The sequence below is a fragment of the Lolium perenne genome, chromosome 6 (genome assembly GCF_019359855.2).
Source record: "Lolium perenne isolate Kyuss_39 chromosome 6, Kyuss_2.0, whole genome shotgun sequence".
In the NCBI taxonomy this organism is placed as follows: Eukaryota; Viridiplantae; Streptophyta; class Magnoliopsida; order Poales; family Poaceae; genus Lolium; species Lolium perenne.
Window position 1 is genome coordinate 23,777,356 of NC_067249.2, and position 72,089 is coordinate 23,849,444.

The following is a 72,089-nucleotide window of genomic DNA, read 5'->3' on the forward strand; positions in this document are numbered from 1 at the left end:
ATGGCGCGGGAATGCAGCTAGGAGAGGATGAGCTCTGGAAGTTGTGGGGCGCAGGAGGAAGTTTTGCAGATGAAAGCAGAGGAACGGCGCGAGCGGAAGTGCTCGACGAAGAAGAAGGGGATCTTATATAGAGGTGCGGTGAAGCGGCGGACCGTTGGATGGAAAAAGTGTGCGGCAGATGATAACCACGTGGAAACAGGGGTAAAAAAGTATTTTAACATTGGAGAGGTTACGGTACGTGCGCCAGGAAAAGCGGAGGACGTGTGTCCCCCACCTGCACGACGTGTCAAGATAATGGTTACTTTGGGCCCGCAAGGCAGCGAGAGAAAACTTCTCGCGATTTTCGGACTCGAAATCGTGGTTATCGTCAGCAATAACGTCACCTTTGCAGGAAAAAATTCGCCTCAACAGTTTCATAAAAAAGGCGACATGGAAAAATATTGGTGAGCCTTTGATCAAATACAAGTTTTTGATCAAATGCTCGGGGGCTACTTTGAAAAAATGAAAAGATCAAGAAAGACAAAATAGAAATGGCGTGAGCCTATGATCAAATACAAATATTTGTTCATAGCCTCGGGGGCTACTCCCATCGGGAGCGCTGTTCGCACACCCGAGAAAATTGTAAAACTTCGGGAGAGAAAGAAAATATAGCGGCATAAGACGTGGAGCCTACACCCAAGCACAAGTTCTTGGCTGTAGCCTCGGGGGCTACTCCCATCGGGAACGCTGTTCGCGTGCCCGATGAAATTATAAAAAAGAAAGAAAGAATGAAAAGAAGAAACATAGAAGAGCAAAAGAGTATATTTCGAGTTATAAATAACTCTGCATATACTCCCATCGGGAGAGCAATATAAGTCATCTTTGACTCAATAAAATGTGCCATTCCAACAGCCGAATAAGCACTCGACAATATATTCTCAGAACGCCAAAGTTGCGATCAATTTCTGAATGCCGCAAAACTTTGCGAAGGTAAGACCCCAGATCCGTTCTGTGAGGCGTGGCGCCGTCTCTGACGACGGTTAGCTACTTTTATCCGTATCAACAGATACGAAGAAAAATCCTAACGGACGCGTTAGGTACCCGATAAATTTGACTGGGACTCGACAGAATGGTAAGACCTTAAGCGGCACCTGTCGAAGTTTACACCAGTATCCCGAGATCATGTCCAGGGACGTGATCTTGAAGTAGGTTTTTGCGGATTGCCACTAGAGCAGTTAACTAGTACCTGATCCGTCAGATGAACTAGCCCCAACTACCATTATCCCTGTACAATATAGAAATTTATGTGAAGAAATATCGAAAGGTTTTAAAGTTGTCGAGTAAAAATAAACAGTCGAGATTTTCCCTGATTCTACGATTCAAGCAAAATCTCGGGGGCTACTGACATAGGCATCCCCAATGGGCCTGCCGAAGATAGTACCCGGGGTTTACTGAAGACCCATTACCCGAAGAATAAGAAGATTCGGAAGCCCAAGATACTATTAAGGAAAGCTAGAGTTGTAATAGGAAGCATTATTTGTAATCTTGCGGGATGAGTTAGAAACCCTTCCGGACTCTGTAACTTGTACAACACGAATCCCTCGGCTCCGCCTCCTATATAAGGGGGAGTCGAGGGACAAAGAAAGCATCGAATCATTGTCTCTCAAACCCTAGTTTTCATAATCGTCGAGTACTTTTCGGCTGAAACCTTCGAGATCTACTTGCCCTCTACTTCCAACTAAACCCTAGTCTACAACCCGTAGGCATTGACAAGTTAATACCTTGTCAACAAGAGATTACAATCATAACCTACGCCAAGTACTACACGATGCACACACTGTCACCATTACACCGTGGAGGAGAAATAGACTACTTTAATAACATCACTAGAATAGCACATAGATGATATTCAACTAGATCACATAAAGAGAGAGATGAACCACATAGCTACAGCGGAGCTCTCAGCCCCGGGGGTGAATTACTCCCTCCTCATCATGGAGACAGCGATGGCGGTGAAGATGGCGGTGGAAACGGCGGTGGAGATGACTCCCGGGGAAATTCCCCGTCCCGGCGGCGTGCCGGAACAGAGACTTCTGTCCCCCGAATTGGAGTTTCGCGATGGCGGCGGCTCTGGAAGGTTTTCTCGGGTTTCGTCAATCGGTGTCGAGGATTTATGTCAGGGAGGACTAAATAGGCGAAGAGGCGGAGTCGGAGGGGCCACGGGGGACCCACACACTAGGGGGGCGCGCCCCCCTGGCCACGCCGCCCTGTGGGGTGGGCCCCCCTGGCTCCCCTCTGGCCCCTCTTCGGTGCTCTGGAAGCTTCCGGGAAAAATAAGATATTGGGCGTTGATTTCGTCTGATTCCGAGAATATTTCCTTTGTAAGATTTCTGAAACCAAAAACAGCAGAAAACAGCAACTGACCCTTCGGCATCTCGTCAATAGGTTAGTTCCGGAAAACGCATAAAAACGATATAAAGTGTGAACAAAACATGTAGGTATTGTCATAAAACAAGCATGAACATCAGAAATTATAGATATGTTGGAGACGTATCAGTAGGCCACACGTGTAAGCGCAGCGAGATTGGCTAGTCTCTCCGTGGCGAATGTCAAGTCCAATCCACTCCACCATAACTTATTAATAAATGTCGATCCATTATGGCACCAACCACGATGTAATTATCTGCCGGTCTAGGATCTGCCATGGGGAAATATGTGTGTCATCATTGCTTGCAGCCGGTAATGCCTATTCGCTGGCCAAAAGACTTTTGCAGGGGACTACAACTTGTGCCATCCAAAAATCCGCCGGAAAAGGGGGCATTTTTTTGGAGTGGTCGTATGATATGGATATCCAGACCTGGTACTCTAGGACGGTCATTGATATGATAATTGGGTCTAAGATTGTACCAGTATTTTATTATAGTCTTGTTATTAGGAGATAATAATGTAGCCAGGTCATGTGGTGGACCAATCAGATTAAATTAGTGTTGCGTTTGATTGGGTCTGTCCAAGCCAAACCAAGTTAGGCCCAAGTGGGGCGCCCCAGCCTAGCAAGGCTGGCCGGCCACCTCTTCCCCTCATATAAGTGGAGGTGGGGCTAGGGTTAGGGGTAGAACAAGTTTAGTCTAAAGATTGGGGTTTTCCCCATTGCGTGTGTTCACGTGTATCATTCCTCCGGGGGTACGGCGCTGCCGTTTATCTATATTATCCGCTGCGAAGGTTTTTGTGTTCATCAAGGATTATCTAGCTCTTGGTTTGAGGCGTATCGTTCATCGATCCGTTGCTTGCTGGATTCGTTCCCTCTTCTCCAGGCTGCGTTCATCGTGTTGTTGGGAGAATTCTCTACCCTAGATTCTCGCTGTGAAAGATCGGGCATCAACCAAGGAGGATCCAGTGGGTCGCTCGCTTATCATCGTATTTATGCAAGCTTAACGTGTAAAGTTAGAATATGAGACAACACATTATATGACTTACAATATTTGTACCGTCAACTCTACGTCTCAAGAAGAGGGATACAATGAATTGGTACCGAGTCTATCTTTGTGGATGCACCTAGAAGTAGGGATGAAAATGGAGCCGGAAGTTTTTAACTTTTTCGTCGAAAACCATGAACGAAATGAAAATACGGAAAGGAAATAGAATTTTGCAAACAGAAATGAAATTTAATTGGCAGAATTGGAAAGAAAAACGAAACGTCATTTTCCAGAACATATGCAGAAATGGAGTTGGATAGTATGGAATTTCCATTTTATGGTTGATGTGCATGGTCCAATCAACAAGCACATTCGATGACCTTGCCAAGCCGAACTTACAAAGCCGATCATCACAAAACTAGTAATGAAGTAATCCCTTGATGCATTTTAGGAGGCTTCCATGGTTTGAAATTTCCCCTATTCCCTAATAAATTGAGGCCACACTAGAATTAAGGAACAAGTTTGTTGGTTCGCTTGAATTCTGCAGTTTTTTTTTTTTTGGCATGATTCAAGGGTACTCTTGGTTTTGCATCGCTCCGTGTGTACCATATTTGTTGTGTATCTATTTTCGACAATATTTGCTTCAATTTTCGTTTCTGAGGTTTCTGTATTCGTTTTGGCTTGTATGAAAATAAATATGGCACCACTAAGTTTTGTCCGTTTCAGCTCCGTTTTCATCCAGATCCATATCATAAAAAATGCATGCAGAACCACCCAAAAGTTATAATTTTGATCGCACCTAATACTATACGATAATTTCTATTTATTTTTTACTTTTCTAATCTTTTGTTAGCAAATGCTACATTGTTGATCATGTGAACAAAATACATCAAATAAAAAACACGCAAGAAAAGCACATCCCTTGATAATCAAAAATTAAATAAGGTCTTTCCAACTCCACTTAGGCATCTCCGTTTCTTCCTCTAGCTTGGGTGAAGAAAAAGGCCGAAGAGGAAACCAACACAATCTAGGCTAATGTTAAGGGTTTTGGAAGATCAACATTCAACATGAAAGAAGTCACAAAGCTCAAAAAAGAGAAACATGAAAACTACGGACCAAACGGTCTTGACACCACCACCGCTGCCACCATGTTTGGCCAAATCAGCGGACTGAAATATTCTAAAGTGAAAACTGCGGATTCACAAACAATCAAGCTCCTTCGAATTTGCCATCTCAATAAACCTAATCTAAGATATAATAGTGCTACTCCCTTCGATTTATATTAATTAACTCAATTTTATCTACATACATTACCTACTAGTGGTCTCCATAGTCAAAATGCCAAAGCAAGAAGGCAGAAACCCCGTGTAAGAACATAAATAATATCTGCAGTGTGATGGTCTGTGATTCTCCATTTGCTGGTGCCACAAAAGTTCATCGACAACGTGGACTACCGGTGGAAACACTTGTGGGGAAAAAATGGCACAATCTGCATGGGTGTAAGAGCATCTCCACTCGTCTCCCCGAACAGGCCCCCGGCGTGCCATTTTTTCATCCGGACGGCGAAAAATGGCCCAGCCGCGCCCCCGGTTCCTCGTTTTTCGCCGGATTTGGGCTTTCATCCATCCGGCGAGCCCACGCCAACCCCGGCCTAACGGGAAGCGCTCGGGGACTCCGGACGAAGCGAAAGCGCGCGAAACGCCGAGAAATCTCTCCCGCATTTTCGTTTCGTCTTCGCCGCGGAGGTGGCCCCGACCGGTCAGCGACACGCGCATCGTCTTCCGCGCACTCATCGTCTTCCGCGCACGCATCTTCTTCCGCGCGCAGTAAAGGCTGCCGCTGGTCAGTTCGCCGCGGACGCGTCGCATTCCACGCGGCATTAATCGCCGGCGCCAGCCGCGCCTATATACGCCGCTCCGCTCGCCGTGACGCGTATCCCTGCTCCACTCTCCCGATGGCGTTCTACGACGACGACGGCGCAGCCAACAACAGCTTCCCCCGCCGGTCGCTCCACGCGTGGGAGGGGCACCTCCTCCACCAGGCGGGGTACCCCTGCCCGCCGGACACGAGGCCTCCCGGCGGCGGGTGGCGGCTAAGTGCTGGTGGCGTGCCAATCCCGCCGCCGCCTCAGGGCCACGCCCTCGATGCCGCCATCGAGGAGGCTCGGATGGCGATGACGGAGGAAGAATGCGCCGACCCGCGCCACCACCCCAAGAACTACACGCGGTGGAACTCCTTCTTCCTCCGGCGGTGGGAGCGGGAACTGGCGTCCTACGACGGCCCGCCGCCTCCGCCTCCGCGCAACAATGCCGCGGGTCGCCGGCGTTGGTGGAGCGCGCCGAATAGGACGCTCCATAACGTCCTCGAGCACATCGAGGGCGGCAACCTCCCGGTGCTCACGATGCCCCCTCCATCGAGGGCATCGACCAGCCGGCGCCGGGGAAACAGCTGGCAGCCACGGCGCATGGCTGCCAGCTCGTCGTCTTCCGACACGGCGTCGAGGTCGCTCTCCAGGTCGGCGCCATCCTTGGCGCCGGTGAAAAAGGAGCCGGCTTCCCCGCCGAGCCACCGCACGCGCGGCGGCGGCATCGTCATCCGCGAGCCCTCGACGGCACAAGGACGGCTCCGCCCGAAGCGCGAACAGGAGACCTCCGGCGAGCGAAAGCGCAAGCCGGCGAAGGTGAAGGTGGAAGAGGCCGAAAGCGCCGAGGACGCCGCCATCCTCGAGGCCGTCATCGCGAGGTCCCTCCAGGACCTCGTCCCCGCTGAGAACGCCATGCCGCTCGACCAGGCCTACGCCTGGTCGAGGGAGCAGTGGGAGAAGGAGGAGGCGGAGCGGCAGGCGAGGCTCCTCCAGGACGTCGCTCGCTACCGCCGGCCTGCGACTCCTCCATCCGGCGCCGCCGTCCCCGTCGTCGACCTCGAAGCCTCCGACGATGACCTGTACAAGCCATCGCCGTCCCCGCCTCGCACCAGTGGCCGGTGGGGAGACGCCGGCCAAGGCAACAGCCAGGCGGCTTCGGCGCCGCCGCGGTTCGACGACGATGGCTCCGACGACGATGGCGGCGACTACACGGTGTTCTACCGCCATTTCGGCATGTAGAGCGCCGTGTTTTTATATTTACAGTTGTATTCCCCTAGCCGAATTCGAAATATAGTCGAATTCGGTCTCTATGTATGAACTTCGCCCCCTATATAGTAAATATCATTAATTTAGTCTAAATTCGACCGTTTTATGCCGTAGTTTGTCAAGTTTCCGTTTTTCAAATTTAGATCGCCGTCTTCGCCTGAGATCACGGCTGGGAAACTACTCCTCCCCACGCCAAATTTACGTCCAATCCGGACGTAAATTTCCCCGGATTTCGGGCGTGGGGAGGGCAAACGATTGGAGATGCTCTAACTGTTACGGAGTATTTCAGTAGAGTTAAATATGTGGGCCCGGCCCATCACAAACGGGAGCAACCGACCTGCGTGCTCTATAAAAGCATCGACCGGATCAGACAGGCCAGCTCGATCGCTAAAGCCCCCCGCGATCGCGAAGCCGGCGGCGGCGATGGGACGACGACGAAGTCGACGTTTCAGGAATAGATCATCGTGCGTCCCGCGGCCGCCGGAGCCGGAGAGGGACTGGGCGGAGCTGCATCCGGACCTGATCTCGTGCATCCTCAAGCGACTGGACCAGGTCGAGCTGCTGGTCGGCGGCGTGGCGACCGTGTGCCGCTCCTGGCGGCGCGCCCGGGAGGAGCCGGTCCTGTGGCGCCGCATCGACCTACGCGGAGGCCTGTACTTCGCCCCGCCATCCGGCGCTCGGGCCTGCCTCCCCAACATGGTGCGGGCAGCGCTCCGGCACAGCGCGGGGCAGTGCGAGGCTTTCTTGTGCGACCGCATCTACGACGACTCCCTCTTTGCGATCGCCAAGCGGTAAGATTGTTCCTAGGGGCACCCCTATTGTTAGTTTGATTCTTCCGCTCGTCGTTTATTTGGTTTAGACTGCATATATATTTCAAGGAGGAAATTAAATATAAAGATCTTTTAATTCCGAATATGCTTGAACTAATGTCCTAACTTAACTTTGCAGGGCACCCTCGCTAAAAAGCCTTCATCTCATCACAAGCAAAGTATCCAACGAAGGGTTTGCAAAGGCCATCAAGATGTTACCTCTCCTTGAGGAGCTCGAGATTTCGCACTGTTCACCTCTAGATCAACTAAAGGCGGTTGAACTTGTTGCTGGCGCATGCCCACTACTGAAGCACTTCAGACTTGTCTCAAGATACGGTAACAAGGAGGTGGGATTTGTGGTTGCAAGGATGAGCAGGCTGCGTTCCTTGCATCTTGTCCGCCTTACCCTCGACAATCAAGGGTTGACAGCCATCCTTGACAGCTGCCACGACCTAAAGTACCTCAACATGCGAAATTGTAGCCCGGTTACCATGGATGATGACCTACGAGCGAAGCTTTCCCGAATCAACGTGGATAACCGTGAGTACAAGGATGACTGTGAGTACTGGAGTTACATCGACGATAGGTATTATTACAGTGGCATGCATGACTTCTGGTCCCTTGAAGAATGCGCCGAGGAGTCCTATGCTGATAATTACTACTACCGTGGTGATGGTGATGATGTTGCCGATGCCGATATCGAAGAGCATGAGAAGATCCTTGACATCAAAAGCATGCGCAGATACCTAAGCTAATGAAATGGTGCAAGAATGTTTATGTGGCCAATGTAAATTGTAGACTAGTCCTAGTTAAAATTTATACTACGATAGCTGATAGGAATAATTGATTACAATCTGACTTTTTAGTCCCTATTTTCTCGGAAAATATGGTGGAGAACCCAGCACAACCGATTTCAAAATTTTGAAAAATGGCAGTATAAATGCTTTAGAAAATTTGAAATAATTCATACACATATATGTCACCTTCATACTCACTCATGTGGTGAGACGTTGCGTCGTAAGCCATGAGCGCGTCCGATGCAGTGAGTCTTTTGGCAAATATTCCATCACGATTGTGTGGTGGCGATTTGCAGGCCTCCTATGGCAACCGCGCAGAAACTCGATCCACTGTTTTCCAACTTCGGTGTCTCCCACCACCGTGTTGTAGGCTTGATAAAGATGGGGTCATCTTTTTCCGAAATGTAAACTGGTAGAACATGTGTGGAGAGCTCTGAACCTTAGAGATGTGATATTTCAATTGCTAGAGTGCCCCAGACGAATTGCTATGTTCGTAAAGATCTGGGGTGCTGAGCAAAGTCCGACAGAATGCAAGAATGCCAATCGAATTGCTAATAGTTTCACTTCCAGGTGTGTGGATCTTGTACTAACAAATGGATCCAATTCTTGTGTCAAATGGATATTCTGAAGATTTTTTTTATGGATACCTTTTTCCACTGTTCGATATTCATCAAAAATCCAATTTCATATGAAGATCTGTAAAATCTATACAGAGATCTGTGGGTTGGAATAAATGTATCCAATGGATACTTTGTTACTTATACATGGATCTATGGTTACACACTGCAATTTGTGAAGATCCTTTTTAACTATTAGATATTCATGTTCAAATTTGGAAGAACTTTAGATGACAACAATGGATCCACACTGGAATTTGTGAAGAACTTATAAACAAAAAGGACTTCCTGATATGAATTTGATAAAAGCTAGGGTCTTTTTTGCAAAAAAACGAGTCATCAATCTTGATGCACTCTGATGGAATAGACGGTGCAGGATAAGGGCCATGCACCATAACATCCTGGCAAAATGCACGTCCGATGCACTCTGATGGAACAGACGTAAAATATTCTCCTGCATGCCCCGATGTGTATGATCTTACTTTAGTTAAACAAATCGCATACTATCATACCTTCATTTCATCTTTTCATTTTTAGAATCCTTATGAAGTTGTCCGATCTACTTCCTCCATTCATAAAAGATGTTTTAACTTTGTCTATATTTGCATCTATCTACATACTAAAACATGTCCATATATATGTATATTTTGACAAAGTTGAAACATCCTTTTGTGAATAGAGATAGTATTTCTTATCATGTTTTTGGTTCATGTACTACGATACTACTATAATCCCTCACACTCATCCCTTGTCTTGGGTGCCACTGTATTGTATTCTTATACCACTTGCAATGTGAGATGCCTTAGAGGGAATTACGGTTGTTAAATTATGCATACTAGAACTAATAGCTTATTTGTTCATCATCACTCATCAGAGTCACCGTATATAATTATACCTCTAGGGCACCCTCCTTGAAGAGCCATCATCTCATCAGATGCTTTGTCTCCATCGGATGATTTGCAAAGACGATCAAGATGTTACCTCTTCTTGAGGTGCCCGAGATTTTTCTATGTTTATGATTAATTGGAAAGAACGTGGTCAAACTTGCGGCGAGAGCATGCCCAATGACGAAGCACCTCCAACTTGCTCTCGCTCCACATTATTCACATTGAGATACCACATAGACGAGCTAGCATTTGCGGTCGCAAGTATGAAAAAGTTAGATTCCTTGTATCATGTTGGCCTTTACATGAAAAACTTAGTCACACTTTTCATTGCTTGAATTTTGAAAAGAATTATATGCCTCACTTTACGGTACGAGGGTTGTAAAAAAGAGCAATAGAATCAGTTGATGGCAATATATGTTGGGAGTAGCATTTTCTCCCACACTAGTCTGGAAATACCAAGTTGTAGCCATCATTCTTGTATTTGATGTTGTACAGCTTATTTGACCAAGCAGTTTTATAAGATCTCAAAAGAAAAAAAATACTTCTATAAGTTCTTCTGGGAACTTCATTTCTCTGAGATAACTGTCAGTTTCTCAAGAATGAACTATGGAATCAGATACAGCTAGTTATGAACTTATGCCTCTGCCTTCTATAAAAATATGGTATATCATTAACGTACTTAAAAAAAGTACAATAGAAAAATTATCGACTATCTTGTGTGAAAAAATATTGCAAGTAAAATATAATCTTTATAAGTTGATTCACGTTTGAGTGTGTCTTATGCGTCAAGTGTCTTATTCCAATAATAGAATAGAGCAACAGGTAGAGGTCATGGCTTGGTTCGTGGTTCCTTGATAGTAATTTCTTTTTTTGTTCTTAGATTCCACTGAACTTAACAAAAAGCAATGACCCGAAAAGAAGCCTAGATACTACCGTAGTTCCTCTATTCTAAAATAAGTGACTCAACCTTTTCTAAATAGGGGGTTGTTTGTAACTAAAACTAGATGACACCCCGCGCGTTGCTACGGAAACTCTTTGTCTCACTATCAAATAAATAATTAAAGTTATAGTTTTTTATTAGAATATGACCAAAAAATGTAGTAGGCACAAAGAGAACAGAGTGCGAATGGTTTGTCAATAAATTAATAGGAACATGTGAATGACCTTACAAAATTATCTGAGCCAAGTGTGAATTATTTGTTTTTTCTTTCTAAATGCAGTGACATGATGAAAAAGTAATGTGAGATGACTTAATAAGATACTCCCTCCGTTCCTAGATATAAGCCATATAGTTTTTTGAGAAAAAATTCAGAATATAAGCTTTATTGCATTGCACCACTTGTATGGATAATATTTTTAGAAATTTGATCACGTTCTCTTATCTTATGCAAAGTTTTCTATTAGCTCATGTTAATTGCCTAGGGTTAATCCCGCCCAAACATGGTGTAATTTTTCCGAAAATTACATTCTTTAATTTTCGTGCCAGAAACTATATGGCTTATCTTTAGGAACGGAGGGAGTGTAAAGAAGGAGGATTTCATATGTAAAGACGTTTTTTGCACAACCGCCATTGTTATAAATAAATCTTCATACATGCATAGCTTGGGGATTTAAAAAGACTTAAATTGAACGCGCATGTACATCCACTGCAGCAGCTATAACTCCTCGGCTAGTTTAATTTGCACACGTTCCAATATTCTCAGTACTCCCTCCTTCACAGTTTATTAGGCGCGCGTGTACCCCTAGGTCACCAATTTAATCTATATAATTTAAATTATATAATATAAAAATTATATCATTAGAAAATAGAACATCTGAACTTTCTAATGATATAATTTTTATAACATATAACTAATGCTAACTTGATCAAATTTGCGACCTAGGGGTACGCGCGTGCCTTATAAACTGTGAGAGAGGGAGTATCAAATAATGACAAAATTATTTCATAAAAAATATCAAAATTAATCAAGATGATTGGATCAAGGAAGTACCAATTCTTTTTGTCCCAAATATATAAGCTGGACAGAACGTGAGCACAAGCAGACTTCGACTATCCATTTGGGTATGAGGAACTCCAGAGGAACAACTAACCAACGGCCACATAATTAAGGTATTTTGTTGGCTTATTTTCAGTTAAATTTCGAACTTTCATTCTCAATCAACAGAGAAAATAATCACTGTAAAATATCGTGAAAAGAAGACATTAGATTATCCAGTAAGAATACAATTTTAGGGCTTATTTGCTATTATTCTTACCACAAATATGTTACTGGTCCCATGGAACTATCAGTATCACAGTACTCCCAGACCACCTCTCTGAATGATAACCATGAACGGAAAGGAAAGCATTACTTATGCAAACTGCTTAGATATGACCATCTATCTTTTTTTCTTTACCCAAAATCTGCTGGCGCCTAGAATGCATCACACCGAATGTGGCAAAGTCAAGTGGATGTTGACTACAGTTGGATGGAAAGACCAACTTAACATCAAGAATGCACCTGCATGGCTGCATGACCGCATGCCGGGATCAGAAAAATCAACTAATATAACATAACCCAATTTATCTAAACTTCCATCTTCTTTTTCCTTGGGATCTCGGAACTTCTGATCTGAAGGAAAAAAAAAGGACACATTTTATCATAAAAGGGAACCCATAGATGAAGAATCAAGATCTTGAAGCTCAACTGATACCTACAACAGTCAAAAATGATGGGTGGTATACATCAGTCATAGAGAAGAGAAGACCTGACAGCAGGAGTTGGGAAAGCTACCTCCATATGGTGGGGTGGATGAGAAATCAGAAGCAAGAGCTGTAGAGGACCAGTTTCTAGATGCGGAGGATGTAGAGCCGAAGAATTCAAGCAGGCTGATGGAAAAGCCACGAGGATCTATCCCACCAATCTCCTAGGAGGGCATTGCATGGATTTTAAATGGAAGAAATCCATCACTTCTGTGGCGTGAATCCATGCTCCTGGATATTGACCGGGAGGACGAAGCATCGTTAGTGGGGAGATGAAGAGAGAGCACTTTTTAAATGGAATTGTTAATGACCACGTTGATGACCGAAAGGTGGCCTGCTCTGTGGAGAAGATGAGTAATAGCCAGACGGTTCCTTCTTGCAGTGTAAAGATAATAATGGGAGATTGATGTCCATTTAGCTTTCCGTTGCAATTGAATGTAGCGACTACTCACACTGCATGGTCGCTGCTTGGAAGGAGTAATGGGCTGTAATGGGCTTTGTTTCTTCGTATTACTATTAGCTAGGTAGCGTTTTCTTTCCAGGATTAGTGGTAAGTGATGATGACATGGACGGATGAGGATGCATGGGAGCAAGCTTGGTGATGTGGAAGCCTGGATGTGCAGGAATATAGGATCACCTATTAAGAATAGAAAGATGAAACCTTTTTTATAAAAATAAGGAGGTATTTAAAATTAAAATGCATCTAGATACACCAATATCTATATAAAGTTAAGTTATTGAGGGCTTGATGTCTACGGGTGCTTCTATTCTTGTAGACAGTGTTGGGCCTCCAAGAGCAGAGGTTTGTAGAACAGCAGCAAGTTTCCCTTAAGTGGATCACCCAAGGTTTATCGAACTCAGGGAGGAAGAGGTCAAAGATATCCCTCTCATGCAACCTTGCAACCACAAAGCAAGAAGTCTCTTGTGTCCCCAACACACCTAATAGGTGCACTAGTTCGGCGAAGAGATAGTGAAATACAAGTGGTATGAATGAATATGAGCAGTAGTACGGCGCCAGAAAAGTGCTTGCTGGCGTGCAGTTGATGGTACTAATATTGCAGGAAGTAAACATGCAGTAGAACAGTAAACAAGCGGCGATAGCAATATTTAGGAACAAGGCCTAGGGATCATACTTTCACTAGTGGACACTCTCAACATTGATCACATAACAGAATAAATAGATAGATGCTAGACTCTACACCCTCTTGTTGGATGATGAACACCACTAACTGTGTAGGATTACACGAACCCTCAATGCCGGAGTTAACAAGCTCCACAATATTCAATGTTCATATTTAAGTAACCTTAGAGTGCATGATAGATCAACATAACCAAACCAAGTACTAACATAGCATGCACACTGTCACCTTCACACTACGAAAGGAGGAATAGATCACATCAATACTATCATAGCAATAGTTAACTTCATAATCTACAAGAGATCACAATCATAGCCTACGCCAAGTACTACACGATGCACACACTGTCACCATTACACCGTGCAGGAGGAATAAACTACTTTAATAACATCACTAGAGTAGCACACAGATAAATTGTGATACAAAACACATTGCAATCATAAAGGAATATAAATAATCACTTCACTATGCCATTCATAACAGTGAATAAGTATTCTGTGAAATATAGCCTAAGAGTCCCACACGGTGCACACACTGTCACCTTTACACACGTGGGACAAGGAGTCTCCGGAGATCACATAAGTAAAACCCACTTGACTAGCATAATGACATCTAGATTACAAGCATCATCATATGAATCTCAATCATGTAAGGCAGCTCATGAGATTATTGTATTGAAGCACATAGGAGAGAGATTAACCACATAGCTACCGGTACAGCCCCGAGCCTCGATGGAGAACTACTCCCTCCTCATGGGAGACAGCAGCGTTGATGAAGATGGCGGTGGTGTCGATGGAGAAGCCTTCCGGGGGCACTTCCCCGTCCCGGCGGCGTGCCGGAACAGAGACTCCTGTCCCCCAGGTCTTGGCTTCGCGATGGCGGCGGCTCTGGAAGGTTTCTCGTACCGTGGCTTTTCCGTATCGAGGTTTTAGGTCAGGGACCTTTAAATAGGCGAAGAGGCGGAGTCGGAAGGTCGACGAGGCGACGACACAGTGACGAGGGATCACCTCGGCAATGCCTACGTATTGTAGACTAGGGTTTCGGGAGGGAGCGACGATGGAGATTCCGGGGTCGAGATTAGGCACACGACGTACCCAGCTTCGGGTCCCCTCGGTGGAGGATCCCTACGTGCTGCTAGCAATCCAGTATATGAGCATAATATGTTTACAGGGTGCCGCCGTAGGCGGAGCTATGTTGTCTATATTCTGTCTCTCTCTTCTCCCCCTTATTTCGGGTGCCCTGGCTAGCTTTATATATGCAACCAGCCTAGGGTTTTACAAGAGTCCTAGTCGACTACTTCTTCGGGTTGCCTTGTTGGGCCTTCTTCATATTGAGCCTTCTCCATATTGGGCCGAGCCGGGTATACTAATAATGGGTACCCGAAGGGTATGCCCGTGTCAGTAGCCCCCGAGTTTATAGGGAAGTTGAAGACTTGCGTAGAAACTCCAAGCATAAACATCTCCGGAGTCGAAGAAAATACAAGGCGAGGTCCATGTCATAGATCATGTGTAGCGTAGATGATGTCAACGATTCTTGAAATTATCGGGTGCGCGGCAGCGCTCCCGATGGGAGTAGCCCCCGAGTCTATGGGCAAGTGCTTGCACTTGGGCATAGACTCAAGTTGTACTACTCGATAAAGAACTTAACTATATTTCTGGAGGATTAGATGAAATCCATGTGCTCCCGATGGGAGTAGGCTCCACTCGAGTCGTAGAATCGAGTTGAGTCTACAAACCTTGATTGTCATAAATGTTGTCGAAGTTATTTTTCTATCGGGCGCGCGACCAGCGCTCCCGATGGGAGTAGCCCCCGAGGCTATAGCCAAGTGTTTGCACTTGGGTGTAGGCTCAACTTGCTTGTAATTGACTCCGCAATTTTTCCTCTTTCTTATCGGGAGGGTGAACAATACTCTCGATAAGAGTAGCCCCCGAGCCTATGAGCAGGTACTTGCACCTAGGCATAGGCTCAAGTTGTACTACTCGATAAATAACTTGGCGCAGCCCCTCTTTTTATCGACTCTAGGCCGTTGCTATTTTTATTTGACATCCATATCTATATTGTACAGGGATAATGGTAATTGGGGCTAGTTCATCTGACGGATCAGGTACTAGTTAACTGCTCTAGTGGCAATCCGCAAAAACCTACTTCAAGATCACGTCCCTGGACATGATCTCGGGATACTGGTGTTAACTCGACAGGTGCCGCTTAAGGTCTTACCATTCTGTCGAGTCTCAGTCATATTTTATCGGGCACCTAACGCGTCCGTTAGGATTTTTCTTCGTATCTGTTGATACGGATAAAAGTAGCAGAGCGCAGTCTTTGGCGATGCCACGCCACACAGAACGGATCTGGGGTCTTACCTTCGCAGAGTTTTGCGGCATTCAGAAATTGTTCGCAACTTTGGCGTTCTGAGAATATTTTGTCAAGTGCCTTGTTCGGCTGATGCAATGACCCATTTTGCGGGTTTTTCTATTTTTCTCTCGGGCTTGATGAGACAGCCGAATATATTGGTTATTCTATATTGTCGGGTACATCACCGATGCTCTTGCTCGGAACAATATGACGAGTCAATGGACCCGAAGATTTGTCCACCCCCTTTTTTTTTTGGTTCCTCCTTGATGAAAATTTCGTCAAGTTCCTCCTTCAGGAAAATTTCTTCGGGTCCTCTTTGAGGACAATTCTTCGGGTCCTCCCTGAGAAAAAAAAATTTCGGGTCCTCCCTGAAGATAATTCTTCGAGACCACCTTGAGGATAATTCTTCGGGACCTCCTTGAAGATAATTCTTCGGGACCTCCTTGAAGATAATTCTTCGGCACCTCCTTGAGGATAATTCTTCGGCACCTCCTTGAAGATAATTCTTCGGCACCTCCTTGAAGATAATTCTTCGGCACCTCCTTGATAATTCTTCGGCACCTCCTTGAGGATAATTCTTCGGCACCTCCTTGAAGATAATTCTTCGGGTCCTCCCTGAATAAAATTTCGTCGGGTTCTCTTTTGAAGAAAATTTTGTCGGGTTCTCTCACGATTTTATCGGGTTCCTCCCTGAAGAAGATTTCGCCGGGTGCTATTTTGATTTCGTCGGGTTCCTCCCTGAAGAAGATTTCGTCGGGTGCTCTTTTGATTTCGTCGGGTTCCTCCCTGAAGAAGATTTTGTCGGGTGCGCGGTCAGCGCTCCCGATGGGAGTAGCCCCCGAGGCTATGGTCGGGTGCGCGCATCTGGAAATAGGCTCAAGAACTTGTATAATTTGCTTTCTCCTGCACAAACAAACAAACTTTTTCTATCTTTTCCTTGACTCTCTTTTTTGCATGCGGTGTCAGATGCTCAGATTCGATGATATGTAAAGTGAATATATGCCGCGCAGCCTCCAAGTGTCGGGTGCGGTGAAATTAAATGATAATCAACTTTATGTGAAATAAAGGAGCACTTAGCTTATTGGGCACGACGGAATCGATGCGCGATGAGGTCTTCGAGTGCAGCGAAAAAGTCGAGCCGAAGTAGAAACCACCGAATTAACGAAAGTGGATACCACCAAATTATTGATGAAGAGATAGCCGAGCCCCCGAGCACTGCTGGGGTGATGTCATGATTATTGCTTATACGCCATGTCACAGTTGTTACTCGAGGCGAAGTAATGATCGAGCCCCCGAGTGTTTAACCATGATGTCGAAAGAAATTGATAGAGTCGCAGCGTCATATAAGGTGAAGCCATTTAGGATGAAGCCATTTGTCAATAATATATGAAGATGAACCCCAGATGAAGTATTTGAGATGAATCCATATTGAAGATTACGCCATTAAATATAGAGCATATATTGAAGATAAATCCATCGATATCATAGAGGATGAATCCATTGACCCGAAGAATTCAGTAATAACCATAGAAGATGAATTCACTGATATCATAGAAGATGAATCCATTGATCCGAAGAAAATAGTTCCAGTAATAATTATAGAAGATTAATCCATTAAACCGAAGAATCCAGTAATATAGAAGATGAATCCGCCGAAGAAAATAAATCCAGTAATAATCCTCGATGATAAAGCCAGTGACCCGAAACACCTCGGGTAATGTTGTATAAGAATAAGCCAGTAATATTCATATAGATGAATCTTATAAGATGAATCCGATGAAAAAGAATACGATAAGCCGAAGAAGATGAATCCATTGATCCGAGGAAAATAATTCCATTGAGCCGACAATAAATCCACTTAGCCGAAGTAGATATATCCAGAGGCGAAGAAAAGAATTTCACTAAGTAATCGAGTGTATTTGTGTTAACAAAGTAATGGCAGAGCCCCCAGTGTTGAGTGTATTTTCTGTAATATTGTAATGGCACAAGCTCCGAATATTCGGGTATAGCAAAAGTAAACAAATAATTGACTCTTAGAAGATGAACACTTAGCTTTATTGTTGGATGCGGCGAGGTCGAGGTGGAGGTAGGTCGTCCGGAAGATGAAGTCTGTAGTCACGCGGCGCCTGGCCGGAAGTAGTAGATGTGGCCGACGTAGTCGATGAAGAGGATGGAGACGTCCCGTGTTTTAGCCGAAAGTTATTGACCCGACAAATCGTAGTCGATGAGGTGGATCCGCGACAGGTGAGCCCCCGAGCGTGCCGATGTAGAGGAGACATCGATGGAACGGACGCAGCCGACGTGGTGGATCTTCGACGGGTGAGCTCCCGAATATATCGAGTCCACGATGCGACAAGCGAGCCCCCCGATGTGGCGATTGTGCGCGAGGAAACAGTCGAAGCTTGTTCCGATCTGCAGTTATATTGAAGCGAAAAAATTCTGCGCGCAAATACCAGTACGATCCGATTTTTTTTTTTGCGAATAATAATTAACTGGAAATATAGCACCTGGTTATTGTTCATCGGATGGCGAATTCGTGATCAGCGAAACTATCGGTTCCACGACTTCCTTTTTCTTCTATCTCTTTTCCGATTGAATCACGTGGACAGTATACGTAGATGTTTGCCTTTCCTTTTTCTTCTATCTCTTTCCAATTGAATCCGTGGAGGATCTTCTCTTCTTGGGACTTGATCCTTTTCTTGGTCCGATCAACAGGCAGTAATATTTTGCGCGAGACGGCACGATCTGTTGACGCTACTTTAAAAAATCTGTTTCGCGAGAACGCCCATGGAGATAGGAGCTGCAAGCATGATGTGCTTCTTCTTCTAGATGTGCACAGATTGAATTTCCACGGTCTTCAATGATGTCGTTCAAAGTGCGAGAGGCAGTTTTGGCCAAATAAATCTACCAGACAGCCGAATAACGAAGCAGCCGACTAGTTGTTGTTGACGATGAATCTCGCCCGGATAACGAAATCCAGTCGCCGCGATTTCCCACAGACGGCGCCAATTGACGAGGGATCACCTCGGCAATGCCTACATATTGTAGACTAGGGTTTCGGGAGGGAGCGACGATGGAGATTCCGGGGTCGAGATTAGGCACACGACGTACCCAGCTTCGGGTCCCCTCGGTGGAGGATCCCTACGTGCTGCTAGCAATCCAGTATATGAGCATAATATGTTTACAGGGTGCCGCCGTAGGCGGAGCTATGTTGTCTATATTCTGTCTCTCTCTTCTCCCCCTTATTTCGGGTGCCCTGGCTAGCTTTATATATGCAACCAGCCTAGGTTTTACAAGAGTCCTAGTCGACTACTTCTTCGGGTTGCCTTGTTGGGCCTTCTTCATATTGAGCCTTCTCCATATTGGGCCGAGCCGGGTATACTAATAATGGGTACCCGAAGGGTATGCCCATGTCACACAGTAAGGCGGCGCGGCCAAGGCCTGGGCCGCGCCAGCCTATCATCTGGTGGGCCTGTGGCCCCCCTCTGGCGACTCTCGGGTGTTCTGGAAGCTTCATGCAATCCTAAGATGCTGGGCGTTGATTTCGTCCGATTCCGAGAATATTTCCTTACTAGGATTTCTGAAACCAAAAACAGCAGAAAAAGAATCGGCCCTTCGGCATCTCGTCAATAGGTTAGTTCCGGAAAACGCATAAATATGACATAAAGTATGCATAAAACATGTAGATATCATCAATAATGTGGCATGGAACATAAGAAATTATCGATACGTCGGAGACGTATCAGCATCCCCAAGCTTAGTTTCTGCTCGTCCCTAGCAGGTAAACGATAACAAAGATAATTTCTGGAGTGACATGCCATCATAACCTTGATCATACTATTGTAAGCATATGTAATGAATGCAGCGACAAAACAATGGTAATGACATGAGTAAACAAATGAATCATAAAGCAAAGACTTTTCATGAATAGTACTTCAAGACAAGCATCAATAAGTCTTGCATAAGAGTTAACTCATAAAGCAATAAATCAAAGTAAAGGTATTGAAGCAACACAAAGGAAGATTAAGTTTCAGCGGTTGCTTTCAACTTATAACATGTATATCTCATGGATAATTGTCAACATAGAGTAATATAACAAATGCAATATGCAAGTATGTAGGAATCAATGCACAGTTCACACAAGTGTTTGCTTCTTGAGGTGGAGAGAGATAGGTGAACTGACTCAACATAAAAGTAAAAGAAAGGCCCTTCGCAGAGGGAACAGGGATTAAATCATGTGCTAGAGCTTTTTAAGTTTTGAAATCATATAGAGAGCATAAAAGTAAATTTTGAGAGGTGTTTGTTGTTGTCAACGAATGGTAGCGGGTACTCTAACTACCTTATCAACCAGACTTTCAAGAGCGGCTCCCATGAAGGACGTTATCTCTACCAGCAAGGTAGATCATCCCTCTTCTCTTTTGTTTACACATGTACTTTAGTTTAGTTTTTATCTTTTTATTTTTTAGATGACACTCCTCCCAACCTTTTCTTTCTCAAGCCATGGCTAACCGAATCCTCGGGTGCCTTCCAACAATCTCATACCATGGAGGAGTGTCTATTTGCAAAATTAAATTGCTTACTGATGAATCAGAGCAAAACATGTGAAGAGAATTATTAATGCAAGTTAATTAATCAGGGCTGGGAACCCCATTGCCAGCTCTTTTTGCAAAATTATTGGATAAGCGGATGAAGCCACTAGTCCATTGTGAAAGTCTGTCAGAAGTAAATGACAAGATCGAAAGATAAAACACCACATACTTCCTCATGAGCTATAAAACATTGACACAAATAAGAGATAATAGCTTTTGAATTGTTTAAAGGTAGCACATGAGCAATTTACTTTGGAATGGAGGAGAAATACCATGTAGTAGGTAGGTATGGTGGACACAAATGGCATAGTGGTTGGCTCAAGGATTTTAGATGCATGAGAAGTATTCCCTCTCGATACAAGGTTTAGGCTAGCAAAGTTATTTGAAACAAACACAAGGATGAACCGGTGCAGCAAAACTCACATAAAAGACATATTGTAAACATTATAAGACCCTACACCGTCTTCCTTGTTGTTCAAACTCTTTACTAGAAATTATCTAGACCTTAGAGAGACCAATTATGCAAACCAAATTTTAGCAAGCTCTATGTATTTCTTCATTAATGGGTACAAAGTATATGATGCAAGAGCTTAAACATGAGCACAACAATTGCCAAGCATCAAATTATCCAAGACATTTTATCAATTACTACATGTAGCATTTTCCGTTTCCAACCATATAACAATTAACGAAGCAGTTTCAACCTTCGCCATGAACATTAAAAGCTAAGAACACATGTGTTCATATGAACCAGCGGAGCGTGTCTCTCTCCCACACAAGCATTTATTCAAACAAAAACGAAAACAAAAAGACGTTCCAAGTAAAGTACATAAGATGTGACCGAATAAAAATACAGTTTCAAGAGAAGAAACCTGATAAGTTGTCGATGAAGAAGGGGATGCCTTGGGCATCCCCAAGCTTAGACGCTTGGGTCTTCTTGAAATATGCAGGGATGAACCACGGGGGCATCCCCAAGCTTAGACTTTTCACTCTTCTTGATCATAGTATATCATCCTCCTCTCTTGACCCTTGAAAACTTCCTCCACACCAAACTTTAAGCAAACTCATTAGAGGGTTAGTGCATGTTAGATAAGGAGGCACCGGCTGATCAACTTGGAGCTTACTCCAAGTCACCTAGCTAAATACGTATTCTATACTTGTATTGTGTATTTGTAATTGTCTATAAATATATGAGGAGGGCCGAGGCACTGCGATCATGCAGCCCGGATTCAATCCAACTATCATGGTATCAAAGCACTAGCCGATCCTCTCTTCCCTCTAAAACCCTAAACCTCTAAAACCCTAGCCCTCCTCCCTCTCTCCCGCCGCCACCATCACCATGTCTGCCGACGATCTCAAGAAGCTCGAACAAGAGCTCAAGGAATGTGAGTCCCTCCTCCAGGCTCGCCAAGCCGAACTCGACCGCCGCCTCGCCGAGATGGGCAAAAGCGTCGACAACACTACAACCTCCCCAAACCCTAGCCCCACTCCCTCCTCCTACGTCGCCTCTATCAAAAGCCATGTCCCTGTTACCCTTGATCTGCAGGAATCCAACTACGCCAAGTGGCGGGAACTCTTCCTCGTCGCGCTCGGGCGCTACGGCCTCACCGCCCACGTCCTCGGCACCACCGGCGCTACGCCATCGGACACGTCGCCCACATCTGACTGGGCACGGGACGACTACACCGTCCTCTCCTGGATCTATGGCTCGATCTCCTCCGAGCTCCTCGGCATCATCATGGCCCCTGGCTCCACAGCGCGGCAAATCTGGGACGCGCTGGCCAGCCTCTTCCACGACAACAAGAAAAGCCGCGCTCTCGCCATCGACGCGGAGTTCCGCAACACCCCGCAAGGAGACATGAGCGTCCACGACTACTGCTCCAAACTCAAGTCCTTCGCCGATGCCCTCGCCGATGTCGGCCAGCCTGTCTCCGACGAAACCCTCGTCCTCACGGTCCTCCGCGGCCTCAACGAGCAGTTCAGCCATCTCCGCTCGTTTCTCCCGTGCCAGGTGCCGTTTCCCACCTTTCTTCAAACACGATCTGCTCTTGTCCTTGAGGAGGCACAGAAGAAGACCGACGCCAAGAATGCGGCTGCCTCCGCGCTCTGGGCCAGCGGCAACAGCATCAACCCGCACGCTGGTGGCGAGCGTGCTCCTTCGGCTGGACGTGGCGGTGGCTCAGGCAGCACCGATCCCCGTCCCCCTTCACCCTACCAGCCTGGCCTCTTCATCAACTCTGGCCGTGGTGGGGGCTACGGTGGTCGCCGTGGTCGCGGCGGTGGCCGTGGCCGCGGCCGCGACAACAACTCTCCCTGGATGTACAATCCGTGGACCGGGCTCCTGACCCGGGCCGCGCAGCAGCAGCAGCAACTCCAGCTCGCCCCATGGCAGCCACGCTGGCGCGCGCCCACGGCCGGCGTTTTGGGCCCCCGCCCCGGTCACCAAGCCTACACCGCCACCGGACAGCAGCTTCCTCCTATGACGCCGACCTGGAACAACGGTCTGATGATTCCTCCCCAGCAACATGTCTCGCAGCAGCAGCTCGACCCAGCTCTTCTTACAGCACTTCAGAACATGCACCTCCCCGGCAACCAAGAGTGGTTTATGGATTCAGGCGCCTCGTCTCACATGGCATCCGATCATGGTATACTCTCTTCCCTTCGACCATCTTCTTCACATAAAATCATAGTCGGCAACGGTGCATCTCTTCCTGTTACACACATAGGTTCTTACACACTGCCCCTTCATCCTAAAAACATATATCTTCGTAACATTCTAGTTGTTCCTCATATTATCAAAAACCTTATTTCTGTTCGTCAATTCACTATTGATAATCTTTGCTCCATTGAATTTGACCCTTTCGGTTTCACTGTGAAGGATCTTCTCACGAAGACCGTGATTCTTCGATGCAATAGCTCCGGCCCACTCTACTCCCTCCGACCACCAGACGCTCAAGCTCTCCTCACCACTTCATCCTTCGAGATTTGGCACCGCCGCCTTGGACATCCTGGCCACCACACCATGCAGCGTCTCCACCAACATCAACAAATTCCACTAAACAAAGCATCGTCGTCCTTATGTCATGCGTGTCAGTTGGGCCGCCACATCAGGCTGCCCTTTTATCCTTCGGAGTCCATTAGTGTCAAACCTTTTCAATTGTTACATTGTGATTTGTGGACATCGCCTATTCCTAGCACCTCTGGTTTTGGTTATTACCTCATTATTGTGGATGATTATACTCACTATTTTTGGACGTTTCCCCTTCGTAAGAAATCTGATGTTTTCCTTACCTTCACTGCCTTTCACGCCTATGCTCGCACCCAATTTAACCTTCCTATCCTCGCTATCCAATGTGACAATGGTCGCGAATTCGACAACAAACAAGTCCACTCTTTCTTCACCAAACATGGCACCCTCTTTCGCTTCTCCTGCCCTCACACATCACAGTAAAACGGTAAAGCCGAACGCGCCATTCGTACCACCAACAATGTCATTCGCACCCTTCTCTTTCAAGCCTCTATGCCTCCCTCCCTTTGGGCCGAAGCCCTACACACCGCTACCTTCCTAATCAACATACGCCCCACCAATGCCCAGACCCTTACCACCCCCTACGAACTCCTCTTTGGCCTCACCCCTTCATATCACACTCTTCGCGTCTTTGGTTGCCTTTGCTACCCGAACATTACCTCCACCACGCCCAACAAACTATCTCCTCGCTCCACCAGATGTGTCTTTTTAGGATACCCCTCCCGTCACAAAGGATATAGGTGCCTCGACCTCGCTACCCGCCGCATCATTATCTCGCGTCACGTCATCTTCGATGAGCACACCTTTCCCTATGCACCAGACACACCAGTTCAACCATCGCCACCCCCAACACCTGATCTCTTCGATCCCATAGACTCACCACCACTTCCAGTACCCTCCCCTCGCCCGGCAGCGTCCCCTGCCGCGGCAATACCTCCTCCTCCCGAGGCCCCTCGCCAGCCTCCCGCGGCACCGGTTTCGCCCGCTGCGCGCCCTTCTCCTGCCACCGCCGCCACGCCTCCTGCACCTACACCACCTCAGCCTCAACCCGTACCACCTCCTGTCTATCGCACTCGCTCCACGACAGGTCGTCTCCCTGGTCCCAGAGAGAGGCTCAATCTCTCTGCCATTGTTTCCTCTCCACTCCCATCTACCTATCTCTTAGCTCTTCGTGATCCTAACTGGCGGCAGGCCATGCAGGAAGAGTACGACGCACTCACACATAACCAAACTTGGACTCTTGTCCCTCCCCCACCTGGTGCCAACATTGTGAGCGGAAAATGGATTTTTCGCCACAAATATAACTCCGATGGTTCTCTTGCCCGTCACAAAGCCCGTTGGGTGGTACGCGGCTTCTCGCAATAGCCCGGCGTCGACTTTGATGAAACCTTCAGCCCTGTAGTTAAACCCGCTACCATTCGCATCGTTCTCTCTCTTGCCCTCTCTCACGCTTGGCCCATTCATCAACTCGACGTCAAAAATGCCTTCCTCCATGGTCATCTCGATGAAGTGGTCTATAGTCAGCAACCCTCTGGATTTATCGATCCACAACATCCTAACCATGTCTGTCGTCTTCTCAAATCCCTCTATGGCCTTAAACAAGCCCCCCGTGCTTGGTTTCAACGCTTCTCTACGTTTGCTCGTTCCGTCGGGTTTGTTGAATCCAAATCTGATGCCTCTCTATTCATTCTTCGTCGGGGCTCTGACACTGCATACCTTCTCCTATATGTTGATGATATAATTCTCACCGCATCCACCACATCTCTTCTCACCCATGTCACCTCTGCTCTCAGTCGTGAATTCGCCATGAAGGATCTTGGTCCACTTCATCACTTTCTCAGCATTTCAGTCACTCGTACCCCCACCAGCATCCACCTCTCTCAACACCAATATATTCTGGATATTCTTTCTCGCGCAGGCATGAGCGATTGTCACCCCGTTACCACACCTATCGATACCAAAGCCAAACTATCCTCCACAGCCGGCTCCTCTGTCTCGGACCCGTCTCTCTATTGTAGCCTTGCTGGAGCTCTTCAGTATGTCACTCTCACCCGTCCTGACATATCCTATGCCGTCCAACAAGTCTGTCTACACATGCATGACCCTCGTGAACCTCATTTATCTCTAATCAAACGTATTCTTCGCTACCTTAAGGGCACTCTCCACCATGGTCTCACTTTGCACCGTTCCTCCTCTCATTCCCTTGTTGCCTACTCCGATGCTGATTGGGCCGGGTGTCCGGATACTAGACGCTCTACGTCGGGGTTTTGCATGTATCTTGGAGATAATTTGATAAGCTGGTCGTCTCGCCGCCAGACAACGGTCTCTCGTTCTAGTGCCGAGGCCGAATACCGCGCTGTTGCCACGGCGGTCGCGGAATCTTGCTGGGTACGACAACTATTGCAGGAGCTACATCGTCCCATTGACACAGCCACTATCGTGTATTGTGACAATGTCAGCGCTGTTTACTTGTCGGCCAATCCAGTTCATCATCGCCGCACCAAACACATTGAGCTCGATATTCATTTTGTTCGGGAGAAGGTGGCTCTCGGCGTTGTTCGTGTGTTACATGTGCCATCTACATCACAGTATGCTGACATTTTCACCAAAGGCCTACCGACTATTTTGTTCAGGGAATTTCCGATCCAGTCTTCACGTCGATGCTCTCCCAGGTTCAGACTGCGGGGGCGTGTTAGATAAGGAGGCACCGGATGATCAACTTGGAGCTTACTCCAAGTCACCTAGCTAAATATGTATTCTATACTTGTATTGTGTATTTGTAATTGTCTATAAATATATGAGGAGGGCCGAGGCACTGCGATCATGCAGCCCGGATTCAATCCAACTATCAGTGCACAATCAAAAATTCACATGTTCAGAGGTGACACAATCATTCTTAACACTTCTGGACATTGCACAAAACTTCTGAAAGTTAATGGAACAAAGAAACTCATTCAACTTAACAAAAGCGGCAATGCGAAATAAAAGGCAGAATCTGTCAAAAACAGAACAGTCCGTAAAGACGAACCTGGAAGGGGCACTTAACTTGCTCAAACGGAAAAACTCAAAACTAATGAAAGTTGCGTACATATCTGAGGATCACACACGTAAATTTGCAGATTTTTTTGATTTTTTTACAGAGACTTCTGCGCGAATTCGTGACAGACAGCAATGTTGTTTCTGCGCAGCAATCCAAATCTAGCATCAACTTTACCATAGAGACTTTACTTGGCACAACAATGCAATAAAATAAAGATAAGGAGAGGTTGCTACAGTAGTAACAACTTCCAAGACACAAATATAAAACAAAATTGCTGTAGCAAAATAAACACATGGGTTATCTCCCAAGAAGTGCTTTCTTTATAGCCATTAAGATGGGCTCAGAAATTTTAATGATGCACTCGCAAGAAATAAGAGTTGAAGCAAAAGAGAGCATCAAGAAGCAAATTCAAAACACATTTAAGTCTAACATGCTTCCTATGCATAGGAATCTTGTAAATAAACAAGTTCATGAAGAGCAAAGTAACAAGCATAGGAAGATAAAACCAGTGTAACTTCAAAAATTTCAGCATATAGAGAGGTGTTTTAGTAACATGAAAATTTCTACAACCATATTTTCCTCTCTCATAATAACTTTCAGTAGTGTCATGAACAAATTCAACAATATAAGTATCACATAAAGCATTCTTATCATGAGTCTCATGCATAAAATTATTACTCTCCACATAGGCATAATCAATTTTATTAGTTGTAGTGGGAGCAAATTCAACAAAGTAGCTATCATTATTATTCTCATCAAGTGTAGGAGGCATAGTATTATCATCATAAAAATTACTCTCCATAGTATGCGGTACTAAAAGACCAATATCATTATAATCATCATAAACAGGAGGCAAAGTATCGTCAAAGTAAATTTTCTCCTCAATGCTTGGGGGACTAAAAATATCATGCTCATCAAAGCCAGCTTCCCCAAGCTTAGAATTTTCCATATCATTAGCAACAATGGTGTTCAAAGCGTTCATACTAATATGTTCCATAGGTTTTTTAATTTTCGCATCAAACCATCCATGACTTAAATCAGGAAATAGAATAAGAAGCTCATTGTTGTCCATTATGCCAAACTAGTGTAAATAAGAAACAAAAAGATGCAATTGCAGGATCTAAAGGAAATAGCTTCGAGCACACGCACAACGGCAACAGAAAAGTACTTTACCTGGGACCGGAGTATGAGTGCCTTTTACCTTTCCTCCCCGGCAACGGCGCCAGAAAAGTGCTTGATGTCTACGGGTGCTTCTATTCTTGTAGACAGTGTTGGGCCTCCAAGAGCAGAGGTTTGTAGAACAGCAGCAAGTTTCCCTTAAGTGGATCACCCAAGGTTTATCGAACTCAGGGAGGAAGAGGTCAAAGATATCCCTCTCATGCAACCCTGCAACCACAAAGCAAGAAGTCTCTTGTGTCCCCAACACACCTAATAGGTGCACTAGTTCGGCGAAGAGATAGTGAAATACAAGTGGTATGAATGAATATGAGCAGTAGTACGGCGCGTAAAAGTGCTAAGGCGTGCAGTTGATGGTAGTAATATTGCAGGAAGTAAACATGCAGTAGAACAGTAAACAAGCGGCGATAGCAGTATTTAGGAACAAGGCCTAGGGATCATACTTTCACTAATGGACACTCTCAACATTGATCACATAACAGAATAAATAGACAGATGCTAGACTCTACACCCTCTTGTTGGATGATGAACACCACTAACTGTGTAGGATTACACGAACCCTCAATGCCGGAGTTAACAAGCTCCACAATATTCAATGTTCATATTTAAGTAACCTTAGAGTGCATGACAGATCAACATAACCAAACCAAGTACTAACATAGCATGCACACTGTCACCTTCACACTACGAAAGGAGGAATAGATCACATCAATACTATCATAGCAATAGTTAACTTCATAATCTACAAGAGATCACAATCATAGCCTACGCCAAGTACTACACGATGCACACACTGTCACCATTACACCGTGCAGGAGGAATAAACTACTTTAATAACATCACTAGAGTAGCACACAGATAAATTGTGATACAAAACATATTGCAATCATAAAGGGATATAAATAATCACTTCACTATGCCATTCATAACAGTGAATAAGTATTCTGTGAAATATAGCCTAAGAGACCCACACGGTGCACACACTGTCACCTTTACACACGTGGGACAAGGAGTCTCCGGAGATCACATAAGTAAAACTCACTTGACTAGCATAATGACATCTAGATTACAAGCATCATCATATGAATCTCAATCATGTAAGGCAGCTCATGAGATTATTGTATTGAAGCACATAGGAGAGAGATTAACCACATAGCTACCGGTACAGCCCCGAGCCTCGATGGAGAACTACTCCCTCCTCATGGGAGACAGCAGCGTTGATGAAGATGGTGGTGGTGTCGATGGAGAAGCCTTCCGGGGGCACTTCCCCGTCCCGGCGGCGTGCCGGAACAGAGACTCCTGTCCCCCAGGTCTTGGCTTCGCGATGGCGGCGGCTCTGGAAGGTTTCTCGTACCGTGGCTTTTCCGTATCGAGGTTTTAGGTCAGGGACCTTTAAATAGGCGAAGAGGCGGAGTCGGAAGGTCGACGAGGCGACGACACAGTAAGGCGGCGCGGCCAAGGCCTGGGCCGCGCCAGCCTATCATCTGGTGGGCCTGTGGCCCCCCTCTGGCGACTCTCGGGTGTTCTGGAAGCTTCATGCAATCCTAAGATGCTGGGCGTTGATTTCGTCCGATTCCGAGAATATTTCCTTACTAGGATTTCTGAAACCAAAAACAGCAGAAAACGGCAACTGGCCCTTCAGCATCTCGTCAATAGGTTAGTTCCGGAAAACGCATAAATATGACATAAAGTATGCATAAAACATGTAGATATCATCAATAATGTGGCATGGAACATAAGAAATTATCGATACGTCGGAGACGTATCAGGGCTCCATTTTTTTTTTTTTTTTAGTTTATATTTAGGGTTTGTGTCCTACTCAGAAAGGTGTGGCGACGGTGGCTCCCAGGAGATGGAATAAAGCCCCCCACATCTAGTCTCCGTTCTGGTGATGCGTCTAGCTTTGAGGAGGGCGTGTGGAGGTTTGTCTCCGATGGATCTCGCTAGATTTTGTCCATGTTCTTTCTGATCTATGCTTTCCATCATCAGAATGACTGATGCTCTCTTGCGTTGGTTCTTTAGGGTTTTATCACGACGACTTCCTCTCTGTCTAGTACGGCAAGCTCTACTACGATAAGTTTTGCCTGACTTCAATAAGGGAGGGGTGAGGACGACGGCACACCTTCGGCTCGTTCGAGTGCTTGTAGCCTTTGTTGGGTTGTACAAAAACTTTTTTATAACTTTTATTGCTTTTGAATTTTCTTGTACTACTATTGAAAATTATGAATAAACCAGTGAACTTTTTGAAACAAAAAAGTGGTTAGATTGCGTAGAGGAAACATAACACGGAATTCGACTTGGCCTGGTTTTCTTGCACATTAATGCTACATCTACATACAAATTTTATAGAAATTACTTACGGACTCAACACGTGCATGTGGAAAATACATATCGTGGCCCGATTTTTCAGCAAGTGGTTAAATTCCATCCAACAATTCATTCCACCTTAATTTGTAAGTCTAGGATTACCGAGCAAGTGAATGGCTACTCCAACAACAACATAAGGTATGAAACATTGGAGGAGGTACAAGCAGAATACCAAAACTTCTTAAATGATCAGGACACTTTTAGCATTTGGGTTATTATTTTGTGAACTTAATTACATTGATTAACAGTAGGTAACTTACTAGTGAGTCGAAGGATTCGGAAACCGAGTTGGTCTAGTGTTCGTTTATTTCTAGTAGATGGTAAAACCCTACTCCAACTCTAAACCAAACCCTCCTCCCGACGCGGCAACGAAAGTTATATAATGATTGATTGCTCCTTTTCTTCATGACCCCAAATCGAAACTCGAAGCACATCGATCCCTCTCTCGCGATTGCGAAACCAACTCCATCAGATCAACCGGTGGCCGGCCTCAAGTGTGAAGGCCCTAGCAAAAGAAAGGCGGAGGAGTCTTTCGCCGCCGGTGATGAGCCTTCGCGCGCCGCCAAAAGGATCGACTTCCCCGAGGGATCGGAGAAGAGCCAGGGGGAGGAGGCGGCGGCTCCAGTGAAGAAGAAGATGTGGCGGCTGCCGAAGAAGGAGATCGAGCTGATCCTGGCCAAGGGGAACGAGCCGCTCGTCACCCGGTTCCGGGACCTCAAGCGGGCCAACCCGTCGCTGGTAATGTCGCCGGAGGAGGAGAAGGACGAGCGCACGGTGCGGCTCTACCGGTGCACCCGCGAGGCCTACGAGGGCGAGGAGAGGTTCGCCGTGTTCCAGGCCTGGGTCCGCAGAGAGTACGCCGCCAAAGGATCCGTGGAAGTCGACTACGACTACTTCGGCAGCAGGGCGGAGGCGACGAGGCTGTCCAAGGAGGCGCGGGAGAAGGTGTTCAGGGGCAGGGATCATCAATCGGGCGGCGACGACGACGACCTGTGGAGGCTCGTCAGGAGCTTTGTCTGAAGAAACTAGTACGTGTTTCAGTTTACAGTAGTCGATGATGGCGCTTCTGGCATCCTATTGTAACCCTCCCTACCACAACAATTCAATGGTTACGTGATGAATGCGATTTCCAACAATTCAACAAATGAATGAATGGTTGTTGTTTTGATCTGGTGTAATTCTTGAGTATTTTCCCATGCAGAAGAGCTACCAAATATCTTGATCTGAAAGCCAGAATGCAGATTCTTAATTTCATAAATAGACGTATCTCACAGCCTCTGACTGTTGCTGACCAGATTGTTATGGGTAAGAACTTCTTTGGCATCACTGCACAAAACAAGCAACATAATAATGAAATATGGTAGGAAGGTGGTGCTGAAGCTCTCCGCGATAGTCAGTCTGTTCCACGCAGCCGCGCACGTCGCCAGCACCAGCAAGCTCCAGACCTCCCGCCTCCGCTGTCGAGGTTACTGATGTATCTAGATGTGTTTGTTGACTAAATATATGTAGAACACGCCTAGTATGTCACCCGTATCTTTCGATTTCACATCCGAGAAAATAAATAACACCATTGTGCCATCAAGCAGCAAAACATGACCATCAATTCCAGCCAATGATCTAAAAATAGTTAAGAGCAGTCAACAGATGTGCCTTGAACGGCTGCCGGTTGTTAACATTTGATTGACAAGATTGTGTCAGAAGGAGGGGTGGGGTTTGTACAAAGATGTTACTACATCATTTATGTATATCACATACAGCTCTACATTTGGTTCCAGATGGTGACCATTCTACTGATATTTACATTACAAAATTATTTCTTCCTTCGCTGCAGAACAAGATCATTTCAAAGTCTTTGGTTCCTATTGTTTCCTGGGCGACCGGATCTTCAGGGTCATCGCGAGCTTCTGCCTCTCGCCTTCCACCTCAGCGAACTGCAAACTGAGCTCAGAGTACCTGCCCTGCATCTCTTTCAGCTCGCTCTCGACAGCCACCTGTCTTCTCTTCAACTCGATCGTATCCTGTATCAGCTCATTGATGTCCTTGAAGCTCTGGAAGACCGCTGATTCATCGTTGTTGTGTTGCTTCAAGAATGAGCTGAAGAGAAAAATGTTCAAGAGATGAGCATTTATTTAATAAAGCGGTCTTATATTACTGAAAGCTACCGATTTCAGGCTTTTCTTTGTCCTAGTTAGTTCAGTTTCGGAAGAAACTTTAGTAGCTTGACAGACATGAGAAAAACATCCAGAAAAAGGCCCTAGGCTCGATATGTGAGCATGCTTTTAGTCCATTGTGAGAGAAAGAGCTGATTATAATGGGGAAAACCTGCTTAACTGAGTAAGCATGAAAATAGATGCAGGATGACTAGGTACCTCTGGAAAAGGATGTCTGTCTTCTTCTTTGCTTGCAGCGCTTCCGCCAGCTCAAGCTCCAAAGCAAGTACTCTTTCCAAGGCATTTCCAGAACCAGGAAGCTCTTCAAATGAAGGAAAAATGCTTCGCAAATGTTCATTTGCCTAAAGAGTAACATATGCAACAAAAAGAAAATTGAGCATAAGGTATATGGATTGCAGGTTCATGTTGAACAATGGAGGTGGGTGCATGTGGGTGTTGGACGCACAACTCTTCCATATCTCATCATAATGGCAGAAAGTATGTTGAATTGTGATATTAGAATAGAAAGGCGAGAAATACACATACCATATCAAGCTGTGATAATGCCCTTCCCAAACCACTGAGTGATGGATCAATAAGATTAACATCAAGGGGGACAAGAGGGGACGAATTCTCATTTTTAAGTCTTTCCAGCTGCATATGCAAAATAGTTTCCAGCGAATCAGCCCTGATCCAGATGATGCCAAGTATGAAGTAATTACTGATTCATGCAAACCAACCACAATTTGTTTGAATTACCCAATTTTAGTCACAACATAAATTCTGGAGGTTGGCTACCTAGCATCCCTTAGTTTTCCCTTTTTGTATTTTTTTCACGTGCCTCCTTTTGTACATATTTTACTTAACAAAAACAGCAGCAGGAAATTCTGCTGTTGTTTTCTATCAAGAATAATATAGTTTAGTCACAAATGCTCCTTTTATCAAACAAAGTCATATGTATCAAGCTCATAAGGGCATGTGCTAATTAAATTTGATCTGGGAGAAGGCTTGACACATAAGAAATGTCTGCTGTGAGGAAGATAGAGATTAACAGAGCACATAAGAGATGTCCTATCGATTCTGCAGCTCAATAGCATGCTCTGCGCAATGCTCGTGATTGCAGGCACAGCAGCAGGCATGTCACATGACCACCATGAGTTCACAGCTATATACTGAAACACTCAAACCTACTGCATGCATCAGCTGAACAGTTAACTGATTAGATTAATATTCTCTCCTCGTCAATAGTAAGATTTATTTGTGTAACAACCCAATAATAGCTATGGTGATTGCAAAACTTGTAGAAACAGAATTTGCGTTATAAAAAGTACACAGAAATTTCAACATACCTCTTTCTGGAAAAGATTCAAGTCATTTGCTAATTTCTTATGCTCTTTAGAAATATCTTTGATAGTATTGTCGACGGTCGGATGATTCTCCAATGATGATGACTCACATTCCTTATAGCCATTCTGTCGGAACAGTACAAATAAAGTAAGCTGAGAGAGCAAAAACTACTATAAATGTTACTGATACCGAAGCAAAACACGTCCGAAAGAAAAATGAGTAAGTCCATGCCATGTATAAATGTACACTGTCTAATGAATATCCTCTACATCGATTTGGTGGTTATGAAGTAAAACAGCAAAAGCAAAAGTGAAGTGTTACACCAGAAGGTGTATATACACTTCTAGACAAAGCACTAACAGGTAAAAAATTAACAAGATCCAGAACTTATGTGAATTAGGTTCATAGGAAGCTCAACCATTCTGCCACATCATCCAACTTAATATAGCCCTCTGATTAACAAGTTATCCCTTGAAACAGTAGCTTCTAGGTTGATAAGGCTTCGAGGATGCACTTAAATTATGCTGGGCGGGCTCTGGATTAACAAGTTATCCATTGGTCAGGGCCAGACTTGCAACCTGGCGCTGCCGGGCTGTCATTACTGTTAGCTTCCTCCACTTTCAAATATGCCTTAGATTTATCTTTCATCAAAACTTAATGTTAAGGACAATAATGGGAGGTCAAACTAAGGAAAATTTCATGAAACTTGATGGAGGTTCTATACACAACAGCCACAAACAGTATGCAATTCTCTATTTATGCCCTAAACATAGGCCTCTTTCTACTCTTATATTTGAAGCAGAGTATTCAAGGTAATGAATAGGTAGAATGTATCAAACTATACTACATTACATGAGAGACGTGGTATATCTCATATGCATAACATGCATTCCTACAGGAAAAAAAGTTACTTCATTTGTGTGCAATTGCCAACTATCGCATGAGTCCTAATTTCAATCGCAGTTGGTCCAAGAAATCATAGAGATGTTTATGTTAGATTGATTACCTCCAAGTTCTTTGACGGTGTGTGCTTGGCATGTGGATGCTCATCAACCTTATCAGCATCATCTGATTCTGCAATATCTTCTGAAAGATGTGTACTCTGTATTCCAACTTCACCTTCCTGTAATCCTGAATTAACTTCTGTTGTATTTGGTATTAACTCTGGTGCAGACCCAGATTTAGCATCTCCCAGAATTTGCGCGATAGATGTGGCACCAGGATTGCATGATCCAGAATTACGAGGTGATGTGATATGGTCAGATAATGACATATTCTCCAGCAACTTTTTCACCAAGTCAAGCTCCACCCTTGTTCTATTGCGTTCCTCACTGCACTCCTGAAGAGAAGCCTCAATCTTCTGCTTTTCTTCCTTACAGCAATCAAAGTTCAGCTTTGTGCATTCCAAGTCCGTCATTATGCTGTCATATGCATTAGACAACTCTCTTTTCTCAGAAGATAAATCCTGCATCTCCACCTCCAGTTCAGAAACTTCCATTGATAGCTCTTCAATTCTCTTAGCTAGAGCGATCTCATTTTTCCTTCCCGTTTCAACTTCATCCAAAGCACTTTGTAGCTTCAGTAACATCTCTTCAGAATACTTTTTAGAGACAAACACCTGACTTTTAAGCTCTTGAACTTTTGATTCATATTGCTCTTTGATAAATGCAATTCTAAGGGATTCTTGCATGGCAAACAATGACCCCTCTTTCTCTTTTTTTCCAGCTTCGGCCTTTTCTTTTAGCTCTCTCAAATGGATAGACAGGTTCTTGAACTCTTCTGCCTTCAGAGTTTCTTCAGCAAGTTTTCGGGTAAGCTCATTGTTCTGTTCTTTAAAATTTTCCAGCTGATATCCCAAATCCTGTAGCAGTGATGACATCTCCGTATGCTGTTCTTCCAGTTTTGACTTCAGAACCACATTTAGAATTTCAACTTCATCTTTCATTGATCTCAAACCATCAACATTCTCTTCAAGATTTATCTGCATGGCTCTAAGCTGCAAAATCTCATCTTGATACTTCAATACTGCCTCACTGTTATTGATCGATGCTGATATATCTCGAGACTTGTTATTGCTAACCTGAGCCAATGTTTGTTCGCTTCTTTTTATAAGCTCTTCAAGCCCTTCCTTCTCTTGATTAACCCTGACAAGGTTGATTTCTTGAGAATGGACAGTGGATTCAAGTGTGGAATTTCTGTCAGCTAATTCTGCTACAGTCAACATGTGCTCCATTAACTCGTCAGCATCTTTGTTCTCAAGCTGAAGCTTCGCAATGTCACTTCTTAAGAGATCAACTTGCACGGCAACATCCTCAACCTGACTTCTCATATAACTAGCTTCAATTTCAGTGGCAAGCAAATCTTCCAGAATTGTTGCTAACTGATTTTCAGCATTGGAGAGCTGGGAGTGAAGAGAGAAATTCTTACAAGTGAGGTCCCTTTTGTTTTGTTCACTTTGTGAAAGAGCATCTTGCATCAAACTGTTTTCTTTTGTCATGTCCAAAATCTGGTCCCTCAGATGAAGTAACTCTATTTTGCCCTCATTGTAAGATAGCAGGACCTGATCCTTCTCCCCAAGTTGAGATGTAAGACTTGCAAGGGAAGATTCAAGATCTTCTCTCATTATCTTTTCTTTTAGCAAATTCTCCTCGGTACAACTCAAACAATTTTGCAAACCTCTGATTTCATTTTCCATGTGCACCAACAGTTCGTCTTTAGACTGTAGAGACTGGGCCAAAGTTTTGTTATCTTCGTCAGTTTCTGCAAGACTTACTCTGGTCCTCTCAAGTTCCTGAACAACAGCAGCAATATCTTTCGTCTTTTCAACAAGAGTCTCATTCTCACTGATAACGATCTGCAGTTCCACTTCCATTTGGGCCAACTTTGATGTTAAATCACCATTGGTAATGGAGTGCTTTTCTTGAGACTCTGAGATTATCTTAACTTCATGTTCCATTTCCTGCAGTTCCTGCTGAAGCTTCTTCACATGTCCCTCAGAAATGTTCAACTTTTCTTTTGTTTCAGTCAAATCACGATGAAACTTCTGCTTCACATCAAACAATTCTGTTCCAGATATGTCTGCTCTCTTCCGAAGAACATCACACATTTCTTCCAATGCCGCATTTTCGTGATGTAGATGAAGCACCTTCTGGCATGCTTGCTGCTGGAAGAATTCTAGGCTTGCTATAACTGCAGTGTAGTTCTTGTTCTGAAGTTCATGTAGCACAGATACCTCATCCACGCATGAAATTCCGATGTCCTTGCTCAAAGAAACAAGTTTAGGGCATAGAATGCTCAGTTGCTCTTGAAGTGATGTGAAAACAATTTGCTGCTCATTGATTAAAGAGGACTGCTTACGTAATTCATCTTTCATTCCCTCAAAATCTTCCATTACTGATCTGAGCTCATCCTTAAGCTGACTAGTTTGCTTACTTTCTTTCACTAAAAGGTTCTCAAATTTCTTCCTTTCTTCGGTGCAGGCACTGTTCTTACTTTCACAAGTTTTATGTTCCTCAACAAGTCTTTCAGATGCCACAAGCTTTTCCATAAATAGAGCATTTTCAACTGCAATATCTTGGAGTTTTGCTTCTAATATTTGGTTCTTCACTGTCAGATCATCACACTTCAAAATGTATCCTGATTCACTTTCTTTCAAACATTTTGATTGGTCCAATGCAGAGTTTAATTTGAGCACTAAAGATTCCCTAGAATCATTAGAGTCATGGAGTTGTTTTTCTAGCATGTATAGCCTTCCCTGCATTCGCTTAATCATATCCAGTGCAGTATAGTGAGATTCCCGCAGCACGTCAGAGAATACCTGCCACTCAATGTTAACAGCACACATTTCTAAAATCTCAGATTCCATTGCTGAAGAAGCATCTTTAGGTCTTCCGATGTTGGAGGAGTTCACCTGTGAATCAAGATTACATATGACTTCAGATCTGCTACGAAGTTCTTCAATTTTGAGAGCCCGGAGATTTTTCTGCCCATCCATTTTGTAGCTGAAATCACGTGATGTACCATTTTCAGCTGAAAACACTTGAGATTCAGATGCCACATGAAGACCTTCAGGTCCAAACTGTTTGATAAGAGGCATGTCCTGGCCATGTTCACTAATACCGTGTATATCTGCTATTGCAGAATGCTCTTCAGGAAAACTCTCAGTATCTTCTATAATGGATTGCTTTGCAAGAGTTTCATTTGACTCGTACATAGAGAGGACCTGAAAGGACAGCAACTCAAGATCTTTCTGTAGACGATCAACAGCTGCAGAATAATTCCATCGCACCCTCTTAAGTGCTGTTTCTGTAGCAACAGCCCTCCTCTCGAACTCCTTATTTTGAGCTTCTAAAGTTGTTCTATCCTCAACAAATCTCATTAGCTGGTCATTCATATCCTCATGCATTTTTTGCTTCTGGGCTTGGAGGACAGAAACTGTATAGAAACAAGAATTATGTTCTTTCCTGAGATTTTCCAATTCAATTGATGTCTGCTTTTGGGTTTCCTCAAGTTTGAGGATAAAAGATTCGTAGTAGCGTTCCATCTGGCTCATCTTCTCCAGCAGATTCTCCTTCTCAGTTTTTGAGTCCTCCAACTTCTGCAAGAGCCCACACATTTTCTCCTCCATTGTGCCTGTACTGCCAGAGTTTTTCTTGTCGGTAACATAATCACGTCCTAAACTTGATTGATGGACAAGATCGGATGGTGGAACCAAATGTTCTCGATAGTTTTCTTTCTTCGGGCCAAGCTGAACACCTTGCTTGAGGTTCTCAATCACACGCTGAATAGCCCCTATATCAGCAAGAAGGAAATCAAGATCACTTGCTTGAAGTCCATGGAGAGCATTATTTCTGGTCTGCTGCAGTTTATTTTCAAGAAGCAGCAAGCCTTGCAGCCATTCAGTTTGGAGATCATGTACTGAACAATCTGTAGCAAGAACACCACTTCCAATATTATTTAAAGTATTCCCTTGGCCTCCAGCTGTCATAAGAGGAACTTCTTCATCAGCCTTGTGCTTCAAGAGCTTAGCAGATTTCATTTCTCCCAGCTCTCTTTTCAAATTAGAACATTCTGTCCTTAGGAAGGAAACTTCAGTTGTGAGCTCGCCGCGTGACATAAGTTCCACAGCAAGCTGGTTAGCTAGGCCATGTGTTTCAGTGCCTAATTTTCCAGTGGCATCCTGCAGGGACATTGCTTCTGACTTAAGCTGAGAAAAGGCTGACTCAGCCACCTCCAGTCTGGTCTTGAGTCGATTATTTTCCTCATGAGCAGCAGCAAGATCATGACTGGCGGAGAACTCAGGACTCCAACCATGACTCCAATCATTGCTCCCTTGTGGTGAAAGGCGCTTACCCTGAAATGGCCCCTTTTCTGGTGTAGGGCTTTGACTTGTCGGACACAGTGGTAGATCACCTGAGTGTCTAAAGTTACTGTTTTCATGACTGCCGCATGGATCATTCTTTTCAGCAAAATAACCATCTGAATTATGTGATGAGTTTTCATAGTCTTCGGTTGAACCCACAGAACCTTCTGCCAAAGGGAACCCCAAAGAAGCTTCTTTTATTTTATTCCTTGCAATAGCCTATACCAAATGAAAAAGATAATTATGGTGTGTATCAAGTAACTTAATTATATGAAATGAAGAAACACATACAAAAGAATATATGGAGATGGTTTAACTAAATTATTAAATGAAAATAATAGGTACTGCATGATACACATATTGCATTTAATTGTCATGAATCTAGGCCTAATAAGTAAATTCTCTAGTGATGTATTTGCAGCACAATCAGCAATAGTACACTCAATAGATCGATACCCCCAGTGAAGGACCAAAGTCCTTTAAAATATATCCTCTCCTGAGCTACATAATTTGTGTGTTAGAGATTAACACGGTCACTCACAACAAAGCAATCAAGCGCATAACTTGGTCTACAACTCAAGTCGGAAAATTTGCAATATAATTCAATGGTAAGCCATTTACACATGGAAGTTAGTCGTCAATATCATGAACCGCTATACATAGGCATATTAGTTTTGAAAAGCATAGGACCTTGCTGTAATGACAAATATGTACATGCTTTTGTGATTGGCTGCTTTCACTGCTTTCAGCGAAGGAAAACAAAGAGTTCATTTTCAGGGCAGTCACAGTTACGTGTGTTTATTATTGTATGACTAGTGATGAAATCAGTCATGGGATATACCAACCTTGTCACTACCAATGTCTGATGAAGCAGCAGCAACTTCAGAAGGATCATGACTTCTTTGGTTCACTAGCTGCTGAGAACTTCTGGCACCAGTTTCTCTTTGCTGCTCAAATTCTCTGTACCAAGAAAACATTTATAAGAGTTGAAACTGATAACCCAAACCAAATCTCATTGTGGCATCATGACCAAACCTGAAGCCAGTTTTAGTACTGAGCAGTTGTGCCGTGACCTGCAACAATATTCATCAAAGAACAACATTAAAAAGGTCAACAAGAACGCAAGAAAAACATAGAACAACACTGTCAAGCCCCTTTCAACACAGTGTAGTATTTTTCTGATGTTATCTAAACCCCATGCACGTATATTCTAGGGAAAAATGCATACATGTAATACTGTCCCGAAGTCGCAACCACGAAAAGGAAGTGCGATTGAAACTGGCTTCAGTGCTTCTGCAAATTCGGCAAGATTAACATCAACTTCTCCAAGAATACTAGATCGAGAAGTCCCCTGGGTTTCAAGAACAAAAGGGAGAAGGAGCAAACATCACTTGTTAGTAAGTTCATCCAGCATTTAAGTGGTCACGATGTCAATACCTTAATAACATAACATGTGCGTATGTCCATGGCCAAGGAAAATATGGGATAAGGGAAACCGACAACGCACCATGGCCACAACAAGCTTGTATAGCTTGTCATCATATGTCTTGGTCCTAGAATCCTGAAGCAGTCGCGTTGCTTCATAAATAGGATCTGGCCATTTGCAGCTTCCATTCCTCACATTTGCTTTATTTGTTTTTGCAGTTACCTTTCCTGTATCAGCAGAGATAAAGGACAAGAATAGCTTGTCCCATCCTGTAGATGGTATCTGCAATAAGAACAAATATCCATGTAAAGATTATTTAACTATGAATGGCAGAAACACCGGTGCGTAATACACACAAAATGCAAGACTCAGTAAATGCTGAATAGAAATATTAGAGCAGGACTAAGACAATTGCACACCCTTCAACTTTGGGCAGGGTCCGTATTAGTATCTTTCATCTCTTAACTCCTAAGGGTGAAAACAAGCGGTTTCAGGAGTTTAGGGTGAACTGTGTCTGGTTCTAGAGTTGAGAGGTGAAGCGTGCAAGAGTTGAGGAGTGTACAACAGATATTTGTCTCAAAAGTAAGGTACAGCATTTTTTATCATAACAAGTAAGAAGGCAAAGAAATGGCTGTAGCGTAAATGAACAGATCTTACATTCGTCGCATGGAATTGGAGCCGGAATACGACTTTAACTTTAGCCTTTTCGATCTTCCATTTTGGCACCCTTGACATTCTGGCGGCCTTTATAATTCAAGCATCCCGTACTCCTACGAGGATCTTTTGCCTGAAAGCAAGCACCAGAGACAATATGAGAGTCCTTGAGTCAATCTCATGTATCTCATCACAGTTTAGTGCAAGAAGCACGTAGTTCACTGAAGATGAAACATGTATCTCACAGTTTACTGCAAGAAGCGCGTAGTTTACTGAAGATAAAACCCACACCCACAATCAAGTTTCACAGGGATTGGCAAAAAATTACCACCATATGCTAGACAGATAAAAGATAGAGGTTGTACCCCACGAAATGAGCAACTACGATCCATTATGAATCATAATTGGCTCGGCAAGTCCAGGAACCTTTGCTGTAAAGACAGGGTTCACCTAAAAGAAACGAGCATTTGCAGCAGCATTGCTGGACAATCCAAAAGAGAGAACTCGCTCACCTACTAAAGCATCGAGTGCAACGAGTAAACTGCGGAGGAGGCCCCATCAAAGCCCGCAAAGAAGCGAGCCTTTTGCGCGAACTAAACAGGTCCCCAACAACTCACGGGTACATACATCAGTGAACAACAACGATTTATGTTTCGCAAATGCTCTAAGATTTCAGGAATCGCAATGCGTGTCAGATCCATTGTAACACTAGTTACCGCCAGAATTCTAAAGATTTCTCTAATCGCGGTCCAGAGGAGAGAATGGAACCCCAGGAAACCCGTGGGTTTCTCTGAATCTCCAGAGCTCGCTCGGGGGACGCACGCCGGTGCCCGAAATGGGGAAGCTGCAGCTGACTCCGGGGAAGCAGCATTGGTTCGGAAAATGAATCTCGCCGGATCCGCCTTATGTAGAATAGAATCCAACCCAGCAGGCAAAGAGGTTGACGGCGAGAGATTCGGGATTCTTCCGCTCCCATTGCCCGTGTTTCCAGATGGCAGGGAATCGAACAGCAGCCTAGAAGAAGTTCCCCGCAGGCCGCGGCCACAGGAGGAGGGGAGGGGGTAAAAAACAAACCTTGGTCCGTCCGTCCGTCGTCTACGAGCGCTAACGCGCGCGGCGGGGCAGCACCTTCTCCACTCCGCCTCAGCAGTGCGGCCGCCACCGCGAGCGTCCAGTCGCCTCGGCAGCAGTGCGGCAGCCGCCGGCCCTTGGGCGTCACGGCGCGCCGCAGCACTTGGGAGGCGAGTCCCGCGGGGAATGGGGGGAGCTGCAGGAGCGTTGGGCAGTAGAGGCAGAGGAGGAGGGGCTCGAGGTCGGGGAGCACGTGGTGGTCGGCGGAGGAGCACGGTAGAAGAGTGGTAGTTGAGAGAGAGATCTAGGACGGGCGACGGGCTCGATTAGCTGTAAAAGAGGTTTGCTGTGAGTGTGAGAAGGAAAGGCGTACTTACGCAGAGAGAGACGGGAGATGAAGACGAGTGGGAGGAGCAGGAGAGGTAGTGGCGCCCCCGGCGCCTTTCCTTGTTCAAAAAAAAAGGTAGTGGGATTGATTAGGAGAGGATAGCAGCAGCAGAGCTTGCTTATCGGGAAGGGGAAGGACACTCGTGCTCGTGCCACCAGCAAAGCATAATCATGGCGTTTGTTTGGTCGTTTAATCTACTATCCATCATTACCATTAATTAAGGTCCTAGGCTCCTTTCCTCTCTCCTCGACTCAGGCACCACTCATGGGGCGACGCGTGGATCCGATGTGAGGCTGTGGGTGGGCCCTATGCACCATTAGCCAGCCTACCATTCTTGTGTGACCCGCTACATCCACCCGCGCGGGCCCTTGCCTTAGCAGTGGGTCCATCTGTAGACCCACACCAATAGCGGCGGTTTTGTGTCACTGCTGGCAATTGATGAAACATAGTCATAATTGATAATATTCACAAAGGTCCTAATCCAATTGACAATAATACTAGCATTTTTTAGCAACTTTTGGTAAGAAAGATTTTGTGGGATACTCAAGTTTGTACCCATGCCAAAATCAAATACGAAATCAAATTTAAAAGTCTTATTAGTTCTTAGGTTCTCAATAAACTATATTGATTAGAGTCCACTCAAGTTTGTTTGGTTAGAGTTTTAATAATTGGGTTCAAATAATTTATTATCCTATGTAATCAATGATTTTGTCGTCCTAGTTTGCATGATATAGATGATTTCTTGGTTTAAATAGCTTAAATGCATGTGTGGCTTCAATCTTTAGACATGAATTTCTATCTATTTGGCTATAGCAAATACTTCCATATCTAGGCTCAAGATTGAATCTTGATAAGCTAACATATGCTTAACTAATTGCTAGGGGGGGGGTCTTGTGAGATACTAGTTGGTCAATACTTTGAATATTATATTGATTTCATGCCTAAATTTTTCTAGAGTTTCATATATCCTTTTCGGATATAAACCCTTGTTGAGCATGTGATCAACCAGATGTTGTTGTGATTGTTTGTTTTTGCGTGTGAGATGGTGTAGTGTCAGGTTTATGATTAAGAACAAATACTATGATTGTTTTGCTAGCCATTTTGATTGCCAACAACCATCAACTTAAGTTGTTGATGTCCTTGAGCTCTATTTCTTCCTTTTCTTTATGTTTCTCTTTCTTTCCTCTCAGGATCTGATAAGAACATGTGCTTGCATGTCCCTCTCATCTCTCTATATCCTACCTTTGGTCTCCTTGTAGCTTGTTCTTCTGAAATCTGGTGAAGCTGCTTCTCCTGAACAGCTTGCTCCTTCTAGATACTTCAATGGTGATCCATTGGTGGTGCAGGAGGTGTTCTTGTTGTTATTTAACAACGTTGTTGTTGTGATGTTGTTCTACTTTGTTTATTTTTTTATGTTTGTTGGCAAGGACGAGCCGCCAAAATGCGGGGCCCTGTGCAAACTCTAAAATAGGACCTTGTCATGCAAGAAAATTAAAACTGGGTTTTAAAATGTTACCTAATTTAAATAAGTAGTGAGATTAATTGATGTTCTTAATTTATGGGTCCAATTCTCAGATTTAATGGAATATTTAGTTTTACCTTGTGGTGAAAATGAACGGAAAAAGTAAAAAAAAAATTATGAAAAGAATGCGAAATAGACAGAAGGTAAGCACCATTAGGACCTTTGTTCAAGTCTGCTACTTTTCACTCGGTAATTCTCTGCTCGATCGTTGGAAGGGTCCTCGTTGGACGCTAGATTAAACGATCAACATAATTCAGTTGGTTCTTGGCTAGTCGCTTGCTCCATTCGAGAGTCCAGCGCCCAACATAGGCCGATATGAATCAGCCTTTTTCTGCATTATGTGGTTCATTGGAAGTGCAGCCAGATGGGCTTCCAACAATCCTATAAGCCCAAATCGTGAATTCCGGACGCCTCAAAATTATGGGCTATGTGCGGGCTGCACAAGTCGCACACCTGTGGTGTCCGAACATGTTTAATTTTTTGTTTGACACCTCATATGGTGATTCCTCATGTAGTTGTTGGGTGCAAACATCTCCTTGGATACAAGTTACCATGCCTTTTATGCTCCCTCCTGAGTGCAAGCCTTTGGTTGAACTAGATAATGATCACCTATTCTACTACTTTTTGGTTGCGAAGTGTATAAACACTAGTGGGATTCTACTGTATACGCAGGTTTTCTACTCTTCGTGGTTTTTTGGCAATTACCTAGTGGCTTAATTAATCATTTGGGCTTTAAGAAGTGTGAGCTTTGGATCACAATGACCTTTTCCATGCCAATATTGATTAATTAAGATGATTTAAAGTGCATCAAGTGTCCTCCTAACTAGATTTTGGATGATTAATGACAATGCTTAAGGGACTAATATAGTATAGAAAGATAAATAGTGTCACTAGTTAGTTTAACCACAAAGAAGTCGACAACCTCAACCCCTCCCCCCCCCCCAGAAAAAATGGAGTGAATGAATTTTATATGGGCTAACATGAGGACGAGACTCTTGAGAAATCAGGAAGTGTAGCGGCATACACGGGGTCTCATAATCCAAGATAAAAGTTGAAGGCGTAGCCTTTTCCTTAGCTTTAAGTCATTACTAGGAAAAACCTTACTAACAAAGGGGTTAGATCTTAAATGAATAAAAGTAAACTTGTTTTAATTAATAATCATGTCAACTCAATCTCAACAAAGACAAATCATTTGGAAATTTGTGGAAAATCAGTTTGCTTGAAGAAGTTGGAATCCTAGTTTGAACACATGGTTAAACCAACCGAGTCATCGGTAGAATTTGTGTTGAGACTAGTGCTTCAAGTGGTGAAAAGTTGATTCTGAGGAGTTATAGCTTCATGGAGATGATTGAAGCTCTAGGTGGTTGATGCTTCTTTATGCAACACTGAGTGGGGCACCATACTAGACTGTTGGATATGTTCGTGCACAAAATATTCGCTGAAACGGCTAGGTGTTGCGAGAAACTATAAGTAGACCCAAAACCCAATGGGTAGGTTCACAACTTAAGTTGAATTCCAGACACACGATCTCTTTTATGCAAGTTCCCCCGCTTTCCATCTCTCTCTTGTTCTTTAGCAACATTTTTGGATAGTTGAGTGAGTTTGGTTGAGCACCAAACAAGAGCATGTTTTATCCAACAAGATATGTTTGTTACTCTTTTATATTTGGAATCTCCTAGATGTCTAGTTGCTAGTTGCTTGAGCATCTAGTGTGTTTGGATGTGTCAAAACAAGCTTGTAAAGGTTTTAGGTTTGGGTGTGACCTCAAGATTTGTCATTGGTGTGGGCTTGTGGGCCAATCTTTGTGAAGCATGAGCTGATGGAGAAGAAGGATTAGTTTGAAGATTTGGGTGCATGCATGCATAGTTTCTCCAAACGGAAGCTTGTGCCAAAAGTTTGAATTTCGGGAAACTGATTTGTTTCTTTGTTCCCTCTCTATTTACAATTTATACATGCTCTTGTTTCTATATTTACTTACTTGTCGATCTGTTTATCTGAGAAGGATTAGTTTGAAGATTTGGGTGCATGCATGCATAGTTTCTCCAAACGGAAGCTTGTGCCAAAAGTTTGAATTTCGGGTAACTGATTTGTTTCTTTGTTCCCTCTCTATTTACAATTTATACATGCTCTTGTTTCTATATTTACTTACTTGTCGATCTGTTTATCTGTTTGAAGCATCGGTTATGCTCTATGTATCCTAGACTTTAATTTGTTATATTGTTGCGTTCTTTGCAGTTATTTTGTTTAGGTAAACTCCATTGCCCCAACCACAACTTTTAGTAACCATATCTAGATCTTTCAAAAGTAATTTGGCTTTCATAGTATCCAAGCTAGAATAGAGGGAGAACTATGTTGATGTCTCATTGTTGTTGATGAATGGATCACTAGTTGTTTCCTATGTTGCCTCTAAATACATGGATCATATATTGCATACCTTTGTACCTTGTTGCCTCAATCATCATTTCCTTAAGATCCAATTGATCATCTTTTTTTATCCAAGATGATCCAAATGTCCCTAAGTAGCATGATGGAATGAATAACCCTCTACCCACCATTTGAGGATTAAGATTAATTCTTAATCCATATAGCTTGATCTAAAGCATTAAAAGTGTTGCAAAAATATGATGGCACACATTTTTATCATAACAAAACTTTCTTTTGTCTTTAATGTTTGTTTTGGTGGTACATTAGAATAAGAGGATAAAGACATTAGTTTATGATTTTCCTTCCTTCTCTGTATCCTTCTCTTATTATTGTAGGACTTTATAATTTTCAATAGATATTGTAGAATATTCATGAGATCGATAAAGTGTTGTATTCTCTATTCCTCATTTTATTTATTTTTATCTGGTTTTTTCTCATGTTATTCTCATGTAAATGAAATATTAATCATTATTGATTTTGTGGAAGAATATTTCCAATATTTTCATAATTCCAGTGTGATGATGATGTCACCATGACTTGTTATACTTATTATTATAATATTAGATATTCCATATGTTTCCCAAAAGACCAAAAGTTAGCGAATGCCATGTGGAAATTTATCGCACTTAAATCGACAAATTAAATCCTAACTCTTTGAATTAAAGGATACATCTATTATTTTGTCAATTTGATAACATATTATTAATTATCCTAAATTTCACATGTGATGATGATGTCATTATGACTTGTTCTGCTTATTATTATAATATTATTTATTCCAAATGTATCCCAAAAAAATCAAAAGTTCGCAAAGTTCATGCCAAAATTATATCACTCAAATCGTTGACTTAAACCCTAGCTCCTTGATTAAGGGAAACATCGATCACTTTATCATATTTTGATAAAATATTCTTAATTTCCATAAATTTCACATATATGAATCCAATGCACATATATAGACTCTACCTCTTCCACTGGTCTAAACTACGAGATCTAACAACATAGCCGCTCAACACATCCTAGGGCAAACATGTGACTTGAGTTGACGAAGAGACTTCTAGGGTAACAAAGCCAAACCTTGCTCTCTTTTTCCTTTTGGTGCATCGGTATGCATCAAGAATGACAACTTGAATTGGTCGTATCATAGCATGCAAAACTAAAGAACTATTTTGCTAGATCACAGAGATAGTTGTATCTCGAGGGCACGTTAAACACGCACACCAAATCATGGTCCTCTGACCTAACTAGTCATTTGCATGACATCGTCCCACGCCCTGGTATTGAATAATAAATGATCACGTTCTTCTAAGAGTCGTTCCATCGCGCGGACCCTATAATGGCACATGACTATGTAAACCAAGTTAAAGAGATAGGCTGGATTACACGCTTAGGAATGGAATCACGTCGACAAGCATGCAGATCTATCCTAACAATAATGAAGGGTGGCGGCATGTGCCGAAACAAGCTATTACTCATGCATGTATCTTCCTTGCAGGAGATGGTGCGCGACCTCTCCCCGAGGTAACATTGTGTGCAGCGTAGGCGTGTCCCCGAGGATAACATTGTCTGCATCGTAGGTGTTGATACGTCTCCGACGTATCGATAATTTATTATGTTTCATGCCACATTATTGATGATATCTACATGTTTTATGCATACTTTATGTCATATTTATGCATTTTCCGGCACTAACCTATTAACGAGATGCCGAAGAGCCAGTTGCTGTTTTCTGCTGTTTTTGGCCGCGCCGGCCTGTCGTGTGGGGCCCTCGTGTGGCCCCCTGACCTATCTCATCCGCCTACTTATAGCCTTCGTCGCGAAACCCCCAATACTGAGAGCCACGATACGAAAAACCTTCCAGAGACGCCGCCGCCGCCAATCCCATCTCGGGGGATTCAGGAGATCGCCTCCGGCACCCTGCCGGAGAGGGGAATCATCTCCCGGAGGACTCTTCACCGCCATGGTCGCCTCCGGAGTGATGAGTGAGTAGTTCACCCCTGGACTATGGGTCCATAGCAGTAGCTAGATGGTCATCTTCTCCTAATTGTGCTTCATTGTCGGGTCTTGTGAGCTGCCTAACATGATCAAGATCATCTATCTGTAATGCTATATGTTGTGTTTGTTGGGATCCGATGGATAGAGAATACTATGTTATGTTGATTATCAATCTATTATCTATGTGTTGTTCATGATCTTGCATGCTCTCCGTTATTAGTAGGGGCTCTGGCCAAGTTTTTGCTAGTAACTCCAAGAGGGAGTATTTATGCTCGATAGTGGGTTCATGCCTCCATTAAATTTGGGACAGTGACAGAAAGTTCTAAGGTTGTGGATGTGCTGTTGCCACTAGGGATAAAACATCGATGCTATGTCCGAGGATGTAGTTATTGATTACATTACGCACCATACTTAATGCAATTGTCTGTTGTTTGCAACTTAATACTGGAAGGGGTTCGGATGATAACCTGAAGGTGGACTTTTTAGGCATAGATGCATGCTGGATAGCGGTCTATGTACTTTGTCGTAATGCCCAATTAAATCTCACTATACTCATCATATCATGTATGTGCATGGTCATGCCCTTGATACGTCTCCGACGTATCGATAATTTCTTATGTTCCATGCCACATTATTGATGATATCTACATGTTTTATGCATACTTTATGTCATAATTATGCGTTTTCTGGAACTAACCTATTGACGAGATGCCGAAGGGCCAGTTGCTGTTTTCTGCTGTTTTTGGTTTCAGAAATCCTAGTAAAGAAATATTCTCGGAATCGGACGAAATCAACGCCCAGGTTCCTATTTTGCCCGGAAGCATCCAGAACACCCGAGAACCGCCAGAGAGGGGGCACAGGCCCACCAAACCCTAGGCCGGCGCGGCCAAGGGGGGGCCCGCGCCCCCCTATAGTGTCGTCGCCCCTTCGACCTTCTGACGCCGCCTCTTCGCCTATATAAAGGTCCCAGACCTAAAACCTCGATACGAAAAAGCCACGGTACGAGAAACCTTCCAGAGCCGCCGCCATCGCGAAGCCAAGATCTGGGGGACATGACTCTCTATTCCGGCACGCCGCCGGGACGGGGAAGTGCCCCCGGAAGGCTCCTCCATCGACACCACCGCCATCTCCATCAACGCTGCTGTCTCCCATGAGGAGGGAGTAGTTCTCCATCGAGGCTCGGGGCTGTACCGGTAGCTATGTGGTTCATCTCTCTCCTATGTACTTCAATACAATAATCTCATGAGCTGCTTTACATGATTGAGATTCATATGATGATGCTTGTAATCTAGATGTCGTTATGCTAGTTAAGTGAATTTTACTTATGTGATCTCCGGAAACTCCTTGTCCCACGTGTGTAAAGGTGACAGTGTGTGCACCGTGTGGGTCTCTTAGGCTATATTTCATAGAATACTTATTCACTGTTATGAATGGCATAGTGAAGTGCTTAATTATATCTCTTTATGATTGCAATGTGTTTTGTATCACAATTTATCTATGTGCTACTCTAGTGATGTTATTAAAGTAGTTTATTCCTCCTGCACGGTGTAATGGTGACAGTGTGTGCATCCGTGTTAGTACTTGGCGTAGGCTATGATTGTGATCTCTTGTAGATTATGAAGTTAACTATTGCTATGATGGTATTGATGTGATCTATGCCTCCTTTCGTAGCGTGAAGGTGACAGTGTGCATGCTACGTTAGTACTTGGTTTAGTTGTGTTGATCTATCTTACACTCTAAGGTTATTTAAATATGAACATTGAATATTGTGGAGCTTGTTAACTCCGGCATTGAGGGTTCGTGTAATCCTACACAGTTAGTGGTGTTCATCATCCAACAAGAGGGTGTAGAGTATGCATTTATCTATTCTGTATGTGATCAAAGTTGAGAGTGTCCACTAGTGAAAGTCTAATCCCTAGGCCTTGTTCCTAAATACTGCTATCGCTGCTTGTTTACTGTTTTACTGCGTTACTACTGCTGCGTTGCTACTGCTTATATATATTCATACCACATGTATTTTACTATCTCTTCGCCGAACTAGTGCACCTATTAGGTGTGTTGGGGACACAAGAGACTTCTTGCCTTGTGGTTGCAGGGTTGCATGAGAGGGATATCTTTGACCTCTTCCTCCCTGAGTTCGATAAACCTTGGGTGATCCACTTAAGGGAAAACTTGCTGCTGTTCTACAAACCTCTGCTCTTGGAGGCCCAACACTGTCTACAGGAAAAGGAGGGGGCGTAGACATCAGCCCTCTTTATTTGTCAATTGCCCAACTGTAATTTGTTCACCCAACATGCTATTTATCTTATGGGAGAGACACCTCTAGTGAACTGTGGACCCCGGTCCATTCTTTTAATCGAATACAATCTGCTGCAATACTTGTTCTACTGTTTTCTGCAAACAATCATCATCCACACTATACATCTAATCCTTTGTTACAGCAAGCCGGTGAGATTGACAACTTCACTGTTTCGTTGGGGCAAAGTAGTTTGGTTGTGTTGTGCAGGTTCCACGTTGGCGCCGGAATCCCTGGTGTTGCGCTGCACTACATCTCGCCGCCATCAACCTTCAACGTGCTTCTTGACTCCTACTGGTTCGATAAACCTTGGTTTCTAACTGAGGGAAACTTACTGCTGTACGCATCACACCTTCCACTTGGGGTTCCCAACGGTCGCGTGCTGTACGCGTGTCAGGCGTGCATACGTGAGGACAAGACGACAGTCTAGTTGTCTTCTTGACAACAGATTCCACCATACACGAGTAATGAGCCGCCAACGAGACAATGTTTATGTTATCGACTTGTAATTAAACGGTCTCTTGTCCTATGACGTTTGATACGCGTAAAGCACACGTCCGTTGGGAACCCCAAGAAGAAGGTATGATGCGTGCAGCGAAGTTTTCCCTCAGTAAGAAACCAACAAGGTTATCGAACTAGTAGGAGTCAAGAAGCATGTGAAGGTTGATGGTGGCGGAGTGTAGTGCAGCGCAACACCAGGGATTCCGGCGCCAACGTGGAACCTGCACAACACAATCAAAGTACTTTGCCCCAACGTAACAGTGAGGTTGTCAATCTTACCGGCTTGCTGTAACAAAGGATTAGATGTGTAGTGTGGAAGATGATGTTTGCGAAGAACAGTAAGAACAAGTATTGCAGTAGATTGTATTTGATGTAAAAGAATGGACCAGGGTCCACAGTTCACTAGTGGTGTCTCTCCAATAAGATAAAGCATGTTGGGTGAACAAATTACAGTTGGGCAATTGACAAATAAAGAGGGCATGACAATGCACATACATATCATGATGAGTAGTGTGAAATTCAATTGGGCATTACGACAAAGTACATAGACCGCTATCCAGCATGCATCTATGCCTAAAAAGTCCACCTTCAGGTTAGCATCCGCACCCCTTCCAGTATTAAGTTGCAAACAACAAACAATTGCATTAAGTGGCAACAGCACATCCACAATCTTAGAACTTTCTGTCACTGTCCCAGATTAAATGGAGGCATGAACCCACTATCGAGCATAAATACTCCCTCTTGGAGTTACAAGTATCAACTTGGCCAGAGCCTCTACTAGCAACGGAGAGCATGCAAGATCATAAACAACACATATATGATAGATTGATAATCAACATAACATAGTATTCCATATTCATCGGATCCCAACAAACGCAACATGTAGAATTACAAATACATGATCTTGATCATGTTAGGCAGCTCACTAGATCCAACAATGATAGCACATGAGGAGAAGACAACCATCTAGCTACTGCTATGGATCCATAGTCCAGGGGTGAACTACTCACACATCACTCCGGAGGCGATCATGGCGATGAAGAGTCCTCCGGGAGATGATTCCCCTCTCCGGCAGGGTGCCGGAGGCGATCTCCTGAATCCCCCGAGATGGGATTGGCGGCGGCGGCGTCTCTGGAAGGTTTTCCGTATCGTGGCTCTCGTTACTGGGATATTCGCGACGAAGACTTTTTATAGGCGGAAGGGCAGAGTCGGGGCTGACGGGGGCCCCACACGCTAGGGCGGCGCGAGCCCCCCTTGGGCTGCGTGGCCGTAGTGTGGCGGCGCCTCGTCGCCCCACTTCGTATCTCCTACGGTCTTCTAGAAGTTTCGTGGCAAAATAAGACCCTGGACGTTGATTTCGTCCAATTCCAAGAATATTTTCTTTGTAGGATTTCTGAAACCAAAAACAGCAGAAAACAGCAACTGGCTCTTCGGCATCTTGTCAATAGGTTAGTGCCGGAAAATGCATAAATATGACATAAAGTATGTATAAAACATGTGAGTATCATCAATAAAGTAGCATGGAACATAAGAAATTATAGATACGTTTGAGACGTATCAACTTTCACCATGACTGTGCCTGTTGCCCCATGGTTGTTTGGCTACTAACCACATGCTAACAAAAACCCGATCTATCACGCCCATCTAAATATCAAATGCTTGGTTAAGATTAAATGATGGTGATGATTTGGATCCAATTTCTTATCCCATTAAGCGACTGCTTTGATTTTTGTCATCCTCGCGTATGTATTGAAGTGCACCACCACCGTTGTCGTTGAACGTTTTTACTTGTAGCCACGCTTTGAGGGGCGGATTTTGGATCTAGTAGGGTCAATTGCTCTATATGGTATGGAGCTTATGTACTTTTCAAGTATATGCCTTCTAGTAGAGATAAAACTCTCATTACGTCGACACTCTCTTTCCTTCTTGAGAATACAGAAGTTTTATCGACATCCTTAATTCACGAGATCTAGTGTCTTAATTTTCTCCTAGCAAACAACAAGCCACCCAAATATCTCACTCAAAAGAATTTGGTGACAACCCATCGTCGCTCCTACGTGATGATAACGCAGATTTGAGGTAGCTTGGAGTGGTTGGCCTCGATGAAGACAATGCTGATGATGACGATGACACAACCATCTTCTTGCCTCCACCCATGGATAGTGTCCTCGTCACGTTCTTGATGCTCTTCGGGAGAGCTCTGGCCACCGGCGACTCCACCGTGCTTTGCCCCTGCTGCCTCCTTTGGTCCTGTGAAAACCATAGCTACGTCAACAATCTATCGAGGCTTGCTTCGAACACGTGAACTTCACTGAACATTATTTGAAATTCAAGATATATGCACGGGTAATCCATATATTTTCCAAAAAGAAAATGCATATGCAATTTTGTACCGTATACATCAATTGCAGGATTAATATGTACAATGTAGTGTAATAATTAAGATATGGTTGTGTAAGTATACCCTACCCTCTGTCTCTTCCTCTCTTGTTCTTTCTCCTTCCTCGTGTTGTCGTACTCTTGCAGCATGTCCAAAAGTCCCTCCTGCATATGCAGAACCCTTTATCATTTTCAGAATTCAAAAACGATATCAAAACACGGAAGTACGCAACCCCCCGCCAAATTTCAAAACAAGAAAGTAAGTATAGAAATTGATGCAATGGATGCATGCATACACCATCATACACGAACTTGGCGCCTCTCTCCTTCTCCCATGCCACCACCTTCGCCATCAAGGACTCCGCCATTGCTGCACCTCGCAGATAAACCAAACAATCACGCGTGATATAGCACCATCAATGCTTTGTCCATGCTAGTATAGGAAGAAGAAACACAGTTTCTCATCGACAACGAGGTGATGATCCTGTATTCACCTGGCATCTTACTGACTATGGCGCGTGCCTTCTCGGCGCGCTTTAGCACGAGGTGGGTTCCTTTGCCAACATTGTATCTGTTCTCGTTCTGAAATAGAACACAGAGAAATTCAGAATAAGACACAGAAAAAAAAAGATGGCCTATCTTTGATTTGAAGAAAATACTCTTGATTCCTGCAAGAGTTAAATCAGATTTTTTTTGTGAAGTTTCTGTAAAATCTTGGTGAAACTTCTGTAGAATTCATGTGAAATTTCATGCAAATGTACCAGAGAGTAGATCTCAATCTCACCCTGCTGTACTCCTCGAGCCAGGTTTCCTCCTCGAGGGCGGCCTGCCACCTCTCCATCCTCTCCAGCACGTCCTTCCGGCTGATCTCCTCGTCCCTGGCCTCCGAGATCTGCGTGTCCAGCCGCGCCAGCACCAATGTCCTCTCCGCCACGCCTTCCCCGTCGTCGTCCAGCACGAGCATCTCCTCGCCGTGGTCCTCCTCCGCCGCCGCGACCGCAGACACGATGCGCGCGCGGCGCTGGATCTCCCTGAGCTCGCCGCGCTTCCTAGCCAGCAGGTCCTTCATCCGGCGCCCCTTGAGCCCCTCCAGCCGCGCCACCTCTGCCTCGACCTCGCCGATGGCCTCCGCCGAGAGCGCGCCCGGCTCCGTGATCTCGTCCTCGGAGGCGGCCACGTTGCAGGCCACGCCCTGGAACCGGCTCTGCTCCTCCGCCGGCGTGTCCATCAGGCTCCACAACTCCAGCATCGCCACCACCAGGTCCTGCAGCCTCTGCATCCTGCCACGCTTGGTCTCTCGCAGCCTCTCGGACTCCGACTCCAGCTTCGCGAGCGCGCCGTCGCTGATGTCGCCACCGGCGCCAGCTTCTTGCAAACTGGTGGTGGTTTCTGCCGGTTCCATGCCGAGAACCGAGGAGGACGCGTGTAGGGAGTCCCTGAGCTCAGCCATTTTCTTGATTCGATTCTCCTGCCAAAAACAAAGAACAGATTGATCGCCTTCGTCGCTCTTGCACATTAGCAATGTTGTAGATTGATCTGAACGGACCTTCTCTGATTGGAGGTGCCTCAGTTGCGCTCTGAGATCCTGGAGCCTCTTCATGGTGAGGTCGTTACCGTCGGCGTCAACGTGCAGCGGTTCGGTTGGCCTCATCTCCTGCTTGAGCCGGTCAATGAGCACCGTCACGTCCGCGAGCTCCCGCCGCCTCTCGTCCCTGCGCCGCCTCATGTCCTCCAGCTCCGACGCGACCACGCGCAGCTGCTCCCTAAGGCTCCTCCTGGAGCCGCTGCTCCGAACGGTGTCCCGCGGGTCGTCGTGGCCGATGGCGGCGCGGAGGGCGTCGAGCTCGGCCCGGGCGGCATCGGCCTCCGCTCGTAGGCGCGCGGCGTGGTGCCTGACCTGCGCGACCTTGGCCCCGTACAGGGCGAGGCAGTCGTCCTCCAGCGCCCGCAGCGCCGCCCGCCGGTCCTCCTCCGCCTCCTCGACCTCGTCCCACGCCTCCCCGAGCTCCCGCAGCACCGCGTCGCGCCGGGGCTCCATCGATCTCGTCTGGAACGTAAGTATGGCTGTATGGGTATGAAACTATGAAGAATCCACGGGACGGAGACGGCCTGCGCGCGGCTTCAGGGAGACCACGCAGCCGGACTTTGGGCGGGCATGGTGATGGCCATGGCCAGCCTCATGATTCCTCCGATCGGTGCCGGTGCGTGCGTAACGTCGAGCCCAAGGACGCGCGCGGCGACGTCACGTGCATGAGGACGGCGACGGCGAGGGCGGCGGTTTTGCCGAACCTCGTTGTACACGTACGTGGCGCCGGGCGACGCCGACGGCGGCGTCAGGGATCCGGGCGATCGGGAGGGGCCGGGCTGGGCGAGCGCGTCGGTCGATGCGGGACGAGAGAGAAAAGCGCGGGCGATGGATCGATGAGTTGGTGCGATTGGAGGAGATGCTCCCTCACACGTGGCGCTCACCCACTCATTCATGGTGGGTCCCACGTGCCCTCAGTCTGAACTGAACCGAAGGATCCAAGAAGAAATCCATCTAACAACTAAAAGCAAATTTGATAATTTATTTAACTGTGCAAGAACTGAAAAAGTTTAGCCAAAGGTTACATTCAAAACGTTAACAACCCCCCCCCCCCCCCTCCCCCTTTTTTTTTTTCTTAAAGTCATCCTCCACGGTGTTGAATTAGGCTCCTTTGATTCTTATGGTTTGCATGTGAATTGTGTAGGATAAATGCTATGAAATTTTTTCTACATAAGTTGTTAGATTCATAGAAACATATCCCACATATACTATTTTTTTTATAAGAATCTTGTAGTGCAAATTCTATAGAAAAAGAATTATATTTTACCTCGTGGAAAATCTTTTTTGCTACAATCAAAGATAATTCATTCTTATAGAATTCAAATCTCCTATTCCTATGTTTTTTTTCTATCGTATGAACCAATACAAGGAGCCCTTAGGGTATGTTCAATTGCTTTAGGAAAACTATGGTCGGAGATGGCCCGAACGCCCCAGCTAGTTATGCAAAGTTAAGTCAACCTCATACACCAATGACACAGGATGAGCTGTTATAGCACTGGTAGAAAAACGCTCATCTATACCGGTTCCAGAGGGGCATTTGTACCGGTTGAGCAACCGGTATAAATTATCCGGCACTAAAGGCCCCCCCCCCTTTCGTACCGGTTGCTTACGAACCGGTATAAAAGGGGCCTCCACGTGGGCCACCAGGAGAGCTCAGGGCCAAGGAGCTTTGGTACCGGTTGGTAATACGAACCGGTACCAAAGTTCCCACCCGCGGCAGAGAATTTGCCCAAATCTCTGTCGCGGCAGAGAATTGAATTTTTAGGGTTTTTGGAGGGGTTTAGGGATATCGGTTTGTTTCATATCGCGTCGATGCATCAGAAACGCGTTTGGGTTTAGGTAGTACATGAAGATCGAGATGATGCATAGCAAGTTGGTGCATATAATATAACACACATGTAATTGCATAAGATCGCAAATTAAGTAGCACTATGCATGAAGATCGATCTTCATGCATAGTGGTACTCTCCGAGGCGTACTCTACATATGTCTATTACATGTAGCATAGTCGTACTCTTCGAGTCAACTATATATGTAACATGTACATCTTCATTCATAGTGGTACTCTGCGAATGGTGGTATGACGTCCCGAAGGAAAAATCCCGCCAATTCCTCGCCTATTGCTATGAAGCGGTCATCGATTGAGAGCTTGTTCCGCTTTCTTGCCAACTATAAAAGAATAAGATACAAATGAATACATGAAACAACTATTACTGAAACTCAGCACAACTTATGATAAGAAAACAAATTTGTGAAAATTGTTTTTGTACCTCTTTATTTCTTTCATTATTCGTTCTCTCGCTGACAATTCTGCGGATGTACTCGCAAACGAAGAATCCACAGAGATCGGTCCCTTGTGGTTGTTGCGGGCATTTCTTTACAAGAATATAATTCAATCAAACAATAGTCAAGTATGATAATTAAAGGTGTGTGGACCTAGGTAGTACTACTTACTTTCGCACGCCATCGCAGCTTCGGTGTCCATTCATGGGACTTATCTTTCTTGATGAAAGTTTGCCATACGCTGCTCGACAAAACAAAATGCATAAAAGAGTCATCAATTAGTTCATAGCAGGAAATTAACGAAACAAACCGATAAGAATTAAAATTACCTTATGAGCATTAAATAACAAGACACGTATAGTTCCGATTTTTTGCTTAGTGAGTCAAAGACTTCAACTTCTCCAATTTCCATATTGATGACGAGAAGAATAAAGTGAAACCTACGCACGTTTCAATATGTAGTGTCATATATATAAGTCATTAGTTAAAATTTTGACATACGGTGAGCAAAATATAATGTGTTATAAGACAGTAAGACTCACTCGAAGTTGTAAGGCCAAATTATTAGCTTTTTGTCACGTTGTCGCTTCAAAAACCTTAGCAAAGTCTCCGGTGTATCCTTGTTATAGAGGGGATCTTCTATGGTTTTAACATGCATTGTGTGCGGGTCAATGAACCCAATGTTTGTGATTTCGTCCCTTTTGCATTCGAGCATCTTCGATCTGCATAATATAGCGCACAAAAGATTATAATCTGCAGACAATGAACGAGCTGAGCTAAAGACTTCTCAAATTAAATAAATAAATCACTTACAGACAATAGCAACTGATGATTGATTTGTCGAGGGCCCGGAGATTGTATAAGCGAAAGAGTTCGCCAAGTCAACGTTCACACAAGATACTCTGGAAGTAGTGCTCTTCCCTAACTCGCACCATGATAGTCTCGATCCCTTCCTTTGAGGCATTAAGGTACCACGGATGCAAGTTACGCATACATGTTGGTACCTTCCTGAGATTCTCGACCAAATCTTTCCCTTGAACAAATTGATATGCTCGTTCAGCGAAGGCGTAATCAGTTGTGTCTTGTCGAGAACTTTGAACGGTCTTCCCGTCAAACACCTTGAGAGGGGCGACCGATTGAACGGGTTGTTGTCCGAGCTGGTAGACTTGGTGTATCCCTTTTATCTCCCTGATACCCGATTGAACGGGTTTTGTCGCCTCGATCATCTTGTCATACGACCTTTCAATAGAACGCGCATAGTCAGATGGCGGCGATGGTACAGGGTCATATAGATTCTCAATGGTACGCACAACTTTCACCGGATCTAGTGTCTTCTCGAAAGGTATCTCTGGCACTTTTGGTGCAATTTTTTTTTCAACTCGGCCTGAACGGCCTCCGCGTTTTCCTCGGGAGTTTTTTCCCAAGGTAACTTCTCAGTAGGCGGCAGTTGTTTCTCCTTTCTAGCTTTCTTCCTAGGCGGCGTACCGTTCCGCTTAACGGACGCTGTCTTAAGCGGAGGATCTCGAGATGGTGGACTCACGCTGGGGTCCCTCTCAGGTAGGTGTGGACTTGGCTGCTCACCAGGACTGCCACTAGGAGGAGTCGATGGCATTTGCTGCTCATGTGTAGGAGTCGGTGGCCTTTGCAAAAGGACGACGTACTTCTTCGGCCATAGGGTGAAACCGTGCTTGACATCGGCCAGTGTCCTCTCATCTTCACCTCTAGGAATATCAAGCTCCACTGTTTCAAAACCCGGAACAACTTCATCCACCCCGACACGAACACAGCCAGGTGGAATGGGCATATGATGGTGCATTGCTCCATCTTCACTTGGGTACACATAGCCGACCGCCACCTTAATGGACGCGGTCCTGAATAACATATGTAGCTCGCAATCATAGGCGGATCTAGCATCCCTCCAGCCCGGGCGGCCGCCCAGGCTTCCGGCCGGCCGACAGGCTTATTTTTATCCGTATTTTACGTGTATTTGATACAAAATTGGCACACTAAGCCTATTTGCCCAGGCTTCAAAAATTTCTATGTCCGCTTATGCTCGCAATCTGTCTTCTCCGTGACATAATCCACGGGGTAGCTTCTTCCACATCCGTCAAGATGCGAGGAACCGACACTGCTTCTTCGCTGAGATGGGGCAGCATCGGCTTGTGGATCCTGTAGAAACAGCGGCTGATCAGGTGCCCTCTAATTTCTCTCAAGAGCCTCCACCCTAGTTAACAATTCCGTTACAATGTCGGCGTCCTTCTTCTTCTTTCGCGAACGGCTTCTATAAGTGTCAGCGCTGTCCGGCCACGCTTCCTTCATGGTGAGACCTGGGCGAGCTCGTACCCGTCCAACGTGTTCAGGGTTCCCCAGAGCGAGTGTCAGCTCGTCATTCTCTCGATCGGGAATGTACTCTCCCTTTCTGACATTTTCAATTGCATCTACAAGCTTCGGTACAATTGCCTCAATTTTTTCCTTCCATTTTCCCTTCGCAATGATCAGCCCTGTCTTTGGGTCCAACCCTGCCCCATGAGCGAACAACCAGAACTTGGACCGTTCGGGCCAGTCCCATGTCTGTGGAGTGATTCCTGCATTCATCAGTTTATTCTCAAACGCTGTCCACTTCGGAATGGCACTCTTGTAGCCACCTGACCCCAAATGATGCGGAAATTTCTTCTTTGAAGCATTTTTGGTATTTTTCTTCGATCGGGACAAAAAAGTAGACGATTGCTTATACTCCTTAAATGCGGGCCAGTGATCTTTTATCTTCACTAGATTATCATCGAATATTGGATCTTCATTCTTATATTTGTCCCATAAATTTTTCTTCCAGGTCTGGAATTGTATGGCCATCTTCTTCAATGTCCATTCCTTGACTTTATTCTTCTGGCCTTCCGTCATGTCTTCCGGTAGGCTGAACTTTGTCAGTAGCGTGTCCAAAGAAAAATTTTCATCGTGTCGTTGACATAACTAGCACCACTCTCCGCGTTCTTCGGCTTATGCCACTCTTGAATGCTGATCGGTACATGGTCCCTAACAATAACTCCGGCTTGACTTGTAAATTTGCGGCAAAACTCCTTGGGATGCTCTGGTTCACCATTATCCTTGAATGCCGTGAGGGCTAACCTGCCCTCGCCCTTTAGCACCCGCGTCGGGCCTCGTTTTGTTCTAACAGACTTGCTCGATGATCCAGAAGGCTAAAAGAAAAAATTATTCGTTAATAAGTGCAATACAAATAAATGAATGCATCTAGGGATGAACATAGACTAATTGATACATAGATGAAAGATCGAGATGTCGCCTAGAGGGGGGGTGAATAGGCAATTACAAACTCTTGCGGATTTGTCTTGTAAGAATGCGGAATTAAACTATTGTTTAGTTTACAAGCACAAACCCTAAATATGCTAAGCTCAACTAAGTGTAACAATAGCAACTAGAGCTAAGAAAGGTAGGCACAAGATATATGTAGCACAAGTGATAGCAAGATATATGTACTTCAAGCACGATGGCTATCACAAGGAAAGAGAGCTTGGGTATAGAAATAACCGAGGCACGCGGAGACGAGGATGTATTCCCGTGTTCCCTTGCTTTGCAACTAGGTACGTCACGTTTGGAGGAGTGGAGGTCCCACGAAGGATTCCCCGCGCCACGAAGGCTCACCCTATTCTCCGAACCACACCCACAAAGGATAATGGCCCTTTCCTTATGGTTAGCTTTTCCTCCGCTCCGGAGATGGCAAGCTCCACAACCACTTCACAAGCTCCACGAAGGAGAAGCCCGGGCCCCTTCACAATCTTCCACGAAGAGATCACCGGGACACCAACCAAGCCAACTAGGAGGTCACCCTCCAAGAGTAACAAGCTCACGGTCTCTCACTCGAACAAATCGTGGTGGAGAGCTCAACACTATGCAATGATGCAAAGCAAGAACACCGGAGGTGTTCAAGTCCTTCACACACAAATCCCACCAAAGCAACGAATGCTAGGATGAGATTGGAGAGGAAGAACAAGGGGGAAAGTCAACCAAAGACTCCAAGATCTAGATCCCAAGAGATTCCCTCACTTAGAGAAGAAATGGTTTGGTGGAAGTGTAGATCTAGATCTCCTCTCTCAAATCCTCAAGTATGAGCAAGAATGGTTGGAGGAATCAAGGGAGAGAGCAACTTCTTCAAATGCAACAATGAAGGTGAGAGAAAGGGGAAGAGAGTTGTTGCTCAAGGTGGAAGAAGGGTTATTTATAGTCTAAGGAGAAAAATAACCGTTGGGGAGAAAACCGGGTGAAAATCGGATAAAAAACGAGCTGAAAAAGTGCCCAGCCGGTTGCCAGGCCGGCCGACCGGCCTGGGCGCTGAGGAGCCCGGTCGGCAGCCTGGTCCGACCGGCCCAGCAACCGGGCGCGGCAGGTGGCGCGCTGGGCGGCGGGAAAGCCTCAGGTGCGCGGGGGGGCGGCCCAGGCCGCGTGGGCGGCGGCCAGCGGCGCACGGGCGGCGCGGAGGGCAGGCCGCGCGGGCGCGTCGGGGCGCAGACCGCGTGGGCCTCCGGATGGAGAGGCGGCTCGGTTAAAACCCGTTTGGACCGGAGGGGCAGCTGGGCTGGCCGGTGCGTGGGCCGGTGGCCGCCCGGTGCGGACCGGGTGGGTCGGCGTGCGGCCCGGCAGGCCGGGCGGCAACCGGCAGCCTTCCCCCTTTTTTCTTTTCTTTTTCTTTTTCTTCTTTTACCTTTTCTTTAATAACTATTGCTCCCGAACTCCGATTGACATGAAACTAATTTCGTTGGAAAGATAACAACAAATGCTATCCAATAGAAAGTGCAAACTCAAGAAACTGTAGGAGGGGATTTTATCATGAATATAAAAGGGTAGAACCTTATATCATGAATAACCGGTAAAATCACCCAACCTCGAAAACGCAATAGAAGATGCATGCGAACTCCGTTTTTGATGAACTTGGGCTTGTTGTAAAGCTAGCAACAAGCTCAAGAACCTCACATAGAGAAACACCAAGAAGCAATAAGGATATGCAAAGTATGCAAAGGATTGAGCTCTCTAAGACGATGTGATCAAGTTACTCAACCGAAAGCCCCTCTTAATAGTGCGGCTATCTATCCTATAATCCGGTCTCCCAACATCCACCTTGAGACCGGTAAAAGGAAAACCTAGCAAGGCCATACCTTTGCCTTGCGCATCCCGCTTGATCTTGATGATAACTCTTCAAGCTTCACTCAAGCCGGAATGCCTCACTTGACCAATGTTGCTTCGTGAAGACTCACAAATTCTCCCCCATACACTATGATGGGAAAGCTCCATTGATGCACATCTTCACTAGTCCATTATCACCAAATGGATGGCAAGCTTCAAGCATGTGATTCACTTGAGATGCTCATCTTGAACTTGCCCAACTCAACCTTGTATCTTCTCATACTCACATAAGATAGAGCATGGCTAATATTGAGTTCCACATAAGAACTCCATCTTCGTTTCTTCTTCTTGATCATATCACATATATATCTTCATACCGATGATCTTGATGCCAATACACAAGGTATACCTTTATCTTCATGGCATCCATACTTGAATCCAACACATGGAGAGCAAGTAGTACCTATGGAATATTCCTTCATATAAACTCAATGAAAACATTAGTCCATAGGGGTTGTCATTAATTACCAAAACCACACATAGGGGCAATGTACCCTTACAATCTCCCCCATTTTGGTAATTGATGACAACCACAATAAGAGGGTTTATATAATGAGTATTGGTGACAAGTACGCAACTTATCCGAAAATAAGTTGTATACAAGAGGTTGTGTTTGATATGGTCAAGTAACACAAAGCTACTAGCCCATATCAAAACCGGCTCTACTCACACAACTACAACAAATGCAATGGATGTGAGTAGAACCAATATATATAGAGAAAACTCCCCCACAATGTATGCACGTGTGATGAACATGAATTCATTGCATACATTGTCAAGATTAACCTTTGGGATAGTTTCCACTATATATATACAACCATGCAAGACATATAAATATGGAATGCATGAGAGGCAAAACACTTAAGCACAAACCAAACTTAAGTATAAAACCATTCCCTTAAACCCTCTAAACTTCTCCCCCATTGGCATCGATTGTCAAAATGGGTGAAAAATTTAGAAGGCCAATATAATGTGAGTTCCTCCCCAAAGTGTGCACTTCTCATAATTTGAGTGGAATCAAGTGCACATATCCAATGATGAATACTTGAAGGAAGACAAACTATATTGAGGATCAAAGATTGCAAAAAGATAACATGGTGAAATGAGCTTCAACAAGTAAAGCAAGCAATCAAAGATCCAATTGGACAAACAAAGATATCATGATAAGAGAGATATAGTGCTTCTAAAAATAAGAAAGCTCCCCAAGGTTCGTGCACAATTTATAATGTTTGCATTTGAATACAATATGCACAAACATGGAATCCTCACTCCCTATATATCATTTAGAACACAACTAAGATAAAGAGAGTATGCTTATCAAGAACAACTTTAGTCCAACAATTACGAGATATGAGTGCATGAAGAAAATAAATAAACCAAGCACTCATAAATTTTCTTTACCAACCCACTAAAAACAAAAGGGGTAAAAGATGGTCGGCAAAGAACAAGGATATCAAGATGATGGATTAACGCTCTTATGTATATGAGTTTCTAAAGTGGACAAAGTGATCCATAAAGAAACACGCACACAGAAGAGGTTAACAAAATAGATAAGACAAGATATCCAAGATGAAGTCATAAAATATACCAAAGGATGTTTGCTTAAGAAGCATATATAGCCTATGGCTCCAATTTTCACTTATGGTATATGAATGAACTTCAACCAAGTTAAACCTCAAAAACATCACAACTAACAATAAGGGAAACAGAGCTAGTTGGAATGTTTTGAGAAAGGCAACAAGTAACATAAATATGGATTTATTTCGTAATTTCATCAATATTGCACATAAGAGCTCTTTGAGGAATTGATATGCAATAAATTGCTAGAGGGCATGTGTGGGTGATGACCCACAAGTATAGGGGATCGCAGCAGTCTTCGCGGGTAGTATAACCCAATTTATTGATTCGACACAAGGGGAGACAAAGAACACTTGGAAGCCTTAACAGCGGAGTTGTCAATTCAGCTGCACCTGGAAACAGACTTGCTCGCAAGAGTTTATCAGTAGTAACAGTTTTATAGCGATAGCGAGTGAAATAACAGCAGAGTAACAAAGACAGCAGTAGTGATTATAGTAAACAGCAGGATTAAAATACTGTAGGCACGGGGACGGATGACGGGCGTTGCATGGATGAGAGAAACTCATGTAACAATCATAGCAGGGCATTTGCAGATAATAATAAAACGGTGTCCAAGTACAAAGCAATCAATATGCATGTGTTCCAATTATAGTCGTACGTGCTCGCAATGAGAAACTTGCACAACATCTTTTGTCCTACCAGCCGGTGGCAGCCGGGCCTCAAGGGAATCTACTGGATATTAAGGTACTCCTTTTAATAGAGTACCGGAGCAAAGCATTAACACTCCGTGAACACATGTGATCCTCACATCACTACCATCCCCTCCGGTTGTCCCGATTTCTGTCACTTCGGGGCCATTGGTTCCGGACAGCGACATGTGTATACAACTTGCAGGTAAGATCATAAAACAATGAATATCATGAAGAAACAATAACATGTTCAGATCTGAGATCATGGCACTCGGGCCCTAGTGACAAGCATTAAGCATAACAAGTTGCAACAATATCATCAAAGTACCAATTACGGACACTAGGCACTATGCCCTAACAATCTTATGCTATTACATGACCACTCTCATCCAATCCCTACCATCCCCTTCGGCCTACAGCGGGGGAATTACTCACACATGGATGGGGGAAGCATGGCTGGTTGATGGAGAGGCGTCGGCGGTGATGATGGCGATGATCTCCTCCAATTCCCCGTCCCGGCGGAGTGCCAGAACGGAGACTTCTGGCTCCCGAGACGGAGTTTCGCGATGTGGCGGCGTTCTGGAGGCTTTCTGGCGACTTCGACTTCTCTTTCGTGCGTTTTTAGGTCGAAGGCAATATATAGTCCGAAGGAGGGCATCGGAGGCCGGCCGAGGGGGCCACACCACATGGCCGCGCGGGCCCCCCTGGGCCGCGCCGCCTTATGGTGTGGGGCCCTCGGGCCTCCACCTTACTTGTCCTTCTGGCTCCGTCAGTATTCTGAGAAAATAGGGCCTTCTGCATAAATTCCGAGGATTTTCCCGAAAGTTGGATTTCTGCACAAAAACGAGACACCAGAACAGTTCTGCTGAAAACAACGTTAGTCCGTGTTAGTTGCATCCAAAATACACAAATTAGAGGCAAAACAATAGCAAAAGTGTTCGGGAAAGTAGATACGTTTTGGACGTATCAACTCCCCCCAAGCTTAGCTTATTACTTGTCCTCAAGCAATTCAGTTAACAACTGAGCGATAAAAGAACTTTCACGAACACATTTGCTCATATGATGTATATATTCTCATGATATGGCTAATACTTAAGCAGTTCATAATAAGATACATGCAAATAAGATCATCTAACAGCTATGTCAATCATGAAGAGGTACCAACAATTAATAATAAGCATCATGAATCATGTATATAAGCAGGATTGCAATGTTCATAAGAGAGTATGATAAAGTGGTATCTCGCTTGCCCGTATTTGATCGGCAAAACATAAATGCCCAGGCACCTCTGGAGTTCATAGAAAGACTAGAAGTAGTGATTGTCAAAGATAAAAGCATCAAAGTTATACCACAATCAATCATATTTTGAGACAAGCATATTATACTAAGAATGACAGTTGCGCTCTCAAGATAGTGCTCGAAGAAATAATGGAGACACAACATAAAAGTAAAAGATTGACCCTTCGCAGAGGGAAGCAGGGATTAACATGCGCTAGAGCTTTTCATTTTTGAAATCAGGAGTAAAGTTATTTTGAGAGGTGTTTGTTGTTGTCAACGAATGGTAATGGGTACACTAACTACCTCGCCAACCGGACTCCCAAGAGCGGCTCCCATGAATTATTTGCATGTTTATGTGGCACTCCTTCCAACCTTTCTTACACAAACCATGGCTAACCGAATCCTCGGGTGCCTGCCAACAATCTCATACCATGAAGGAGTGCCTTTTTATTTTAGTTTTATTATGATGACACTCCCCCCAACCTTTGCTTACACAAGCCATGGCTAACCGAATCCTTCGGGTGCCGTCCAACAATCACATACCATGGAGGAGTGTCTATTTAAGTTAATTAATTTGGGACTGGGAATCCCATTGCCAGCTCTTTTTGCAAAATTGTTGGATAAGCGGGTGTGCCACTAGTCCATTTGAGAGTCCGTCAAAAGTAAATGACAAGGTTGAAAGCTAAACACCACATACTTCCTCATGAGCTATGAAACATAAACACAAATTGAGAAGCATTTTGAAGGTTTTAAAGGTAGCGCATGAGAATTTACTTGGAATGGTTTGAAATGCCATGCATAGGTATTTATGGTGGACACTTTGGAACAACTTGGTTTTCAGGTGTTTGGAAGCACGAGCAGCGTTCCCGCTCAGTACAAGTGAAGGCTAGCAAAAGATTGGGGAGCGACAAATCAAGAGAGCAGTAACTGTCATAATCATGCTTGCGGCAAAATAAATTAACGGAGGCATAAAAGTGATACAAGAACTCTGAAGCAATATAAATCATCGAGGCTTAATTGACTTTGGTTCAGTCATATGCATGCGTGAGCATGTGCCAAGTCGATATAAATGAATTATTCAGAGGAGGATACCACAATGCCATACTTACTTATGAATAAAACAATGCAAGCAAACATCCATGACATGCTACTCATATTAATAAATTGGAGCTAAACATGAGAGATCATGAACTACTAGACTTTCTCAAATAACATATACCTCACATGAACCAACTAAGCATGCTCACATGGATGAGTATATGTACAAAAATGAAAACAAATAGAGTTCATACCAGCCTCTCACCACAATCCAATTGTCGTAGATCGTCATTATTGCCTTTCACTTGTGTAGCTTGGATAATATAAAATGAAAACCACGCTCCAGCCACCGAAGACCATTGAACTCATGATGAACTTATCAAACCAAAGAAGAAGAGCAAATATTTTTGGTGTTTTCGAATTGGGAACAAGAACAAAAGGAAACAAGCAAACAAAGCAAAATCTTTTTGGGTTTTCTTATAGCAAACTAGCAATAGCAAATAAAGCGAAACAAATGCAAGAAACCAAAGCAAACAAATTATGAAGAGAAACAACAGAAATATTTTTGGTCTTTTTGTGTTTTGGGAAAGAAACAAAGCAAAAACAAGAAATGGCAAACTAGAAAACTCACATAAACACAAAGCAGCAGAAATTCGTCAATCTTGACAGCAGTACAGTACTCGATTTTTAATAAATTCTTCCACTGCTCAAATCGAAAAGTGTTCAACTAATGAAAGTTAGATAACAACCTGGGGAACATGCACAAAAATTGGCTTCGAAAAATACTGTTCTGGCTATTTTTGAGAATTTTTACGGTAACAGTCCAGAATCTGTTTTCAGGCAGCACTTCCCCAGATATCATCTTCCTCTCATTAGAAAACCACTCAAACAAACAAAACAAGTATATACAAGTATCCAGCAACCATAATATGCAAAGAATGAGTGATGCCGGTATACCTCCCCCCAAGCTTAGGCTTTTGGCCTAAGTGGAGTTCAACCCCAGCGCGGGTCGCTGTTCCTCGCCGGTGGATAATGCATGGCATAGTCATAGTAAGGTTCCTGTGCAGAAGAAAAGCGTGGAGGCTCCACATATCCAACATGTTGATGCGAGGAACTTGCTGCATCGGATGATGAGTCGAGGTGTTCCTCGGCCTCCTCCGTGTTGTCTCTTGCATGATGGCCTCCTCCCTCTATGTGTGCAGTCAGTGCACCTTCTGTGACCGACCAATCTTCCCTGGAATCAAGGTTAAACAGAACAGGCGCAGGCAATCTTACTAGTTTCTCAGTTTTCTTAGTTATTCTCCAGACTTTCTTATAAAATGTCATCTTTTAAAACAGGTTACCCAAGTTAGACGAATCAGAAACAAATTCATGTCTAATCATAGAGACTATGTCAAGTTTTTCTATGGAAAGTGGAATGTCAAGATGATGAGGTTCTACATTATGCAAAGCTAGTAAACGAGAGGCGATGAGACGTCCACAAATTCCACCTTTCTCACGGTTAGTAGCAAGTCTATAAGCTATCAATGCCCCCAAATTATAAGTCCTACTACCTTGCAGTGCCGCAGCTAGAAAAGCTAAATCCGGGATAGATAGTTTACCACCAATCTTTCTAGCAAGAACGCATTTAGTAATGAAATAGGCAAAGTAGCGGATAGCTGGGAGCTGAATGCTAGTGATTTTACCACTATCCTCTGAGAAACTCCTTCCATAGCAAATCATCTCGAAGAGGCTTAAGAGTTCTCGCGGCGATCCCCTTATCTTCTCGCATGATCCCCATTGCGGTACTCTAATTGCTGCACAAAAATCACTGAATGGCAAGTTGACAGCTTTATTATAAATTTTATACTGAACCGTGGGGTTAGATTGCGACCAATTGAAATTAAAGTCCTGCACAACAGACATAGTTAATTTTGCATATTGGCTTGGTTCTCCTTCAACAAAATCACTCAGCCCTGCACGAGAAATTAGACTCTGAACATCTTCCAATATTCCTGCGCTTCTCATGAAATCCGCGCACGGGTAGTAAGAGGGGTATACTCCCTCTTCACGGTTCACTCTCATGACTTGTTGGACCTCCAATTCTTGTTGGTTAAGTTGATATCTATTCCACTCCATTTTCTGAAATTTTCAACAAACAATATAAAATTTGATTTGGTGACATATAATCAATGGGAACTACTATAGGAACTTGCTAGAGTACTAATCATGCATCAAAACTAGTTTATACAACTTAGAACAAGCATGCAAGCTCACTAAACATGTTACCTACAGCAGCAAAATATTCAAGATATACTCAACCAAACAAAATTCTACTTGGATAATCGGAGGAGTCACATACCGGAGAGCAAATGTGCCAAATTTCAGACAGAAATCTGGGCTGAGCAAAGAGATCGAAAAATCCTGAGCTCTTGAGCAAAAACGCGAGTGAGAGAAAGCTGGTTCAAGTTTTTTCGGGAGAGAGAAGACTCTGGGAGAAAGAGATGAAGTAGTGGGGCAAGGAGGGGCCCACACCACAGGGTGGCGCGCCCCCCTCCTTGGCCGCGCCGGCTGGTGGTGTGGCACCCTGGGGTGCCCCACAGGTCATCCTCTGGTGCTCCCAGGTGCCTCTTCGAAAAATAGGACCAACGGTATAATTTTTGTGAATTTTTGAAAACTTTGAAAAATGCACATTTCTGGGTATTAAGTTTATTATTACTGGCCAGGAAATTTTTTGAAATCTCTAATTAACTAAGGAACTTTGCAAATTAAAAGTGCTACAGCAAATAAGACAAGTGGAGGAAGAAAGAGATGTTGTTTACCTCCTCTATGCATATAAAAAGTATTCGTTAACAAGGTTGATCAAGTCTTGCAACCGAATAATTTTTACATAACATAAGAAGAAATAAACCTCAAATCAATCATGTTACCTTGAATTGTATTGATATGGATCCAATCATAAGATTTTGATAACCTTCTTTAGGCTCATATATAGGACAATCGATAGTTCCAACTTTGATAGTTCTCACATTAGAAATAGTATTGACTCCACATACTTTATCAATCCTCTTGGGGAAATAAACGATATGCTCCTTATCATCAATATTGAAAGTAACCTTTCCTTTATTGCAATCAATAACAGCCCCTGCGGTGTTAAGAAAAGGTCTCCCAAGAATAATAGACATATTATCATCTTCAGGCATTTCCAACACAACAAAATCAGTTAATATCAAGCAGTTATTAGTAACTTGAACAGGAACATCCTCACATATACCAACAGGAATAGCAGTAGATTTATCAGCCATTTGCAAAGATATATCAGTAGGTATCAACTTATCTAAATAAAGTCTCTTATAAAGAGAAAAAGGCATAACACTAACACCGGCTCCCAAGTCACATAGAGCAGTTTTAACATAATTATTCTTAATAGAACAAGGAATAGTAGGTATACCTGGGTCGCCCAACTTCTTTGGCACTTTGCCATTGAAAGAGTAATTAGCAAGCATAGTGGAAATTTCCTCATTGGGGATTTTCCTTTTTTTAGTAACAATATCTTTCATATACTTCGAATAAGGAGGCAATTTAATAGCATCAGTCAAAGGGATTTGCAAGAATAAAGGTTTCATCCAATCACAAAATTTATTATAGTGTTCTTCTTCCTTTGATTTTAGTTTCTTAGCAGGAAAAGGCATTTGCTTTTGTACCCAAGGTTCTCTTTCATTACCATGTTTCTTAGCAATAAAATCTTCTTTAGTATACTTTTTATTTTTAGCATGCTTTTCAGGTTCATCTTCTACCTCTTCTTTATCAGAAGCATCATTCTCATCATTATCATTATCATTATCATGTTCATTACCACTTTCAGTTTCAGCATCGGAAATAGAAATACTATTAGGATCATTAACAGGTTCAGAGGATTCTACAACATTTTTATGTTTCTTCTTCTTCTTCTTCTTCTTTTTCTTAGAATGAGCACTAGGTTCAATGCGTTGAGAATCTTGTTCAATTCTTTTGGGATGCCCTTCAGGATATAGAGGATCCTGGGTTGAGACACCACCTCTAGTTGTTACTTCATAAGCATGTTTCTCTTTAGAATTATTATTTAGCAAGTCATTTTGCACTTTAGTGAGTTGATCAATTTGAGTTTGAATCATTTGAAAATGTTTAACAAGCACCTTAACATCATTGGAGGTTCTCTCCACAATATCATGCAAATTGCTAATAGCTTGAGAATTTTCCATTAGATGATTCTCTACTCTCATATTCAAATTTTCTTGCTTAACAATATAATTATCAAACTCATCTAAGCATTGCGCAGGAGGATTCGAATACGGAATATCTTCCCTAGTAAAGCGTTGAAGGGAGTTTACCTCAATCATGGGCGAAGGGGGAATTATCTCACATATATCCTCTATGGGAGGTAGATTCTTCACATCTTCGGATTTAATACCTTTCTCCTTGAGAGACTTCTTAGCTTCCCGCATATCTTCATCATTCAATTCAATTAAACCCCTCCTCTTCAATATTGGCGTTGGAGTTGGTTCAGGTGTATCCCAATCATCATGATTCTGGCTTATTCTAGCCAATAAATCTTCAGCTTCGTCTGGAGTTCTTTTCCTGAAAACACAACCAGCACAACTATCCAAATATGCTCTAGATTCAATGGTTAGTCCACTATAAAATATATCAAGTAGATCATTCTTTTCTAAATCATGTCCAGGTCGAGCTTTGATAAGAGAACAAAATCTTGCCCATGCCGCAGGCAATTTCTCTTCATCTCCCTGATCAAATCTATAAATTCTCTGTAAAGCAGCATGTTGAGCACTAGCAGGAAAGTATTTTCGAAAGAAAACATCACGCAAATCAAGTGGACTTTTAATAGAAC

At 44.2% G+C, this 72,089-nt stretch overlaps 3 protein-coding genes across 4 annotated transcripts; 1 reads left to right on the forward strand and 2 right to left on the reverse strand.

The window, feature by feature from the left end:
* Positions 1–6,934: 6,934 nt before the first annotated feature.
* Positions 6,935–8,109, forward strand: LOC127309765 (putative F-box/LRR-repeat protein 9). Its single transcript, XM_051340497.2, has 2 exons — positions 6,935–7,313; positions 7,471–8,109. Exons 1-2 carry the CDS (start codon positions 6,946–6,948, stop codon positions 8,084–8,086), a joined length of 984 nt encoding a protein of 327 aa, XP_051196457.1. The 5' UTR covers positions 6,935–6,945; the 3' UTR covers positions 8,087–8,109.
* Positions 8,110–31,679: 23,570 nt separating this feature from the next.
* LOC127308606 (uncharacterized) lies at positions 31,680–42,462 on the reverse strand. The gene is made up of 11 exons (XM_051339471.2): positions 42,080–42,462; positions 41,009–41,138; positions 40,433–40,633; positions 40,154–40,276; positions 39,961–39,998; positions 39,771–39,885; positions 34,570–39,144; positions 33,566–33,688; positions 32,763–32,870; positions 32,436–32,578; positions 31,680–32,160 (listed from the first exon to the last, which is right to left on the reverse strand). Exons 2-11 carry the CDS (start codon positions 41,084–41,086, stop codon positions 31,926–31,928), a joined length of 5,739 nt encoding a protein of 1,912 aa, XP_051195431.1. The 5' UTR covers positions 41,087–41,138; positions 42,080–42,462; the 3' UTR covers positions 31,680–31,925.
* A 10,619-nt stretch (positions 42,463–53,081) lies between these two features.
* Positions 53,082–55,965, reverse strand: LOC127308605 (65-kDa microtubule-associated protein 3). Of its 2 annotated transcripts, none has more exons than XM_051339468.2 (6): positions 55,128–55,965; positions 54,366–55,049; positions 54,076–54,163; positions 53,878–53,951; positions 53,672–53,746; positions 53,082–53,452 (listed from the first exon to the last, which is right to left on the reverse strand). In XM_051339468.2, exons 1-6 carry the CDS (start codon positions 55,617–55,619, stop codon positions 53,219–53,221), a joined length of 1,647 nt encoding a protein of 548 aa, XP_051195428.1. In that variant the 5' UTR covers positions 55,620–55,965; the 3' UTR covers positions 53,082–53,218. The 2 variants fall into 2 exon arrangements, with proteins under 2 accessions (XP_051195428.1, XP_051195430.1); XM_051339470.2 differs by having other exon boundaries at positions 53,275–53,452; positions 53,888–53,951.
* Positions 55,966–72,089: the final 16,124 nt, after the last annotated feature.

Coding starts and splice junctions, on each gene's coding strand:
- LOC127308606 (XM_051339471.2), bottom strand. CDS start 41,086: ATGTCAAGGGTGCCAAAATGGAAGATCGAAAAGGCTAAAGTTAAAGTC. Junction 39,999..40,153: donor ACTTCGGGACAGTATTACAT/GTATGCATTTTT, acceptor ATATTGTTGCAG/GTCACGGCACAACTGCTCAG. Junction 39,886..39,960: donor AGTACTAAAACTGGCTTCAG/GTTTGGTCATGA, acceptor TTCTTGGTACAG/AGAATTTGAGCAGCAAAGAG.
- LOC127309765 (XM_051340497.2), top strand. CDS start 6,946: ATGGGACGACGACGAAGTCGACGTTTCAGGAATAGATCATCGTGCGTC. Junction 7,314..7,470: donor CTCTTTGCGATCGCCAAGCG/GTAAGATTGTTC, acceptor TTAACTTTGCAG/GGCACCCTCGCTAAAAAGCC.
- LOC127308605 (XM_051339468.2), bottom strand. CDS start 55,619: ATGGAGCCCCGGCGCGACGCGGTGCTGCGGGAGCTCGGGGAGGCGTGG. Junction 53,952..54,075: donor CATAGTCAGTAAGATGCCAG/GTGAATACAGGA, acceptor TGCGAGGTGCAG/CAATGGCGGAGTCCTTGATG. Junction 53,453..53,671: donor AAGAGAGGAAGAGACAGAGG/GTAGGGTATACT, acceptor TGGTTTTCACAG/GACCAAAGGAGGCAGCAGGG.